The sequence below is a fragment of the Pelecanus crispus genome, chromosome 6 (genome assembly GCF_030463565.1).
Source record: "Pelecanus crispus isolate bPelCri1 chromosome 6, bPelCri1.pri, whole genome shotgun sequence".
NCBI classification, from domain to species: domain Eukaryota; kingdom Metazoa; phylum Chordata; class Aves; order Pelecaniformes; family Pelecanidae; genus Pelecanus; species Pelecanus crispus.
Window position 1 is genome coordinate 37,020,339 of NC_134648.1, and position 71,116 is coordinate 37,091,454.

Sequence of the window (71,116 nt, forward strand, 5' to 3'; positions counted from 1 at the left end):
AAGCCATTCTCTCCCCCTACAATTGTAGCTATACAGATGCTTTTCCCCATCCCATTAAACTCTTCTCTATTCCCAAGAGGCAGCAGTCTGGGTCTCTATAGCATTTCTGGCTCTTTTTGTCTGCTTGCAGTGGCTGTTGGAAAACTGGGTTTAAGGAGGAGTATGTAGCAAAATGCAAATTTGTACATATGAAACTTTAAAATTTCGTTAGCAAAAATGTTATCCCTTTTTAGCAAGGACGATGATTCTAATTCCCATGATGTTCCATTAGAGAGCTAGGAAGTTTGTGAAGTATACTTTTGCTAACAGATTGAACTTGACGATGTTTTGTGAACTTATCCTATGCCTTGGAAAGGCTTTGGTACATATTTTGTCTCAATGAATGGATTCCACAGAACACAAGTAGTCAGTAGCCTGCTAGCATTAAGTAAGTTCAGAAGAGTGCTGCTCTACTGGGATTTAAAGCTTTATCTCAGTGGTAATACTTGCCATCTAATTTTGATCAATAGTTAGAAAAGCGTAACTAGCTTCCAGGAAAACTTTCACAGAAGCTGTCATGGGAATAATTTTTTGCTGAAATACTTGGAAGAATTTTTGGGAGACGTGGGGAAAAAGAGGAAGAATAAAATCTTCCCACATAACGACACAATATTAGAGAAGAATTCCATGCACTTTCATCCAGAGACATCCCAGGTCATCCTTCTTTTCTGTCCTGTTCCCCTTGTATTCTGACAGACCATTTACACTCCCTCTAGCAAAATGTAAATACAGTTTCCATGGTCTTCCTGGGACTACTTTCCTCCTGGTCTTCTACCCCCTCTGGTTCAGAGACTCTTCCCATGATGAGAAAAGTGAGAAGAGTTTTGTGCTTTGGTTCTGAGATCGGTACATTTCAACCATGGTGCCTGAAATTTAGCAACCAGGGTTGTGCAATGGGCGTGAGAGGCAAACTGCCCTGTGTTCAGCTCAGAATCTAGGCTACTAAGTATGCCTGGAGAAGGACAGCATTTGCAGAAGAGGGTGATTACGAAGGCTTCCACTGTTTTCTTGAACAAGAAGAATGCCTGGAGCACCACAAACTTCTCTTGGAGTTCCTTCTTGAGACAAGTCTCCCTGCCTTGGAGATTAGCACACTACAGAGGCAATGCCCCCAGTAGAGCAAGGAAACAACCCCCTATACTGAGCCAGCACGTAGCAACGTCAATAGTTACTTGAAGAAATTGCCAGCCAGTGTAGCCATATGTCTCTAGACTGTAGCACTGGTGAGGCTGTATTGCTATCTGTACTGTTTAGAGCTGCAGTGCCAAAGAATGAAAGTATTTCTAATATCATGTCAGCCAGCTCTGCCCAGGGATGTTCAATGCTGAAGTGAATAAGAGGAGATTTCTAGAGTCTCTCATCTCCTGTGGCATCACTGTTTCAGAAATCCCAACATCCTTTCCTCAGGAGGAAGCTTCTGGCTGCCCTTGCCATCACTGAATGATCTCTTTGCGAGCTTGTGTTTAGGCCCTGGACTGGTGCCCGGTTTTCAAATCCCATATACTCTGCGCTACGAGGGGTGCCCCTTCTGGCCCTGGCATCTCTGTTCCATCTCAGGCTGAGACTACAGAGTTTTGGGCCAGCAACTTCTCCATTACCTCTCTGGTAAGAGTCAGTTCTTCCGACGAGACGTGGTCTCCAGAAATCCCCGTCGCGTCGGTGTGCATTCCAGATTCCACTTCAATTATTCACACAGGGCTGCAGTGTGCTACCTGCCACTCAGCCAGCCTCTCTCTCTCACTTTTCTTTTAAATAAGACATGCTCTCCTCTAACCACAGAGAAAGGTCTCAGGAGCTGACATGTATTTACTCTAAGTGGGGTTCTTGATCCTACCCTTTTGAAAAGGAAATCTCCTGTAAGGTATCAGCGGCAACCCTAAAGACAGTTTTGGTGAAGCACATTCAGAGAGACTTGCAGCATTTGAATTGATTTGGCTGTTAAACAAGAGTAAATGTCCAGGTCTCTGTCCTTCAAACTTTGGCAACCTTGGGGCCCGCACCTGAGCTTTAAGGCACTGATGTTCTGTAGGTTTAAAATACAGTGCTTTCTGTTTTAAAAACGCGAGAACCCTGTACCTGTAAAGCTGCTTTTTGTGCTGAAGGATTCACTCTCCTTGGCCCTGAGAGTCCAAACTGAACTGTTCAAAGCCTGGTCTTAGGGATGCTGTTGGTTGCTCGTGAGCTGTCAGAAGTGCTCTGCTCTTGCGCTCACACACCTCAGAGAAGATCAACGACTGGCATCACTCTGCTGGAACCCAGCAAGCAGCAGCCAGGTCTGTGCAGTACAGCTGGCAGGCCACATCTGGGGTTTCTAAACATACAAATGGTCAGACAGAGAGTCTTTCTGGACTACTAAGAATTATGCGATAGACTAATTAGAGATGACATTTAGAAAGGGATTTTCCATTGTAGTCCCAGAAAGTCTCGGATTTCACCTATAAAAGGGGTGCTCTGACTGGCAGCCCAAGGGCCATGCTTTGCCCACAGAAAATTCCTTTGCTTTGCTGGAAATGGGGAACAGCTGCTAGGACTGCACACAAGGCCCAACAGCTGAATGACCCCTATGGTGCCTGTACATAATCAATTATTAAGAGTCAGGACCTGCCACTGTTGCATCCACATGACCTGCAAGACAGGTTGTGGGGAGCGGGTTGCAGAGGGATTTAGCCAGAATCACCTGGAAAGGCTGCATTGTCCTAGCACGTAGTACTCACAGCTAGCATGTGTGGGGGAGCGTGCAGTTTGTTTTACACTAGACTGCTAGGTCAGACAGGGTCAGCAAGACAGTAGATCATACAGCTTTTAACTGTGTTCAAATTCTACAGAGCTTTGTAGGATAAAAAAGGGTGGACTGGCATCAGCTATACCAGTGCTAATAGCATTGGCTGGCTTTTTTCTGTGAAGTAAGGTATTGTTTGTACTGCCTAAAAGCAGGTACTATACATTAGCTGAAGAAAGGTGCATTTTTATATACCAAGACCAAGACACAGTAAGGCTTGGTTTTGCCAAACATCTCCACAGCTGCTTTACAGGCACGTGCTTTTGAGTTTGTGAGCCCCAATTAGATGACCAACGCCCTGGAGCAGCTGGTCTTGGGAATGAGATTTACAGCAGCCAGGGTGCTGAGCAGGGGAACACTGAAGGAAATCAGGAAGGCTGGGGCATATGTGGAGCCTCACCCTTCCCTAGGACTTAGGTATTTACCTGTGGCCTTGAGTTAGGTACCTGTGTACAGTGGGGATTCATGTCCCCCGAGTTATTTCCTAAAAGTACTCATCCCTTTGGACACAAGTAACTGGGTCATAAAGCATGTGCTTGACATTGTAACCAACCTAACTATTAGAGCAAGGCACAAAACACAGCAGCTGTAACCACTTTCATTCAAAAGCAAAGCTGGAAGAGGAGACAGCCGCACGCCTTGTGTGTCATGGCTGGTGGTTAGCTCCCACACCAGGGAAATGTCAAGAAACAGAGCTGCGTCCTTGAATCCTGGTCCTGCACATCTGCTTCACAGCTCCTGTAAAGTCTGTATGTTAACCGTGGTGTAGCAAGAGCCTGGCAGTGATGCAGAGTGTGTGAAAGCCATCATGCCTTGTAATCAGTCAGGCTCTGCAAAGCCCGTGTTCAAATCCCTTCCAGGACACCTGTAAGTAGCTCGCACTGTGAACAAAGGCATGTATAAGAAAAATTGAAATCTTAGAGCAACTTTTCCTAAATTTCCAGCCCTTCAAAGTCTCTGTGTCCAGTCAGCCTTGTTTGGGTTATACATAAAAAGTATGGACTCGTTTGTAACACTTCGTATTCCTGTACTGCACACCTATCTGATCATTTAACTGCACTGCCTCCTCACGCCTCCTCTCTGGCCATCTCCTGGTGTTGTAGTTGAATCACAGCACCAGCTTTGCTAACAGTATGTTTTCACTGTGGTTGTACAAGGGAGTATCAGTATTAGCAACATCAAATGCCTGGCAATCATGAACCAAGCCACAAAAAGGCAAGAGTTTGCTTTAAAACCTCATGATTTTGAGAAGTAGTGCGTGTAAGATTCATTGTACCTGACTTCTTGCATTTCAGTATTGAGAGTCTTGCTTTCAAGCTTTTCTCCTCCATCACCATGGTTAGAAATAACCATGAGCTGGGTGTGCCAGAAACCACTAGATATCTTGAGGCTCACAATGAATTGTTTGAATTAACAGTGTTGTTCAGCTGTTTATAAGACTATCTGGCATTTAAACCCAGTGCACAAAAAAATCTGAAGTGGGTAGAAAATGTTGTCAGACTGGAATGGTAGCTGACTTTGCAAAGGTGTAAATGGTGGTGAAGGATGAGTTGTGCCAGCTGCCTGCACAATCTTTTCCCTGCCCTTCCCGTGTGGCCTTGGGCAAGTCACTTGGCTTCCCTGGGCCTCAGTTTCTTGCCATTGTAAGAGGTGGAGCATTTCCTCACTGCACGGAGGTACTGGGGAGATAGGTGTGTTACAAGGGAGATGGCATGGGGCAGTAGGGTTTCTAAGATTTGTTCTACAAGGTCAAAGTGATAGAGATCCAGGGTTGGCCTCGATTCAGAAATGGAAATTGTTTATTATGTTAAAACTGTTTCAGGAAACTAAGATATTAAGTAAAATATCCGCCCCCCCCCCCCAACCCTACAACTTGATTCTGCTACAACAACTTATGAAAAACCCTCACTTGTCTTTCTTCTTCAGCTGTTCTGAAATATGAGTGGTTTTTCTCATTTTATTCTGAAATTAAAGCTGTATGAGCATCTTCATCTAGGTATAAAACAAAGCTGATCAGTTAACACTAATTGATGGGCCTTAAGTTTAGTTCTTGGTCATCTCTCTCAGGGACAGCAATGAAAAAGGTTAAAAAGGCATTTCCAAGTAGGATATGAGGAAGAGTTTGGCTTCAGAATTTATCAAACTGAATGAATTAGTGGGAAGATCCCTTCAGGTCTTTGCTCTTCAAGTGAAAGAGCTCTGCACATCTGCAGTGCCACCTTAGTTCAGGTGAAATGTTTTAGTGATGCCTTCAAACAGTCTGTCTGGTCTCCTTGCAGAAATGAACGGCCAGGCTCCGCCAGTGAGACTCTGTCTTGCAAACCCGAACTCAAGCAGCTCTGTCTGAACCAAACCAGGGGCCCCGTGCCTCATACAGCGACTCTTGGTTCGGGTGCCTCAGAGCTCACTGCAGCTCCCTTCAGCCTCTTTTGCTATTTCCCATGGGTCTGTAATGAAGCTGAGTTACAAACACAACAAAGATGTACCTAAAGGAGAATGAGACCATGTTTTGTAATCAACCCTCCAAAGCTTTTGTGGGTTAGCAACATGGTTCCACTTTTGACTCATCTCTAGAAATGAGCTTCCTTTCTTTCTGCCAAAAAAGGTGACCTGCCAGCCAGTCTGACGCAAGGTAATTTGCCCTGTTTATCTGATGACTTTGATAAGGTGTAGAGATTACTGCTCTTCCTTCATACTAAAGTACCAGTTTGTTTATATGCTGTAATCCTGAGTGACTCTTTTTACGGTGACAATAATTTGGAGAAAAATCTTGGTTGTAAAACTAAAAAAGCACTTTAAATATGCTCTTGGTGTCTTTTCTTCCAGCTTGCACATTATCCCTAGTCCTGGCCCCTCTCAGCAGTCATGAGATAAGCTTCGAAGAAACAAGGCTGTTGATTGACGGCTCATTAGAAGTTGCAAGAGCAGCACAAGGGAGCCTGTCGGCAGCCGGGGCTCACTGCCTGCCTGGCCGGGAGGCTGCTGGTCAGCACTGGCCTGAGAGGAACAAAGACCGCAGGAGACACCGGAGGAAAACAACATGAAATTTTCATGGTGCGCAAGAAAGGCCAGGTGTAATGGATCAGGGCCAAAGCCTCCCCTGCCCCCACTGCCCCGCCGCGTAGATTTACTTTCTATATATAGGCACAAACGGAGAGCATAAGTTGTGCCACGCGGCACGTACACACGCGCACAACTTCAGGGAATCCTGACTTCTCTACGCCAGACTAAATTTATTTGTCGATCCGTTTACAAATGAAAGGCTCAGAGTATGTACAGTGTTAATATCCGTACATATTAGATGTCACGGCTCCAGCCTTAGATAAGGTCACACACTGAGCCAAACTCACCCCTGCAGCCTAAGCCAGGCAAGGTTTACTAGGAATGAATTTGGCTTAATGTGCCTGCCTGTAGTTATGTTTGTTTTTACAAATCCTGTTTATCCCTCGTGTAAGCATATTCCTCATAGTTAGAAGACTTCTACCAGGCACATGCCAATCCACCTTCAACCCACAAACGGGGATGTCTGTTTCTTTAGCTTCCCTCAGGGGTCCTTCGAGCCCCCTGGTTCATGCTGGAGAGCACTTGCTCATCAGACATCAAAACCCCTTCCCACCGTGCAGGGTTGGTGACAGCCCTCCCTCAATCCTCTGAGTGCTAAACCGTAGAGAGGCACTCATAACAAATTAATGCGAGGAAAATTAGCCTTTGCCCTTTGTATAAAATGTCATCTGACAATAGCTACAAGTGATTTTTAGTTGAAATTTCCCAATTCCAGTTTTTCAATTTTTAGTTGAAAGGATTTTTAGTTGACCTTTTCCAGTGGCCCTTTTCTCCTCAAATTCCCTCTTTTCCATGCTGAGGAGTATTCTGTTTAATGTGTAGGTAGGTGTGCTTGATGTCAAAGATCATATTATTTCTATTCCTGTAGGTGACCTAGTCAGACTTTTTCTGTAAGAACGCAGAAAAACACAGTTATCTGTCTTATCTAGTAGTTATCTAACCTCTGGTAGTTATCTAACTTCTAGTAGTTACCTAACTTCTGGTTATCTTCTAGTTATCTACTTTTCATGAATAGTCAAATACAAGTGCTTCAAATTTCTCTTTTGTAAGCTTTCATACTAGTAGAAATTCACTATACAAGTGGATCAGCATGGCTGGATTGTGTTTGTTTTGGCATTTTAATACATTAAATACATGCAGAATCTTTTGTAGGATACTCCTAAATCTGGGACACCCTGGAGAAAACACTAGACTTCAAGAGAAAATTTCTAAAAGAAGACAGAGGTGGGCTGCAACAGCTGCTGTTAGACTGTTTAAGCTTAGAAACTCTCACATCCTGCTGGAATTTAAGCAACACTTCTTTTGCATAAAGACTTTACAGGTGGAGGAGAGACTGTGTTTTGTGAAATGGATAAACTGAGACCATAGACATTATTGTGGCAGGGAATTTATTGATAAAACGTAAGCCCATCACCTCTGTCCTTCAGTAAGCATAGTTTAATATTAAATTCCCTTAAGCTAGTCGTGTTACGTGGGCATAAAACTGGGGTAAACAAGCATATCATCTAAAGCTCAATTTCAGATTAAGAAAAGTTACCTTTCCTATAATACAGTAATAACCTTTTCCACTTCTTTAATATGCTTTCTCTTCAGATCTCAGAGTTATACAGGTGATGCTTAAAATTCTGTCTTTATTTTAGCAACAGAAACTCTGAGTCCTGAGCCAGGCAAGGTGATTTGCCTAAGATCCCCTACAGATTCATTTTGAGCCACCTTTCACGCTTTTGTTCTGCCTTCTGCTCATGCCAGATCTAATTTTACTTTCACTTAACCATTGAATTTACTTGTAAGTATTCAGAAAAACTTCCAAAGTGCTATCTGCTGTAAAACACAATAAATTAATAAGGATAGGAGCTTGCATACAGAAATCAGCTGATTTCAGTAGAAGTTTGGGGGTGGGAATCGGGAGCTCTGAGAGAATCACCTAACACACAGCTATAGCAGAAAGCCTGTGTGTGCATGTGGAGGCAAATACCCTTTCAAAAACTGCTATCGCAGCACAGCGATACACAAAAAGGCACGAGATGTAACCTTTCTCCTATATTGTAATCCACCCCTTCCCTAAGTGGCTGCAGTGAATTGAAAGGAAATATTGAAGCAAGCTGCTCATTCTTCTGGCGTGGGGCTGTGTGGGCTTCCTCGAGCCCCGCACCACACAAAGGCGAGCACCGCTCTGCAGGGACCCGGCGGTCCCGGGGGGCCCCACGCGGGAGCTGCCATATCCCTCCATTGTGATTTCCCTTCGAAAATAGTCTCGTGCTTTACAAAAAGCCCAAAACACAATAGTGTGACTCAGCAGTTTGGATCTGCAGGCTACCAAGCTAGCTCTGTAAAGGTGCCGTTGCTTGTGACCGAAAAGAGGGGCGATTCCAGTGCCACCTGCTTCTGAACCTCGCTTCACAGTCAGCCTTCAGCAAAGCAGTCCAACAATCTCATGTCAGTGCTGCCCCAGGGCTGCTGGATGTCCTCGAGCAGGTGTATCAGCTAGTGTGAAACGCTGAAATAATAGGTGCTTAAGGAAAACATGCATAGAACTAACTTAATTGTCAAACCTGCCCTGTGATTTTGGGAGGCCAGTCTAGCATTTCGGACTGGATACCAAAAATCATTAGGCAGGCAGATGAGGCAGCTACCTCAGCTTCCCTGTCGACAAAGGTCAGACACTGGCTTATCTGCCTCTCTCAGTTACCATAACAATACTATTTGTAAAGTGCTTTGACAACAGAAAGCACCAACTACAGCTAGTAACTACATCTCGTAACCCTCAGCGGAGGTGCTGTGGGCCGGAGTCGCAGGTCCCCTTCCTTGGCAGGAGGGAGTAAGAGAAAGACAACCGAAAAATGAGACCAGGTGGCAGAAAGCAAGGGGACTGGTGGAGCAGCAAAGGAGATGAGCCGAAGAAAAGACAAGAGGGGAGGCAATTAGCAAATTAGCAAAAAAAGCAAATTAGCAAAAAAAATTAGCAAACAGAAGCAGAGATGTGAGAAAGAAGAAGTAACAGAAAAATGTAACAAAAGAGAAGGACAGGGGAAAAAGAATATGAAAGTTGAATTAACTGGAAATAGTCCTTTCTGGTTAGTCCTCCGGGAAGGGGAGCGATGAGTCAGGTCAGGCATGAGGCTGGGCAGCACCAGTGGGGAAGGCAGGGTGCTTCCCCAAGGGGGAACAAACCAACCTGAGTCACAAACGCAGAGAGGGAGGGCGCTGCCCGCCTATCGCCTCACAGCTCCCCGGTGCCCCACGCATTACCGCCATCGAGAGCTGGGACCCACGGCTCTCAGCCGGCTGCCCGGCTCTGCCCGCCCTGGCTTCTCCCCCTTCTCCGCCCTCTCCTCCTGCCATTCCTCTGAAACCAGCAGTTGGCCTGCTGTCTATGTGCAACCCTCGCGAAAGCTTTAATTGCCCTGAGTTCGTGGGTACCCGGTCGGCTTTCAACCTTCCCCTTTTGTTTTCCCCCCAAGTTTTCCTCCGACCAGAAGTTCTGGGCAAGATTTTAAAATCAGTGGCAATGCTCAGGTGGGACTTCTGTGCCCAAGGTACACATGGACATGTGAAAAGACGGCCATTTGGGGTTTGATACTTTCCAGTAAAGTGGCTCTTTGAAATGAAGCATGCTATTTATTCTATTGCAAACCGCTTTTTCCATGAGATTTTCTGAAATGGTTATGTTAATGTCTCCCTTTAAAGAGGAGACAACTCTTGCACTTTGCTGGGGTTTTTGTTCCAGACTGCTCTATTTTCAGTGAGCACCCCCCCCAATTTTTCTTTTCTTTTCACAAAAATTGGAAGCAAATAATGAAAATCAGTCCAGAGAGTTTCATGTTCTGTTATGAGTTTTCCACATGTGCCAATCTACTCTGCCTCTGCACACCCTCAGCACGGGGCAGGGAGGGAGGACAGGAGTTTGAAGAAAGACAACCTCCCTTTAACAAAATGGACAAAAATACCATTTGCCACCTGCTGGCACCTTTTGAAGGAGCTCAGAATGTTTTCTACCACAGTACTGTCCATACCGTACACCTGATGAACCTGACGCACAAACTGAGTGAATCCCACTGTAGTATTGTGCCTTGGGCAGAGCCGGGATGCAGGCGTCACCTCCTGATTTCCCTGCCCTGTGCAGCTCTTCCTGCCCTGTCAGTCCTGGCAGTGGTGACCTGCTGGATTTTCATGAGAGCGCCATAAAAACGAAGCAAAGATTGTAAGAAAGAAACAGCAAACACCTCTCCAGATTTAAGGAGAGACTTTACTGTAGTTTTGTAAGAGGATCTCATCTATCTCTTTAATAAGTAAAGAATTTGGGTGACACAGGACCTTCTTGTCTCCAGTGGAGGACATTTTTTCCCCAGGGAACCTGAAGCTCAGTTATTAAAAATGAAAATCTGTCTCAGCCTTTCAAGTCAGTTCTTGGAAACACCAGCTATTAAAAAGGGGAGAGTTAAAAAGGAGTCAAACTGAGGGACCCTTTCCAGATAAAGCTTTCCTGTCATCTTGGTACCAGGACGGCTACATCCAGCTGCACGGAGGAGAAGAGGTGAGCTATGATGCTTGTTACCTATCACACAGAAAATGCTGTGTTTCCTCTTAGGTGCTGCCTACCTGGTGTGCTGAGCTGCACATTCACAATTCAAGCCCAAAGAAAACCCTCTTCCCAAAACTGACTGGCACGACTCCCCAGGCTGGTGTGGGAAATGGGTGTTCATGAGCATTAGAGGTACTGCGATGAACTGGTGAATCATTAGTTGCAAACATTCCTTCAGGAAAATGGTAAGGCGTCCTGTTCTGCCAAATTATTTTCAGACTCGTTTTCCAGGTTTGGAGATTTGTCAGAAAGTTGTTTGTTTTTTCCCACCCAAACTGTAAAAGTCTATCCATTGTACTTTTACTGGAATTTGGAGATCATTTGCCACTGGATTCCCTGGGAGAAGAATGAGGTCCTCAGTTTTATGTTAGTCCTCATAAGTATACATAAAAAAATACTACATTCACAATTAATACAGTGAAAACAAAAAGTCAAGGAAGCAAAAGGAGATTTTTCTACAAAAAGTGGATTTTTTTTGCCTTCATAGCAATCTTTAACTTTTGTGTTTTATAAAAAAAATTCTAACATGAGGAGAGTTTATTAATATCATTAGCTGAAGACAATAAAAACAAAGATCAAAAAGTATTTTAAGAATATTCTATGGGTGGTGAAACAGAGGATGTAGATTTACATATGAAAATGGAGGGCCTGAATTTACAGTGTCCCCAGCCAGAGACTCTGCTCAAAACTATTCTGAGCTGACTGAATATTTGATATCCTGTAAGCCCTTTATGAAACTGATAGGAAAACCTGCATTTGGAGAAAAAAAAATGAAGCTATTTTTATATTTTTCTATTCTATTCTTTTAATATTTATCTTCCTTTAAATATATTTTTAATAAATAGATAACAATTTGAAGCACTCAGCAGCTGCTAGCACTAGATGTTCCTTTTGAACTATTGGCAGAATTAGGCAATTCTGGTTTTATTCCCACTTTTACTTCCTAGCTTCAGTTTAAATTTTATTGCACCTATGACTTAATGATCCACTGTGCTGAACACCCTGAATGGTCCTGTGTTGCAATAGAAAACATAAACAGCTCTAGGGGTCAAGTTTCTCTGCTTTATCTTCACATTCAGGATAGTGGAGCTCTATTTTTCCACCATTTTCCATCCAAATATTAATGTTTTTGAGGTCAAACCTCAAGAAGCAACGCAGAGCATTTACCAAAATAAATGCAATACTCTCTGCCGGTTCCAGCCAAAGGTCCTTATAGCTCAACGTGCAGTCTTTGGCAGTTCTTTGCCAAAATGCATGACACACGAATGCAATGTTCCTCTTCTGTAAGATGGGAACAGTAATACATCTGTATTCTACTGGGACCACATGCAATGTACTTTGTCAGGACCTGATTCTGCAAGGACTTCTCTATTTTATGTTCTGTGAGTAGCATTGAGAATAATGAAAAATCAGGGAATTTAGAACCTGTGTATGTGCCCCAAGATAGGGTTGATGATTGTCATTAGTTTAAAAAACAATGGAAAAATAGACTGGGGAATTTTTCAAAAATGTCATAAAATGTATCACTTTGATATTCTGAACTTGTTATTTCAAAAGAACTTTCCACCCAAGCTGTTTCGCACTGGCACAAGTTGCCCAGGGAGGTTGTGGAGTCTCCACCCATGGTGATACTCAAAAGCCGTTTGGACATGGTCCTGAGCAACCAGCTGTAGGTGGCCCTGCCTGAGCGGTGGGGGCTGGATCAGATGACCTCCAGAGGTCCCTTCCAGCCTCAGCCGTTCCATGGTTCTGTGATAACAGTTCTGGAATCAAATAGTCTCATACAGGCAGGGAGCCCTCGCAGGCAGCGAAGAGTGTGGTGTCAAGCCCCAAGGTTATACGTCAGCCTGCTGTGACATTTAACAGCACCATAAGTTTTCATGCAGTGATATAGAGGAAAGACCTAATTCTGCCTGGCACTGAGTATATCTGGTGAGTATCTTCAGTGTCCACTACCAACCACATTCAAAAAAGCTCTCGCTATTTTAAAGTCAGGTCTTACCCCTCTGAAGTCAGCTTTCCTTTGCCTTTGGCAAGGAGTGGATCAGGCCTTTACAGAATGAGGCTGCGACTCTGTAAACATCATATATAGATTTTACTTTAATATCTAGGACAATTCCCTTACAAAATCCCAGTAGCAGAGTCAAACATCTGAGGGAGTTTATGCTGCAGGGGTTGGTCTAGAATACAAGAGGGAAAGATGACGAAGGAGGGAGAAGCAAACTCAAGAATGAGATGGGAAAAAGCAGAAAAGAGAGGGTAGGAGTACAAAATCGGGAGGAAAAGATAGGCAATGGAAGAAACCCACAGATGTGAACAAATGCTTCTTTTGGTCTCTTTTTTGAATAAAAAGGAAGAGAAATCCTCATGGGAACTTTCCCCTAAATGGTTAGCACGCTGTAGAAATTCTGTTCTGTGCAAAGTCTCTGTAGAATTGGACAATTCCTTGGAGAAAATGAAATTGTATAGCAAGTCTTTGTGAGAGGAGAGGGAAAATAAATAAAGAAAGAAAAGGCAGGGAGGGAAAATTCAGGATGACCCCAGCATACAAGAGCATGCTCAGTGATATATAGCAATGTGCACACCTCAAGCCCAGTTGTCAGTGTTTCCCTCAGCCCATTGCCTCTAAGGCCATGAGTGAATTTGCAGGGCTGACAGTAGAAACGCTGAATGGAAAATGCAAACTCCTGTCTTCAGCTTTTGCAGTAGGAGTCAAGCGCAGCACCCCAAGAGAGGATGAAGCGTTTTCCCAAGGCAGTGCTATCATCTGGGGAGAAAAAGAGGGTTTCAAATCTGGTTTCAGAAAAATGAGAAGGAGCAACCCTGGTGAGCTGCCTTAAAATTTGCTCCCTTCAGAAGAAAGCCCCAACAGCAATATCCTCTCACTGTTATTTATAGTCAGCAAGTGATCCTGCTCCCAAACACACCTTTTAAAATGTGAAACACCTTCTCCTACCAGCACTGGACACTGAACCCAGTGAGCCCTTCTGTCAGGACGGAGGCCAGCCTTCTCCAAGAGGTTGGCTCACGTGAGGAATGCACAAGGACAGTCAAAACCTGAAATTCAAGCTGGGCTTTTCCTGCCTCACACAACAGCAAAATCCAGCAGAACACAGTTAGTAAGTCTGTTGATACGTGTCAGGGCAGAAGACAGTGTTTTCCACTCCTCGGCACTCAGATTGAGCCCCCTGAAAAATCATCCCATTGACCAAATGTTCTTAAGAAAACAAAATAAATAGAAACAACCCCAGACGTTTTTCTTGTTCATCCTTTGCTTTATGATCCATGAGGCTACCCTTAATTTCCCTATTCCAACCATGAGAGCTAGAAAAATAGAAAAATAGAAATGAAAGCTGAGCTCATGAGATAAGACTACCCCCACCAAAGTCAAGTTGGCCCTGTGTGGGTTTCGGAGCCCACCCAGGCAGAGCAGCTCGAAAGACCCATGCCTAAGATCACAGTGTACTCTGCAATTACAGCACAATGCTGACAATAGCGTTTTGTCAGTAAAATAAGATGAAATATTTCTGAAGACACATAAGGGGATATGTGGCAGGGGGAGCTAACTAAATGAAAGAAGCAATTTTGTTCACCAGTCTTTTGAGCAGTAGAGCTGGCTGACAGAAGGGTTATAGGATGGCCACGGTATTTCCCTCCACAGATGTCACAGGGACACTACTGCACGTGATTTAAGATTAATCTCTTGAATCAAAATGCCACCATGTACACTAATGAGCAAAAACTCTCTGGCAGAGCCTCCGTCCCTGGGGCTCCCGCTCCCAGGTAAGAAGCTTGTCTCCATGCTATTGTAGAAACTCTCTCGGCAGAGAGCGGTGAGGTTGGTGGTATAACTTGCCCCCGGTTCACAATTTTCCATTTCAGACTCGCTGTCTCTGTCTTGGTTTCGGTCTATTTACTCGGAGCCATTTCTTAACAATGTCTAATTTCCTCAAGGAATCCCTCTGAGTTCCCTCTGTTAGAAATGCTGCCATATCTTTTTTTTAATCACTGAAAGGCACAAATATCCTTCCTGAACTTTCTTACCATCCAGCCTGATTATATACATAGATTTCAGTTTCCATACATTTTCTACACAGTAGGAGTTCCCAAAACACAGCCTCTGGGGATATAAAGTGTGGCCCCAACTGCAGCTCAATGAGATGAAAACAAAGCCGATCAGGTACGGTTTTTACTGTTAATGAGCCTAACCAGCAGGCAGTTATTACTCAGTCTGGAAGACATAAGTGGTTGGAATCATAGCACATTCATTTTTTATTTATAGCGATGCACGCTCAAATTAGAAGTAGCCCTCCAGCAGCTGGCATTTTGCCAGGGCCTGACCATCAGTGTGATAAAATTTGAACATCTTGAAGATATAGAATGCCTTTTGTTGCTTTTTTTTCCCCCTTCTCCCCTCCTACTCACAACTCCCTTGACTATCAAAAGTGGATAATTAATTTAGGATCCTGGCCCTTACTGAAAATTAAAGAAATTAATCCTGTTTCTTTCTCACTTGGTGGTGAGGTACAAGTCAAACATGAGCTGATCTTCTCATAATAAAGAAAAAGCTCAAGCCTTCTGGCAAATAAAAGAGTAGAAATGAACCCTTGGACGAGAACCATAAAGAAATGGGTTCTTGGAGAGGATGCATGTTATTAGCCTGTTGATCTATTAATGGCAACTGTAAATACCTCACCCAAAATCACAGTGACTCTGAAGCATTTAACTGGAGAGGCTCATAGAGCCTGGCCACGAGAATGTGATACGAGGAACCTGCAGTAATTTGCCTCACCTTGCTAGTCATCGGTTTCCAATCTAACCCCTCCCCTGAGTTTAAGTTACAAACCTCAGTAACCATGTGGCAGACTTGACAGCAATTAACATTACTCAGCTGCCAGCTGGGTTTTAAAATCTCCCTTCCAAGTGATCTTGTTACGTAGATTTTAAAAACAGCCTGACAGAGTGCAGCTCTGTGCTGAGGAGCTGGGTCCTGCCTCTCTGAACTTGGTGAGATTTTGCTATTGATTTCAGGGGGAGCTGATAAATCAGCAGTACAGCAGGGGTAAGTGGCACTGAGCTGTTATTCAGAGCGTGAGGCTTGGGGTTTTGTTTTTGCTTCATCTTCTCAGCGAGGGAGCTTCACAGAAAGCACTACTGAGAATCTACCCTCATTAGTTCAGTTCTTTAGTCCTGCGTATTACTCTGTATACAGGAAGGAGCATGACGTGCTGCAAAGCACTCCTTGACCCTCATACCTCAGTGCTGAGGCTTTAGAAGTCAAGGAGAACTTTCTAAGTCATTTAAAGCCAAGAAATAAGAGTTCTGTTGGAAAACAAGGAGCTGGAGTCAAGCTCCCATCAGTTTTAAACCTAGCCCAGCAGCGTGGGGAGCTCTGCTCTTGGCTTGGGAGGATGGCTGCGGCAGCAGGACCGGGCTGAGGGCAGCTCCAGGGAGGCCTGGTCCCCGCCCAGAGCCCCGCTGCAGGCTGACAGCCAACGGCACTTACTGCCTCCCTGCTCCCACCTGGAAACAGGACGGAGCAACGTATTTTCCCGCAAAGCCTAGGGATGGAAAAGCGGTCGCTAAGCGAAGGCTGCTTCCCCACCCCCTCTTGTGGGGCTGGGCCCTCTCCTCCGCCTCCTTCCCACACCCGGCACCGATGAGGAGAGCGGCGAAGCGAGTACCCGCGGCTACCCCACAGCGCTCCCCCGGACGGCTCCCCACTCCACAGGCCGCGCCGCGCGCACCTCCCGCGCGGCGGCCGTTGCCTCTCGCGGCGCGCCCCGCCCCTCTCCGCCCATTGGCCGGCGGGCGGGGGCGGGGCGCGGCGGGGGCGGGGCCGCCGTCAGCTGTTCGCGGTCCGCCCGGCGGCGGCGGCGGCAGTTTGGCGGCGGGGAGGCGCGGCGGTGGCGGCGGCTCCCGGGACGCCCCGTCCCTGCGGGACGCCCCGTCCCGCTTCCCGGTGAGTGCCCGGGAAGCCTCATCGCCGCGGGGGGCCGGCCCCGCTGAGGCAGGTCTCCCGACGGCGCGGCGCCGAGGCCGGGCGCGATCGTGACAGGGAGGGGGGTTCGCCCCGGGGCAGCCCGGGCCCGGGCGGGCGGCGCGAAGCGGCTCCCGCCTGGGGTCCCGCAGCGGCCGGGGGAGCGGGCGGGCCGGGAGCGAGCCCGCTGGGCGCCGAGAAGGCAGCGACTCGCTGATGTAAGCGGTGGCGAATTACCGGGAGCCAGCGCTGCCCCTCCCGGGCCGCCCCGCCGGGCTCGGCCGCCTCGTCGGCCGGCGCCGCCCGGAGGAGCCGCGTTTAAACCTCTCTCGGCCGGGAGTGAATCTGCGGGGTTGGAGCCCGGAAGGGGAAGAGTTAACCGCAGTTGGCGGCGCCGAAGCGCGGCCGGCCAGCTTTGTTTTGGGAAGCTGGCACGCACGTGCGAGCTGAGCCCTCCCTCCGGCTCCCGGCCCCGCCGCCTGTCAGCGGGCCCGCGGCGCGGCGCGGCCGGCTCTCGGGGAGGCTGCCCGGGCTCGGGGGCGTGGCGGCTCTCCCGTGGAAGCGCCGTGGGTCGGACGCGGCGCCGAGGAGGCGCGGGCGCTCTCCCGGACGAGACGCGGCGGCTCTGGGCGTCCGCGGCTCCCAGCGTTGAGCTGCGTTTTAAGATTGCGGCAGGAACTTGAGCGAGCGGTAGGGCGAGTTCCCCCTTACGCTGCTTCGGCAGCTCCTCGGCTTTTTCCAGGAGCTCTGGAAAAAAGTCGGAGCGTGTTGTGGGAGGTCGAGTAAAACTTCTTGCTCTCTAAACCCTCTTTTGTTCAGGGTTCGGTCTGCCGGCCAGCTTTGCGCCTTTGTTGCGCTTTCTTGCGCTGAACGCCCGTGTCCCAGTGGGGCTCTGACGGATGAGATCTGGCAAATCTTGCTGCAAAGACAAAATACGTTATCGCCCTGCCTTTCTGTCAGCTGATCGCGATCCAGCGGCAGAGCTGGCAGGAGATCATCCATGCCTGCGTCTCGGGACCTGTAACTCCTTTCGGTGTGCTACTTTGCGCCATGGATGAGACTCCTACAAGCGATATGCCAAGATAGCGCTGCTGTCAGCCAGCGCAGCTGGACCAGCTGTGGGGCTGGTACCTGTTCTGCTCTGCAAACTCTTCTTCGGGAGTTGCGGCTGGGCTGAGCGAACTGCTGAGATGCAACAACTCAAATAACCGTAGTGCCCCCGAGTTAGAGCCCTGCACCAATGGTTCTTGCACCGCTGGATCCCTTTGCCTCCTCTAGCCTGCTGGTGTTGTGAGTGCTGCTCACCTGGGGGGAGATGGGAGCAGCAAAGGGAGCACCGAACACATCCGTATATAATTATTATTAATGTCTCCTTCAGGCCTGAAATTCCTCTTGCTAGTCTTCCATTCTGTTAAATGCTTCGCAAACCAGAGCAAAGGAAGAGACGTGAAGAGTTGAATTTCACTGCCTTGTTTGGAACTGGGTGGAAATCCTGGAGATGGATCTCTTAGGAGACTGTCTTCCAATTGGGTTAGATGCACAGGTAACAGTAAAGGGACTTGTGGCTTTTTTGGTAAATCTAATTGCTATATGTTTGCAAAGAGCTCTGAAATAGTGATTTAGGGTTTATTGGGGTTTTTTTTTCCCCTCCACCATCTTTGTCCAGCTTTGTGCTGCGACCGAGCTCAGGAGTGTTTACTGTGGCAGCTACAGAAGTCCTGCTTTAGACACTGACACCAGCAATGTTTTTGTTTTGTTTTTGTAGTAGTTGCATGAACTAATGCACTAACAGTGCATGTAGGCTTTAGGGTAAGAGGGGTAATGAAGTGACTGTGTTGCCAAGTTTGGGACATGTCTTAAGTTGAGCTGAGGGAAGAAATGAGAAGCTGAAAGGAAAGTTGGCCCTTACAGGGAGAAGTTATGGAGAGCTTCACAGAAATGGCTTTGCCAGCTCTTGAGTTTTGCAGCCACTGGGGTTTCTTAGAAGTCCGGCCTTGCAGCCTTGTGATTACAAGCGCTTTTCTTCATCAATAAGTAATAGATGGGAAAAAGTGAATGGGGATACCATGAAGTTCAAATACGGCAGGCGAAAGCAAAGCAGACCCCAGAGAAGCTGACTGGCCATGGGGCAATTTGAAGGATTGGGGCTGTGTTTTAAAACAATGTCTTCAGTTTCTGTGTGCTGAGGTTGGGGATTGGCTCCCTCCTTGTCACCAGTTGTGGAACTGGAGCTGTGGGTGGACTCGTAGACATGTGTGAAGTTTGCCTCCCTCTGGCCCAACACTCGAGGACTTTCCACAAAACCCTGACCTTCACCACTGAGTCACTCGCCTCTCCTGCCCGTGCAGATGGGCAGCATTGGGAGGGAGGGAGGCAGGCAGGCAGGCGTGGGAAAAAGAACTGTGTTTTATTGTTGGAGCAGAAGGCATTCTCTCTTGGATAACATTCTTGTTGTGTCTTAGCTGTTTCCTCAAATGTCCCTTTATTGCAGGAGCAATGGATCGCCCCAGCTACCTGGAAGAGGACTATTCTAGCCTGGATGGGCTGGACGATGACGTGTTTCACTCTGATGACTTTGGACTTGCAGGTCAGCCTGGTGAGATGACTGCAACTGGCATTTTCACACAGAACCAGTCCTACAGCTGCCTTCTGGGGAGGTTTCAACTATTCCCCCTCACACACTGCTGTGGTCCCGGTATCAGGCATCCTGAGCAGCAGGACAAGGCAACTCAAACACTCAGCCCGTCCTCTTCCAGTCAGGATGTTATGTTGCCTTGTGGAGTCACTGAAGAGCCCCGGAGACTCTTCTATGGTAAGAGCACTCCAGTGTCACCGGCTTTACTTACCAACAAGGAAACTGTCCCTTTAGCACTTCCCCAGTCAAGCAGGGTTTCTTTCATTAGGGTGTTTTATTAGAGGACTGAAAATTATTTCGCTTTGGTCCTACTCCCTCAGGAAAGACAGCTTGCATTTTCTTACCCATGCTTGTCCACCACAGGAACCAGGCGCTTGCTCATTGCTTCCGCTGTCCTTGATATTCCTACTCTTTTTCTTTTTGGCTTTACTCTGTCATGTTTTATTTTACTGCTAGACGTTTAAGTGCTCACCATACCTCGTATCCTATGATTTGCCTACATTTTTTAACTTCTAGTGCTGTCTCATCCACACAGGAAGACTCCTAGATGTTTTCAGTGGAGAGAGGAAAATGCAAAAATTTGTACTTAATGGGACAGCTTTTAGGCTCTTTACTGGAGTTGAAGTTGTTGAAGAAGTAGCATGTCAATCCAGTATTTTACTAGTAACTGATAGGACACCACTCAGCTTTGTGTATCTGATTCAGCTTTAATTCAAATCAGTCCCACTAAATGCCAGGGAACTGAGAAAAGTATGACAGAAAAGATACAGCAACCTTTAATGGGAGACAACTTGAGGCAGAGATCTTGTAAAACTGCAAAATTGTCATTAAAAAAAAAAAAATCAGCACTTGGCTGAACTATAAACAAGCAAAAGGAACCAAGTGTAAGATCCTGCCAGTCATTTGATGATAGGAAGCAACACGATGCTCTGCTTAATTGATATAAATCTACTTCAAAGCTGAACAGATGTTGAACTGCATGCTTATGGTACAGTCATTGTTTGGGCTTCAGGAACTGGACTTCAACATAAGTCAAAAATTTAGGATTATGTGCAGCTCTTTCCTCCATAAAGTGGACTGAGTGGAAGAGCTATGCTTTGCGCTGGAAGAATGACTCTTCTGATCTCTGTTTTGTAGGGAATGCTGGTTACCGTTTACATGTCCCTCCAGTTGGCTTTGCATTGGATCCGCGCCTCGAAGAGGAGCCTCAGGAAGGTCAGCGGGAAGCGCGTGCTGAGGTGCAGATTGCACGGAAGTTGCAGTGCATTGCCGACCAGTTCCACCGGCTCCACATACAGAGGGTAGGGTGTCTCTGGAGGGGAAGGTGGGGGTTTAGCTATCCAAGAGTGGTGCTCTAGAAGACTGGCTCCAGGCATCAGCTAAGCAGGCTGTTGTCTAAGGCAGCAGACTGCCAGCTATGATAAAATGGCAGGAGTATCCTGATGTATTTTGCGTGTGCTAGATTGCTGGCTCTTCCTAAAGATTGGCAGGTGGAGGGAAGAGAATGTGTGGGATTGCATTTACTGCTTGGGAAGGTAGCTGTTCTGCGTTAGCTGCTGCTATTCCAGGTCTTCCAGTTCAACTGCAACAGGGTCACTGAGGCTTTCTCCAGGGATCTCCCCCTTGCTTTTTATCACAACTTTTACTTTTCTCCACTCTCCTCACCACCAGTGTCTTCTCTTCTGTGGCACAAGCGGCCATCTGTGGCTTATATCAGCTCCCCATCTTGGAGTTGACAACAAGCCTGGAGTCTGTTCTGACACTCCTTGTTGTCTAGGGGTAGTTGTCTGAAACATTGTGGAGTATATTTAGATCATGCTAGACTTGCTAGCTACTCCTCTGTCAGACAGTCCTCGCTAGTGTCTCAGACTTGACTAACTTCCTCACAACAAAAGACAGCTGTTAGATGCCATCAGGTCTGAAAACCACACTCCAGAATCTTGATTTTGTTTTCTTTAAAAGAAGAAAAAAAAAAAAAAAGAAGAAACCCTGCTGTTCAAAGAAACAAAATAAAACCAGCACCCCTAAAGCCCCTGATTTGTTCATCCTTGCCCTCCTTCCCCTGTTGAGTAGGGGTGAAATGGAAATCCCAGCCCATGCAGAGCTTGTCAGGGGTGGCAGAGGTTTGGCAGCAGGCAGTGCTTCGCCACTTCTGTGCAAGCCCAACAAGGAGAGTGTGTTATCTGCTTGCATATGAAGAAGCTGATGCTCTTGCTGACTTCAGAGAGGGCCAAGTGAGCTGGTGCTCTGTCTGGCGCTCTGTTAGCCGTGGGATCTGTTGCAATTCTTCTCAAAGGTAAGTGAGGACATCTGTCCTGGTCAGAGAATGTGGCTTGTGGCTGCGCAAAGGTTTGGTCGTCTCTGTGTCATGAGAGAGGTGAGGGAATTCTGGGACTCTTCATCTCCAAATAGCAGAAGGGTTAAAGAAGCTGTAACAGGAAGATCAGCCTGTAGAAAAGTAGAAGGGGCTATGAATGTCATTTAGCAAATTGCAGGAATAACGAGCTACCACGAGATTTTTAACATGCGTTGCGTGTGGTTGAATGGGGTTTTCCCCAGTGCCACCTTTTTGCCAGCGATAGCTGAAGACCCCGCTCTCTCTAGCCAGATTCTCACAGGGAAGGGAAGGTTAACCATCCCGGTGGAGGAGCCCTGGCGTGAAGTGGTGGAACTGGTTGTAACTTGACCCCTTCCATCTCGGGAGAGCCCGACTATCTGATGCCTGCCTCTTGCAAACCCATCCAGCAATGCCCACCCAAGCCGGCCCCGCTAAAGCAGCCCCGGGCCGGGCTCTGCGCTGCCCCGGGGCGCGGGGCGAGCCGCCGGGCGCGGGGGCTGCCGGTGCCACGCACGGGAGCGCGGCCCGGGCTGCGGGCCCAGGCGAGCCGCCTGTCAGCCAAGCATGTGGGAGAGTTAGTAAACAAAAGCGTCCGCCTGCACTACCCGGTGCGCAGCCAGCAGAGGAGGAGCTCTGCTGTCTTTGTTTGAACTGGAAGAGCAACAAGTTGTAAAGGGGCGGGGGCGGGGGGGGGGGGGGGGGGGGGGGAGCGGTTCAGCCATTTAATTTTGAAAACAAAACAGAAAAAAAAAAAAAACCAACCCGAAAACTTAACCTGAGGACGGAATAGTTCAGCCAGTGGTTCTCCACAGCCTGACCCTGGGATAGGCCTTGGCATTTGCATCTGTTAAGGGATTCTTTCTTGTTTGTCAGGAAAACTGAGTACTGAGCCACATATTAGTGTCCAAGGCACTGTTCCCCACGGAGCGTTTTGTTGTCATGCCCAATCCCTTCCCTCCCAACCCTGCATGGAGGATTTCCTTTAGCTTTTGGCACAGATCTCCAATGCAGAAGCCCCTCTGTCCTGTGTGCAATGCCTCTTCCCAGCCTGTTGCTGAAGAAGCAAGCAGTCTGCCCCTGGAGACACGTGAACTGGTTCACAATGTGTTGTGGTTTGGAAGGGGCAGTCTCTGAGACGTGGAAAACCGGGCTGTCGTTTGTCTTGCTGTGAAACTAATCCCTGATTTGGGTGCCCCATTCCAGCTTGTCTCAAATATTTGGTCAAAACCAACTTTCCAGAGTGGTGTCTTGAATCAGATTTAGAATACCACAGTTAGTCACGCCAGTGTGGTCTTGCGAAGTCCTGAGAGAGAGCAAGCCTGGTTTTCGACAAGCTGTGCCTCTTTTCGGAGCCTACAAAACATCTTATCTGTGAACATGTGAAAAGAAAATCTATGTGGCCTTTCAGTGGGAGTTAGGAAAGGTTTTCAGCATTGGAGTAGTGCATCCAGCTCGCTCAAGAGCTGCCCTCTCATGGTGCTCGAGTTCTGCGAGACTCTTCAGCAGTCCAAAAGTATGGCTCCCATTCTGCAGCTGCAGCAGCAAGGCTGTGTTGACACAAAGGCCGCTGGTTAATGTACATCCCTGGCTGAGAGAGGAACTGAGCAGGCAATAGCTGCTGAGGTTGACGTCACTGAGTTGTCATTGGACTCAGCTGCGTACACGGTCTAACCCCATCCCACACTGGGAACCCTGGAGAGTCACTGTTATCTCTTCCCTGGGCTCCCGGAGCTATGTGGTATTTATTCTGTGGTTCTTGGCTATACAAAAGATTTTTGGGTATGCATCTCGTAAGAATAAGAAAGTTGGCCGCACCTATGTTTGCTTTTGGCATGTGCACCAATTTCAGGGTTTCATTTCCTATTAATATATTAAACAGAATACAGTAGTTTTAAACCTGGCTTTTTCATCCTTAGAACAGTGCTAGAGCAATAACGCAACATTCCCTAGCAGTTTGTGGCTTTCATCTGCTTAAGATGCTGAATTTATTATAGGAAGGACTTGAGCAATGCTCTGTGTTCCTAAGCAGCAAAGCCTGCTACAGGTTGATCCAGTTTGCAAAGGGGTCTGCAGAATGACATGCGAGACTCATCTGTTTTCTGGAGCTCTATAGTATCTCTCACCTGTCTGAGGCTGTGCAGCTTCTAGCAATGCTTCTTCCTCTGTTGTGCTTTTCTCACACTGCCCCTGGAAAACAAAGGTGGAGCCAAGCCATGCTTTCTGCAGGAGAACCCAGTACCTGCCACCTCCTTCTTGGTTTGGAGCAAGTGTGCCTTTGCCATGGGATCTGTGAACAACAGTCTGCTGTAGCCCAGCCTGTGGCTAGGCTTAAAGAGTGCACTCGTAGGTTATGGCGAACAGAGCTGAGCTTAGGGGATCTGCTGGTCGGTCGGCTGGGATGCGCTGCCTGTGCCCCACATGTCCAGGCTGTGGCAACAAGTGCTTGGGCTCTGCGTTAGGTCCTGAGTGCACTTGAGTTCCTTTGCCTTGAGAAGGGGCTTCAACCTTTGCTGAACTGACAGTGTATTTCATGACATGACGCACTGTTGGACAGGATAGGAGTAGACAACCAGGGACGGCGGCAGCAGCAGCATAAAGCTGCCCCATAGGCGCATGGGGTTATACAAGAGTGGGGTGGATGACACTGTATATCAGTATCACACCCCTTTGGTTTGACTTGCTCCATTGAGACACTGGAATGCTACGGCTTTTTCCAAATAAAATAACTCTTTCTAAGCAGGCTGCAGCTTTTGAGGGGCCTGCTTTTATTGCATCTCTTCTTAATGGTGATAAGATCACTTCACAGGGGATAAAATTGTCTCTTTAAGAGCCAAGGAGTGGTAGCCTTGATCAGTTCTGGGCTCAGGTCCAAGCAGAGCCACTGACTTGCTGTATGACCTCAGACAAGTCTCTTGACCTCCTTGTGCTTCAGTCAACCCATCTGGAAAGCTCGGTTTAAAAAAAGCTGAGCCTCAATGAGAACCAGATGCTGAATCAGAGCTGAGCTTTCTTGAGTAAATAAGTGCATTACAAACAACAACACAGCCCCTTTCCAACACATCAGGAATCCTGCAGTTGATTTAAGATATGCTGACCATGCTCAAAAAGCCTCCATGGATCTAGCTATAGAAAACTTTGTTTCTCTAAATTCCCCAATTGGTTCAGCAAGTAACTCTCGCTGCCACTGCAACGGGCTCGAGCAGCCTGTGGAGCCCAAATGCCTGCATCCACACCAGCTGTGGACAGACAGCTAGGCATGTACCTGTTTGCCCCAAGTTAATAACACTGAAAATGTCCAGGAGGAAATGTTGTTTTCCTTTGAAAGTGAAACTTGTTACGTTTTGCATATTTTTTCCCCTCTGTCTCTCACGAGAGTTATCAAGGCCTCCTCTGAGACACTTCTGCTTATGCAACAGCGAGCCTATGTCTCTTTTCGGAAACTTATCGGTGTGAGAGAGTGGGTGCACAGTGCTACATGTGCATCACTTATCCCAAACTCCATCAGGCTTTTCTCCATCATTTATTGAGGACGCTCAGGGAATTTTTTAACAGTTGCTTTTTTACACTGGAATTGTTTGCAGGAAACTGTCCTTTATGATGACTTTACGTTTTAGGAAAAATGTTCAGAAAAGCTTCCTAATAATGTAATGCAGAGACTCTCAAACTGTCCTGCAGCTGAGCCTGTAGCGCCGGCAGCTCCATGCTTTACTTGTACCTGCAGTCTCTTTGAGACTTGGGGTAAGTGCTTTCATTCATTTGTTTCCCGAGGAGGTCAGTACATTTCAGGATCTTCTCTGCTGGCTAGTGCTTGCTGGTCCCTGCTGCTGCTGTGCAAAGCAGCAGGTCTCCTCTTCAGCTTTACTGTCTGTGGGTTGCCCATCGGTGCAGGACTTGAATTTCCAGCAGGAGCATGGTGAGGGAGAGTACCAGGTGGAGGACTCCTGGAGTGGGTGAGCCCGGTTTTGAGGGTAGGGTGGGTAAGAGGTTGGGAAGATTGAGATGTAAAGCAAAGTTCTTGCAGGGCTATGGAATTGGGATCCTAGGCTTGAGGAAAGGAGGGTGTCATGGGTGGGGGGAAGAGGAGTTCCCACAGTCAGTGGAGTCAGGTACTTGATATGAGGAAGTGGAGACAGATTTTTTTTTTTTTTTTTTACTTAATGTTGTTAGATTTTTGTTTTTTCCATTTTGACAAATGACAATGAAGGAGGAGGTGGGCTTGGAAGTGCACCTTCCCCTGTGCATACAAATGACACAGCAACCTGTTGCCCCTTGCCTAGCACCTGTTCTGAAATCCTTCCGCCTGTGGAGCGGATTACTTGACATTTAGATTAACAGAAACTTGCTGGACCCTTTCGCATCTGATCTGAAATGGTATTCTTTGGTATGTTAAGAAAAGAAACTGAGAAGAAGAACATAGTTATGCCACTGTATACATCCATGTTTCTCCCATATCTTGAATGTTATGTACAGTTCTGGTTTCCTTCTTCCCAAAATGATGCAGCGGAACTGGAAAAGGTTCAGAGAAAGGCAAGAAGGATGATGAAACTTCCATATGAAAAATGAAAAAAAATGGGCTAAGGACTGCTAAGCCTAAAAAAGACACAAAGCAAGGGGGTAGCAATATTAAACAGAAATCAAAAGTGACATGAAGGAGATGGATAGACTAATTTCTCCCAGTACAAAAACTAGGCAAAATCAAGTCAAGCTAGTAGGAGCCAGCTCAAAGTAAATGAGGTAGTTTTTCATGCAATAGGTAGCTCTGTGGAACTCCTTGTCAAGGCATATTGTGCATCTCGGTGCTTTATCTGGGTTCAAGGGGAATCGGGACAAGTTTATGGCCATTGAAGGAGAGATTAAATAAACAGAAACCAGATCTGACTCAGGAAGTCCTAAGCTCAAACTAGTTAGATGCTGAAAGAGTATTAGGGGGAGCTATTGCATGTACTTGCTCGCTTTGCTTTTCCTCAGGCAGCCACATAAGGCTGCTGTTGGAGGCTGGGCTATGTGAACTCATGATGCAACAGTCACATACAACCATTGTATATCAGTTTAATAAAAACCACAAAACTCTTGCAGCAGCCTAATCTATCCTCCTTCTCTATGCTTTCAGCTGACAAAAGATTTAAATATATTCTGGTTTTGTTCCTGCTTAAAATAGGGGATAATGTTAAAAAGCAAAACTTCCTGCCTAGCTCTGGTAGAGGAAGTGGGCAGAGGATAAGGGAGCCCAGTGGCAGGAGAGCACTGCGAGCTCTGCGCAACGGCCCGCTGTGAATCCTTCGCCCCGCCGGACACGGGGCTGCAGCGTCGTAAGGCAGTGGGGCTACAACCTCAAAGTACAAAGATAGCCCACATTAAAGAAAATAAAATCATTCTTTGGGACAGTACAAGTGAATTGTTCTACAGTATTTCTAACATCACCTGCAGTAGCGGTGTGTGATTTAAATAGCGTTCAGTGCTGCTGCTCCTTCTGTACAACCAGAGTGGTCTCCACAGGCTCTTCCGCATTTCCTCGGCTTTCACAGCACCACGCTGGCTGTGAGCGGTAATGTGCTTTCTGCTTGTAGCAGTGTGACAGCTGAGAAATTATTTTTCAATTAAGAAATAATTGTGGTAATATCCCACTTCTTTTTTAGTGTGGGAGACAAGGAAATGCAGGTTATAACTTGTCTGAGATCATGCAGGGATCGCTGATTGGAACCCAGTCGTTCTGCCTCCAGTCCTCCACTTAGGTTGGCTGATCTTATTAAGATACCGCCATCTCTGAGGGGGATGATGAGATGTTTGGCCTGATTATTTATGGTGAGGAGCGTGCATGTTTGTATTTTACTCAATGAAATTTTATGGTGGAAAGGCAGGAAAGCAAGTGCCCAACTGCAGAGTCCTCCTTTGTTTCGAGCCATTGAGGAGGAATGTCCCGCTAGCCTTTTATAGTCTCTGTTTGGGGTTTTTTTTGTTTGTTTCTCCTTGGTAGCTACCCTCGCCAATGGCAAAGGAATCTTTCTGAGGACTGTACCACAGCAGAACGAATAGCGATCTAAAAATAAAACCAGCGAGGCAACTTCTATTAACCCCAATTAGGTTTTTTCCTGATGTAGCGCCTGACGCGACGCTGGCGACGGGGGACTGCAGCCACCCGCCGCGGAGAGCCCCCAAAAGGGCGCGCGGACCCCGGCCAGCGAGGAGGAGCGAGCCGAGAGGGCCGCGCGTGAGAGCGGCTCTGCCGGGCAGTGTTTGCGCTGCGGCTGCTGTGTTTATATCGCTCTCTAAATTTAGCCTCTGAGTCATCAGAACTGCTGACGAGAGCCTGCTCTGCCCGCAGGCTCCAGCGCTGCACCTGCCCGCCCGCCTGCGGGCTCCCCTCGCAGCAGGGCAGCCCCGCGCCCACGCCAGGGCCCCGTGCCCCCCTCGCCCCCTCGCCAGGGTATTTTCCCACAAAAAACTTGCAAAGTGTTATTTTAACTAAAACACCCTGCCCGAGGTATGCTTTCATCGTGAGGGGGTGTCTCCTGTGCACCGAGCAGTTTCGGGAGCAACGGCCCTTCTTCTGCTGGGGGGGGGAATCGATGCGAAATAAAGGTCAGCGCGTCCCACGGCCTGTGCAGGTTAGGTGATAAACAGGGTAAGTTGTGAAACAGCTCTGTCAGTTCACGCTCCCGGTCTGAGTGAATCAACCTGCCTGCAGCTGTGCCTGTGGGAGGGGGTGTCTTCTCCTGGGCACGGAGGCGAGGTCTGGGCATCTCTTCCTGCACCCTCACCCCCCCCCCCCCCCCCCCCCCCAGCATGGGGGTGAATCCCCCCCGGGCCCCGTGACGCAGGTAGAGAGCGGTATCAGGTGCGGCTCTGAGAAACGCAAGACCCTTATTTACTGTATTTATGGAAAACAAGCCAGTGTGCCCCCCGGGGGTGCAGGAGGGGAAGGCTGGGGGCCTGGGAACGCGGTGGCCGGTGGTTGCCCTTCCCAGGTTGCCGTCAGCTGGCTGTTGCCATGGCGTCTGTCTGCTTCCCCTTCCTGCCCGCTCCGGAGAGGAAGGCACGAGTGGCTGCATGTTTGTTTTTGAACTACAAGAAAGTTGAGAAAGGGCTCACCTGTGCAGCTGTGCCTGCAGCAGGTTTGGGGCAATGAACGTTGCCATTTGCTGCTCGGACCAGTGCTTTGGCAGGGGTCAGTGCCGTCCCCCTTGCTTGGGCTGGGCAGCCTGTAAATGGGTTTTGGGGGTCTCCTGCACCCCACATCCCTCCTGCTGTGCCCGCTCCTGTACATCCTCTCTCCATAAACGTGGTGTTGCTTATCTTGCTTTGCAAAGCCTGACGGGGGCTTTGAGAAAGGAAGCAGTACTTGAGATGACGCCTCCCTCTACCACAAGTTTAGCCCCACGTAAGAGCCGTGGGGTTTGCAAGCCAGAAGGACACAGATCCCCGAGGGAGATCCTTGTCCTCCTCTCTGTATCATCATGAGAAATCATGCCGCTAAGCTCCTCTTTCAGTTTTTGTCTGTTACTGTCTCCTTTTTTTCCCTGCTGCTTTTACACATGCATTATTCTGTGGTCATTAGGAATCACAGCTGGAAAGATTTGTATTTGACTTCCATTGGCCTGCATTTCTCTCTCCAGCGGGGGACACCTTCTGTAACCTCTGTTGCCTTGGGGACTGTGACTTTCTAGTCTTTCTAAGCTAAAGCATATTTTGTGGTAGCACAATATGCCTCCAGCCACCTGGCAGACAGAACAGCCTTCAGCGATGAGTCAGCAACTGCTCCCGGTGTGCAAGTATTTTTGTTTTCAGTGAATAAATAAAATCCCAACAACTTATTGCTAATACTTGTATTAGTCATTAAAGGAAGAATGATGTTTTTATGTACACATACGCCATTCTTCTTCTTTTGCTCTAATAGTGCCATTTATGGCCATATTTTAATCCTTCTAGTTAAGATGGGATCAGAATTTGACCCTTAACCATCTGGAAGCCATAAAGCAAAGTCAGAAGTTGCCCATGAGATCAAGAGGGTAGACAGGTGTACCCTTCTGTATATGTGATAGGAATGTACCAGACCCACATACAATGTGTATATGATGAACATATTCTGTATTTTTTAAGGAGGAATATTAATGGCACGTATGTATCAGGTGGAAAAGTGAATCCTATTCATCTGTTAAACATTTATGCTCAAGGATTCAAGGAGCTCTGTCAGAGGGACAGCCTTTTCTTTGAGGTGTATTACCTGTCCTGATCTTCCCTTGATCACCCCATGCAAGGGCTTGGTAGGAGTAAAAAGCTTTTGACATCTGGGGTGCTGTTTGACAGATATATATCTGTATGCTTATGGTGTGAAACATGTATTAGGAATTAATTACAGGGAGGGAATAAATGTTGGGTCAATCATGTCCCTCTTTCATTTGCTTCCAGTAAAAGTCTTGCTGGTTTTTGTGTTTGTTTACCAGTATTCTGGCTTTTGGTTCAGCACAGTTCATGGAATAGGCTTCACTAAGGTACTGGTGCTGCAGAGGACACTTTTCCTGTAAAATGGCCTTTCCTTGTGACTCATTGAAGCATTCATGCTAACGCCTCAGACAGACAGTCTCTTAAGGATATCCCCTTTAAAAAGCAGCAGCTGCAATAGGAAATGGTTTTATGTGTTTCCAGCTTTGTGTTGACTTACTGTATTCACAAGACTAGTCTTTAGTTACGGTTAGTATAGAGGGCAAAAGGGGCTTCTTTCCATCTTGGGAAGGGAGCTTCAAAATGTTCATTGTGTTGCTACCACATGGAGGTGGCAAAGTGTTCATCCCTGATACTTTTGTGCAGTAGTGACTCTGAGGATTAAATTGTTATGGTGAGGGACAAATCAGCATAGGGAAGCTTAGGAATTTATAAACCTGTGCCACAGTAGTTATGAGTCTTGGAATTGACTTGAATTGTAAGAATTGACTTGAAATGTATCACATCTGAAAAAATGAGATGCCAAATTCATGGAGTCATTTGCATGGGTTTTCGGTCCTTCCTGGCAGCTAAATTATACCACACGAAAAACCCTCAATCCTGAAATATTTTACTATTTTGGTCTTGGCACAGGTGTATCTAGGGAAAAGCTACTGAAACTTGTGAAAAAAGGACATTTTTTAGGCTGGGACAGTTCTATCCATAAAATGTTTACTCTATCTGTATTGCAAAGAATATAGGCCATTTTCATTTTGTGGCTCTTGTCCCATGCTGAATTAGTACCACGGAAAGCAGATGAGCTCAGAAGTGAAGCTGTGACTCTGTAAACCCCATTAAGCTAGGCTTGCTGCTGAAGCAAGCAGTCCCAGCTTGCTCCTCTTCTCAGGTTGCCTTTCTGTTGTGCTGGCACAAGCATCAGCTTGACTACATGATGCCATGGATCAGATGGATTAGGATGGCCTGATCAATAGTAAAGACAACTTCTTTAACAGATTATTTCTGGCCTTGGTCATTGTCCTGCTCTAGTTCACTTTCCTGCAGTAGTGTGAGGAGAGGACAGTGTGAGCGGGCTGCTTCAGTACACAAGCCAGGGAAAATGTGTGTGGGACTACACCACCGTGGAAGGAAATGCTGGCTGAATACAGACCCAGGGAAATGCAAGCCCTAGGTCTAGGAATAAAACCTGGAAGGCTGCCCTCGGCCTAGTGCTCTATTTTGTCACTTCAAAACAAAATTAATGGTGTCAATGTCCTTCATAAAGTGATTTGAGATCTTATGCTTTTTATAAGCAGGGGAGAACAAGGGCGAAGTAATTCCTATTCTGTTCTAGCATGGAAGTCTCCTTGAGTGTCTGAGTCAAATAGTGGGGAACATTTTTAACTGGAGAAGGACAAAAATGCTGTACCAAAAAAGTGGCTTCAAGAGGCAGTGAAAGAAACACAATAGAGTATGAACTAAAATAAATAAGAGTTTTTCTCAGTATTTGTGATGCCACATCCCACTGGTTCTCTTGCAGGTCTGTAACCCTCCTGAAAGTAGAGATCTAAAACTCTTATTTACCAAATAAAACCAAAATCCAATACCTTCCTCAAAAAGCTCTCCCATCTTCAAAAAAAAGGGGAGGAGGATGAGCTCAATCCTGCCACTGTTTTTCCCTGAACATGGCCTCCTTTACCTATCACAGCAGAGAATAAGTAATCCTTTTCTTCTGAGGTGGCATTTGAAACTTAATAAAGAGGAGACAGAATATTTAGAAACCTGTTATGGTGTGTGAGAAGCCCAAAGCAGCCTCCTACAGGAAGCAGGACATTAATATGGGGATTCTTATATGTATGTGTCCTCCTGACAGTGTGGAATAGTTGAAATTGCATGTGCCAGATCAGCACACCTCCTCTTGTCTGCCCCCAAATTAAACTGTTTTATAAAACTCCATGAGAGCTTCCATTAAAGAGGGCCCACCAGTGACGCTGAGATATATTTCAAGTTTAGGATTTTGATACCAATTTTTAAACATCCTTTTACATTTCCCATACTAAGTCCCTATAAGACTCTTCTTTACCCTCTTGGCTGCCGATAGAATAAAATAATCAGCCAAAGCAGATTGTCTTCAGAGCATCTATAGTATGTTTGTCCACCGTGCTCTCCTAGCATAGTTCCCTACTTGTGGAAACTGCAGAAGAAGGCATTGTGCTTGCATGCCACTTCATTGACATGCTACCCAAAGATCTCTGTCTAAGGAGCAGTCCGCTTAAGCTGTAATAGCTTGATAAAAACATGGTATCTAGATGTCATCGGGACACTGTGGTTCCATGTGTGTGTTCGAGTGGGTTTGGGAGTGTGAAACTATGGAGGAGGGTGAGAAGAATCTCTGGAGTTTGATGAGGACAGACAAGCCTGGTCAAACCAAGAGGCGAGTAACAAAACAAAAAGTATCTTGCTTTCTGAGACCAAATTAGATTTTTGTAACCCAGCCCTAGGGGATAGTTTATAAAAGATTGTTTTCACCTGTAAACCTTGCAATGCCTGGACAATCAGTAGGGACTGAACCTAGGGGTTACTTTGAAACAAATGATACCAGGCTCTAGAGTTGCTGTCTGTGGGTCATGCTCCGCACACAGTGGTATTGAAATGTGTGATGGGATCTGTGTGAAGTCTTCTAAATCCATGAGAGAACTGTTAAGTCTTGAGGGTAAGAAGAATGACCCACTACTAAGATGCGAGATGCACACAGGTTTTCCGAAGCCTGTTTTGTGTACTCGTGATTCAAATGGCACAGAGCTACTCACACTGAAATAGGAAGATAATTTAATTACTATCTGGGAGGGCTTTGAAGAGCTGCCTATTGACACGTCTCCAATATACCAACTCTGGTTGCAACTCTCTCTTATTTGTGATTACGTAAAGAATGCCTTGCAACCGTGTTGTTCTGCCCTGTTGGGCTAATCTGAGTTGAAACATCTTGTTCATATAATGTGCTTCAGTGCTCTTTTATGAACTCCTGTGCACTGAGGCAAAGTTGTTGGAAGCCAGTCTTCTGTTTCCTCATCTGCTGGGGATTGGGGGGAGTGGGGAGGAGATTGGGGCTGGTTTGTTTTGTTTTTCAGAAATGATCAGTCCTGCTTAGCAAATATGGAATTCTGGATGAGAAAGCAAAGACTGACTTCTAATAGAGGGTCGGTTATTGAGGTGAAATAGTATCCCAGGCTGGGCAATGTAAAGAGAAACCCACCTGTTTGTATGAGATGCCATTAAAGTGCGGGAAGGCGGGGGTATAATCGGAGCCACTTTTGCAGGGGTGATTACATATAACAAAAGAAGGAACAGTGTTCCTGCCCCAAAGCTGCATTATATAGTCTGGTGTCCCCCTGAAACTCAACTCCCATGTTTCTTCCTTGACAATGGGACCTGAAATAACCTCTTGGTTTTGGTTTTTTGTGTGTTTTCAAGTATGTTCTTGCTTAAGGTTTAATTGGCTCCAGTCAGTAGGAAAGGGCTCCAAGGCTGATTATTTATGGCTTACTGTCAAAAGTGGCTATAAAAAGGGCAGTATTATCTTGGAGATGCTGGGAAGGAAAATGTGGTGGGGGGAGGGTGGGGGAGTGTGTGTGTGCACGAATGTGTTTTCTTGTACTAGATGAAATCAGAGTTTTGCTGTCTCAGCAGTGTGGTTTAAATTGAAGATTAACCCTTTGACCTTCACGGTGTCAAATCACTTACAGATGGATCACCAGTTATATTTTTTCTTTTTTTTTACTTTTGGGGTGAAGGGGGGCTTTTTTTTTTAAAAAAAAAAAAAGGTTGTTTGTTCATGCAGCTGGGGCTTTTGAAAGGCTCAGAAGCCAATCTGATTAAAAACAGCACTTGGCTAAACTCTGCAAAATCCTACAAGCAAAAAAAAAAGTTTAATCCTCTTGTGCACAATGCATAAAGGGTCTGCTCTTTTCTTTTTGTAATGTTAGAGCTACAATTATTTCTGGAGAACTTATCATTTCCCTCTCTCCCCTCATCCCTTGCTGCACCCCCTTGTTATGCTGATGGGATTAAAGTGTCTGCTCTTGAAAAGTGTAACTGAGTTGTTACTGGAAAAGAGAAGTGGTATGTTGCAATTTTAGATATATAAATAACCTTGCTTCAACTGTTCTCCTCTACAGCATCAGCAGAACAGAAATCAAGTGTGGTGGCAGCTTTTTCTCTTCCTACACAACTTGGCCTTAAACGCGGAGGCGAACAGGAACCACACTGGGCAGAGGTGAGCTTCGCCCGCCTGTTTCAGGCCGCATCCAGTCTGCAGGGAGCACTGAACAAACACTGGTTCGGGGGCGAGACATTGCACACCGCCGGCCGGATGTGAGGACTCTGAATTTCTGATACTCGTCTTCAAGTTTGGGTTTTTTTACGGACTCTTCTTTAATGCTGCCTGCCTCGCGAGGCAGGGAGCTCTTGTCCAACACTGTTGAAGGAAAGCCAGAATGTGGGTGTGTTTGGTAAAGCTTGCTGCTGGTTCCCCGCGCCGGTGACCTCTGTGCAAGGGAGGCAGGTATTAGACTAATGGCTTCCTCTGCCCTGTGTGTTAGTCAACGGTAGAGTGCAGGAGTGTCATTTTGGCTGCTAGTTAAAAATGATGTCTGGGATTGATGACTCTAAACATACTTTGGGTATCTTCCAGAGCAGAGATGCCCGATTCCTCCACAAAGAAAGTTCTTTTTTAGCAATGAAAACATTCAAGTAGCTTATATCCATCAGGTTACTTGTTTTCTGCATGTGTTACTGTTTATTTCCTTGCACCCTGTGTGAGAGAAAATCACAAAGAAATCTGATCTCTTCAGTCTTTCAATTGGGCACCAGTTGCAGCTCTCTCACATGAAGTTGTTCTTTGTCATTGCCATCAATAGACAAAATCATTTCAGTAGAACAGTCTTAAAATTAAACCTTCCTGGAGCTGCTGGTGGCTATTGGTTTCTGCCACCGTTTGCTTCCAGCTCAGTGTTCGCAGTGCCCGTGAGGCAGCATGAAGCAAAAAACCATGGAATATGACACAAGCGTCATTCTTCTACAGTGCTAATGTATATGTTTTTATTAGTTTTATGATGGGTGGTTTTGGTTTTTTTTTGGTTTTCTTTTCTCTTACTATAATGTGGTTGGTCAGGAGGGCTTAGGTTCCAGGTGTCTGATAGTTTTGCTTCAGGATTTGGCAGGGAAATTAGTTAGCAACTAGTCTGACATGTACACTGTACAAGCAGTCTGTCCATTATTCTAGTATGTAATGTTTGGAGGCTGCTGTAAGCATATATTGACTAGCAGCAGTAATAGTACTTCAAGCGAGATCTTCTAACAATTCCCGGTCTTTATGCACTCAGAAGTTTGTCCATATGACTGACACTGTTGGACCAGCACAGGGAAATTAACCTACCAAAAGGAAGTAGCCTTAAATATCGATGGCTGTTTCTCTGTAGCCTTAAATATCGTTAGTTTGCAAACCCAGTGACAGCTAGGGTAAAACACAAACAGAAAAGCAATACAGACTTTATTTTCTTCAGACCATTTCCATACTGTCACTGCACCTTGTTGTAGGTCTCAAATGATAAAACCAGCGTGAGGAAGAGCTGTCCAGAGAATTGCTCTTCAGTCCTGTTACAAACGTTGACTTCAGGTGTTGAGGAATTCTTCTGCTCTTGATCCACTCTGAAAAATTAGCATTACTGTACGGGAAGAGTAGTTTACTTGCACATACGCTTCTTCCTCCACCCCTCTCTGCATATCCTTGCTTTCTCTGGTATTTGTGTAATCTCATCATTGCACTGTAGTGTCTGGTAACAATTTGCTGAACACAGTTAAATTTGGACTTTCTCCCTCCCTCCCAGCCCCATTCTCTTGATTTGCATCCTGCTCTACTGTGGCAAAATGTGCTTTAGCTCCCTGAGAGAGGTCCCCAAGCGTTTTTCACTTTTATATATTCACAGTCACTCTCTTTCAACATAAGGAGAGTTTACGTGAGAAAAGCTTTTTTTCTCTCCTCTTATGTTATTTTTCTAGCTAGAGCTAGAGTAATATGTTTGTCCGTGATGGCTAATAATTCATATAAATTAATCTCAAGCAATATTTTGGGGGGTGGGTTTTATGGAGAGGGAGGGCGGGAGGCTTTTTTAGGAGGGGGCATTGTTTTGGGGTTTGTGTTGTTTCTTTAAGCATGTGCACTACAGAGTTACCCAGAGGGATACAAGTGACAGCTGTTGCTGACTGTGCTGCAGCAGTATGGGAAGCCACTCTCTGCCCATGGTGATGGAGATGAGGCTTTCCATACCTTGCTTTGCACAGTCTGCTTGGAGTAAACGCTGGTCATTGGAGAACAAGGACTTAAATGGGGGGAGAAGCCTGAGGGGTAGTGCAAGCACAGACTGAATTGGGGACCCCTGAGAAGCTGGATGTTAAGGAGAAGACTCTTAAATCAGAAGCTCTTAAAGAGGCAGGAGTGGAAGCGCTGAGGCTCAGGAAGCAATGCAGCAATGCTGCCTGCCCGCATGGCATGCTCTAGGATGTGATGCTTGTGTTTTCCCACTGGTTGCCAGGTCCCCTTTATCAGGAGCAGTCAAAGCTACATCGTAACAGCCCTGCAAACTACAAAAAAATCAGCAAGTGCATCTGACACTTAGAAACCATCGTGAGCTTTCCCTTTCCCCTCTGCCTTGACTTGACTGCCAAACAGACCAATAAGGTGTGTTCTCTGGATGCTTAAGCTGGAAAGATAGGTCTGGTGCTGGTGCTTTCTGGTGTTGCGACCCAACCAGTTTATCTAGGGTAAGACTCTTCTTAACATGGAGAAACAAATATCTGAAACTGTTCCTCAGTCAGGCTGCCTGCCTCAATAGAGTCATTTGGCTCAGGGAAAGACACATCTTTGCCAGTCTGTATTTCCCGCTGTAACAACAGACTTATCAAAATTGGTCATGCCAGAGTCTCCAGTTAAAATCTCCTTGAACAACAGTACTTCATTGGAGACATAGAGCTAATGCTAGACAAAGGCCGACTTCCTGCAATATGCATGTTAGTTACTGGTGCCAGAGATTTACAACCACTGATAATATATTTTAATTATATTCCATATCTGCATATCTTGGAGAAAGGAAATACGCTCTGTCAACCCAAAAGTCTTATTTTGCTTCGTATAGATTTGGAGGGGCAGGCTGGTTACTCGCTTAGGGAAAAGCAGCTACTTCATACTTACAGTCTCACCTACTTGAGGAAATAGTGGGAAGATTTCACGTGTTTATAAACAAATACACAGATGCACAGCACCCATGTATTTGTCACCCATTCCATGTTAGTAAGGCCCCTTGAGCATGCACAGAGATCTTCCCTGCAGAGTAGCTATTGTGGCCACAGACAGATGTCGATTGCTTGGGGAAACACTTCCAAGGAACATAGTTTAAGTCCTGTTGGTGAAGGAGTATGCTCGGGTTTTTAGATACTAGTTTGTCTTGGTGAAAGGAATGGGACACTGTTTCTCTCTGTGTTGTAAAACTACAGTCTAACAATTTAGAAAGAACAGTCAGATCTTTATCCTAAAACAAATTCCTGTTTTCAATGAGCAGTTCTTAAGAAGAGCTTGAGCTGCTGCTGATGGTACCAGCAGCCTTGAAGTATCTTGCTTGCCTTCCCCAGATCTCCAAAATGGCTTCAGACCTCAGCCCTCTTTCCTTGAGGGACAGAGTTCTTCCTATCCCTTCCCAACTTCTCACCCTTTTGATTATCTTGTAACCTTCCCATCCCTGGATCCAGCAAGCCTGGTGCTAGTAGGGAGTAGTTAGTTTTACTTTTGTTTCCTGCAATTCTTGAAAGCTGAGCCAGTAATCACAAAGTGACTGCCCAGGGATAGCTGCAAACTGCCGTAAATAGGATACAACAAAGGCAGGGGAGAGGAGGAATTTGCATGGAAAGGGTTGTCATTGGATCTGTGTGTGGGACTGCAGCCTTCTCCCAAGGTGCTGATAATCCCTGGTAGCACTGAATTCCTGCATAACTGATCACATATCTCAGTTTAAATAGCTGGTTGTTATTAAATTTTTGTTGGCTAAATTCTTGTCAGAGGAGTCCTGAAAGAAACTTCTTTATCAGCCTTTGCTTTGGAGCTCTGTATCAACAAGGGAATAAAGGCAAGGAACCTAGTCCTTCTTGATGTAGAAAGGGTGACTGCAAAGACATCTTTCTTTCTACTGGCCATTTACTTTGTCCCCTCAAACCTGGATTAAAGGCATAGGCGATGTATGCATGTGAGGTTACTACAGTCCTGGAGCTGCTCCATAGCAGTCACTCGAGCCGTACCCAAGGTTGAACTTCATTCAGTGTGGGGCTTGGCACTCTTCTGGGAAACTGCAGATTCTGCCCATTAGTAGACTAGGGAGAAGGGTTGATTTTTTTAAGAGAAAGCAAAATTACTTGAGGCAGTTGTTGCAATGTGACCCTGTCAACTCTACAATGAATTCCACCCCTCCGCTGCTGGTCCTGACCCATATCTCTGCTGAAGCTGTGGGAATGGTGAGACTGTGACATGCCGAATGGTGTGCTATTGAGGGTATTTTTAAAGGGAAGAATAGGGAGGTATGTGGAGGTCTTGCCTTGTTTTACCAGCAATATTTACTGCGGGATTATAAGTAAAAGGACCATGGAATGCCCATTCATATTCGTATTTATGGGAGCTCTGCACATGGACCAAGCACTATCAAGTGTTAGCATAATTTGACAACAAAGGTTTTTAATAATGTCCTTCAAAAGAGTCTGTCTTTCAAACTGGCATTTGTGATCATTTGCAAAAATGCCTACCTGTTGCCTTTGATTGTTTTAGCAAGAAGAAATACCTCAAGGAATTGATAAGAGATCCTAGGAGAATCTTTTACAGTTCCTAAAGACTTCAGTGGTCTCTGTTTCTTTGGTTTGCATGTGTTCACGCAGGTGTTACACAGCTCAGTTCTTCTCCATCAGGAAAAGCAGAAAAGACCAAACACATCAAATGCACTGGAATGTAATTGTGTGGTGTGCGTGTGCGTGCGTGTGCGTGTGTGTTCTTAAACTGAATGCAGTCTGACATCCCCTACCCCTTCTTTCTTCCACGTGCCTCACCTTCCCCCTTAGCCACAGAAAGGAGGCTCTCTTCCTGCGAATCCCATGCTGGAAGTTGGTTTCTGGGAAGCGAAACCTAATGTCTGTGGGCTGTTTTTTAAAGCCATGTTTCAGTTCTGTCTTCAGACTCTTTGCTGCCTTTGGGGAATGGAGGGGTGGGAAGGGTAGATTCTTAAACTGTTTTTAAAATCTATTATGGAAATTTTGCATGTATAAAGTTATTCTTAAATCTAAAGGAGTCTCCCTGATTTGTGGACACAGCTCCAGGAGAGCATCGTCACAGATTCCTCAGCTCCGGTTTTGATCAGACTATTCTGAAAGGAAAATTTGATGACAAAAGGGGGAGAGATTGGTGTGATGGAAAGATGACATTGTCAGTATCTCCTTAAATAGATTCAGAAGTTAGGCTCGTAAAAGGGAAATTTCAAAACAGCCCAAGGGATTTGTATGTATGTTTCCACTGGGTGCATTTGAAAATCCTGCCACTAAATTTGAGTTTGGGTATCTAGACTGTTGGGGTTTTTCTGGTAAAACTAATCATGTATCATCTCTTCTGTTCTCTTCAATGGTATGTAGTACAGTCTCCCATGTTTCTAGGTAAAATTCACTGATGAGAGTACTGTGAAATATGAATTCACATTTTCTCCCTCCCCTTCCTGCATGACTTTTCTACTTTGGTGGGATACTTTTTTTTTTCTTTTTTAAAACTTCAGAGTCTTTCATCTGGAAAACAAAAAGGGTAACGTGAGCTAGAATTTGCAATGTACTTAATAAACTTCTCCTCAATGGAGGGTTTCCCCATGAGTTCAGATATTCACCAGAGTATGATACTGTCCTGCTGCAGAAGTAAACGCGATGCTCTCCTGTGAGATTTCTGTCTGGATTAGTCCTGAAGTGCACACACCTTCTTTGCCATGGACTGAGACCCAGTGAGAATGTAGCATTTCGTTTATCCTGGTTGTGTGCCTCCAGGACTCCTGCCTGTACCAATGGTGACTGGGCAGAGCTCCTTTTTTTTTGTATCTGTGCAGTATATTTGCTTTGTGCTTTCTTTCTTTGGTGCTTTTTAATACTTTAATACTTGGATTTTTTTTTTCTAATTGGTACAATTTTTAATAAAATTGTTAAATTCTTTGTCTGTGTTCTTTGTTTTATTTTTCAAGGGATGGAGGGCATTTACACAGCTGGCCCATTCTGGAGTTACCCAAATCAGTGATACAATTTGGGCTGTTCAACTTTGAAAATATCTGGTAGATCCTTTTATGTGCACCCTAATACCAGGCCCTGCAACAAAGACAAGATTTTCTTTCCAGATTGGACTGCTCTCCTTGGGCATAATTTAATTTATGAAATAGTCTTTCAAGGAGGTATATTCCCAGGCTTGGATAGAGAACTGCTGCTACTTGGAGCTGCATGGTTAACTTGCTGCTTCAAATCAGGAAGATCTCTTAAGACATTCGTGGGATGCATCCTCTAAATTTGCCGAGGGTAACCTTTGATTGATGGCTGCTTACCTACTGCCTACGCAAGTACATTCAAAGGTACTCAGGCCTTGAGAATAAAGACTCATTGCTTGGTAATCCTACTAGGGAAATACGGTTCTCACTGGTCTTCTGACGTAAAGGCAGTGGAGGAAGGTGGCCGTGGCTTTGAGAGGGCTTGTAAAATGCTAATGAGTCCCTCAAACACAGACATGAGAATGTCTTGGCCATCCCAAGTGACAGCAAGACACATGTTTTGGTAATCATCAGGCCTGTCCTTAAGTTTTACTCTGTTCCTATAGGGAAAAACTACCTCCATTAAGTAACGGTACATAACCTGGGTGGAACAGAAATGGTGATGTGTGTATCACAAATGATTTATAATATAGCTGGTCAAATTCCTTCAACCACGTTCCTCCTCCAGTGCGATGCTGCTGGTACAGCGTTCATGGGAGGCTTTAGGGAACCCGGTTAACAATCCTACCCGATGTTAAGTTGCCTCGGCTGGTGTGTGTGTGTTACAAAAGGGCCTTTCATTCCAAGAACACATGATGTGTGTGGTATGAAAAGCCACATGTGCATCTAAGACCACAGGGGGAAAAAAGACAGTTTTTCTTTTCATTGTATTAGATCTAGTGAGAAGTGTGTCCCCTGGCCAGCCTCATGTGACCGTGAAAGAGCCTGTTGTAACACACTGACACGAGGCAACAGAAGTGAGATTGACTTAGATGGGAGGGTTGGCTCTGAATTTCCTCATTCTTGTGTGGTTAAATTCTCACCGTTAATTAAACTCTCGCTCTTAAAATGTTTAATAATTATTGTATCAAAGAGAAGAATGGCTTTTAAAAATGAATGGTTTGTAATGCTACCCCAGAAGCATTTGCCAAAGCAGCAGGATGCATTGCACCTTGCTCAAAGCAAAGGCAAGTGCACAGATGTGTGGACGGCCTCCCTTCCTCTGAGATCTCCTGGATTAATCTTGGCTCTTTGGTTTGGCTCTATCATGACCTGCTGTCTGTCACCTGGCTGTGGCAAAGCAGACTCAGGGTGCACAGAAACATTATCAAGGTTAGGCATCAGGACCAAACACTGCAGGCTGGAACAATCCTATTACAACAGATATTAATACTTTTTTTTTTTTAGTTTGAAAGAAACTGGATATCCTAGAAAATGTACTTCAGAAAAGCTTTCTTCTTAAAATACTAAGCCTGCATACTAGCAGGGAACTTTGAATTTATTTCCAGCCATGGCCCCTTTCATGGCAATCACAACATGTCCCTCACTTTCTGTACTAACATGACTAGCACTTTAAGGGAAAATGAGTTGTGTTATTAACTTCCTAGTGGTACGCTGCAGGGACAAGGTAAAAAGTTTAAGTAGGATTACTGCTTCAAGGAAAAAATGTTTATCAAGAAGTGCTCAGCCTGTCTCGTTAAAAATAATAAAGCACTCCGAGGATGAGAAAGTTCTTTGGTTGCGCAAGCTACTGCACAAAGCACTCTATTTTCATGGCGCTGGCTGCTGAAGTTTAGAAGCCACTGTAGTATATGGATTGGGGAATATTTTTCAAGCACTCATACCATTGTTTCACTGTGCAGTAAACGTGCCCGTCCTTAGTCTCTGCGATGTATATGCAAGCTTGGAAGCAGCTCTACTCACCAGCTTTCTCCTTGTGCTCTCATACCTGAGTAATTCCGAAATAATCCAGCCCCATTTCCTCCTTTTGCCCCACCCCCCCCCCCCCTTCCTATTTATGGAGAGATGGGGTTTGGGAAGGAAAAAGCGTCCTGAAAGCAATTTTTGACAGTTTTGTGAGATTGGTGTTAAAATGCAAGAGCTGCAGTTGCTTCATTGTGCTTATCGCTGGTTCCTGTTGAAAGGCTTGAACTGAAGGAAACCTGTTGCTAACAGGGATCTAACAAAAAGCACACAATAATTTCTGGCAGCAAGTTGTCTTCCACCTGACATGATGCATGGTACCCTAACACAAGTACACAGTCCGACAACAAACCACCAGGCGTGACGCACTGACGTTAGTATTCATATTCCCCTCTGTAAGTCCTTTAAATCTCCATTTCTCTTAAATGAATTATGTTCTCTGTAACGTTCATAATGGACTCTTTTCTTTCTCCATTAAAGTCTGTGTCAGCATTCTCCTTCTCTGTGTTTTGCCTCAGGGCTCTTGATGTATACAAAGGCTCTTCTGTTTTCTGCTCTTAGTCACACGCTTTCACTCTTAACCTCAGTGCTATAAACTAAACATCCACCCACTATGGCTGGAGATGACCCTGTTTACGTCTGCTGCTCAAATCACGACAGCAACAGTCATGAAACTATGTTTTCATGGAGACAGTTAGCTCTTAATAAGAGGACAATGAGGCTTGACTTCTTATAACGCTATGAGTTTTTGCAAAAATGTCAACAGAAATAAATAGCCAGGAAAAGTTAATGGAATCTGTAAAGAAATGGCTTGTTCCAATCATTTTACTTCACCACCTTTTTAAATTACTGTAGATGATTCATTGTAGCAGCCCACTGTGGTCTCGGGACACGCCAGCTCAATCCAAGACAGCAAGAGCACAGGTAGGGGAGCGGGGCTTAGGTTAACGTTTCAGGGCTGGTCATGGTGATTGGCCTGGATCACAACTCTCCGTGATGCCCGCGGCCAGTGTAGAACAGCAGGGTCACCCACACTGCTGAGAAATTCCCATTTTTGGAGGCCTTTGCTACCAGCCTTACTGCCACGACGGGCTGGTTGAAAAAATGGCTTTTCCTAAGGAGACCATCAGCCCATAGGAAACAGGGTGAGCAGCGATGGGTTTGGAAACATGAGGGAAAGGGGCAGGAACACACTTAATTCACAGCGTGGGACAACTTTTTTTGCAGGTGGCTGAAACAGGCTGTCAAGCTGGAGCCAGGTTTACTTCTCTGCAAGCGCAACGGGCTGAACATGCTGGGAGCAAGGTGCAGTTCTCCATGGGGGGCTGCTGCTCTCCTGGCTGGGTCTCAGCAGGCGTCACCGGAGGCAGAGCAGCCCGGGCGGTGGGCGGCTGCTCTGCTCCCCCTCCCCGCCCGCGGTCACCTGCTGTGCTCCCCCTTCCCTTTCATCATTTGGCAAGAAGGTGCTGAGACGCTGTTATTATAAAAAGGCTTCCAGTGTCTTCCCGACAGGTCTTCCCTGCGACCCTGCCCATCATGTCGCGCGCCAGGGCAGCAGCTTGCCAGGGCTCCCCACAGCACTCCCCTTCGCGCAGGGAGGCCCGGGCCAGCTCGCTCAGTCTCCTCGGCGCTCGCACACAGCCCTCCTCCAACAGGATGGGGTCACAGAGCTCATTTTGCCTGTCAGTGCAAGCACGCTCCCCATAGAATATTTGCTGGCACTTTCATTAGTCTAATTTTAAATATCCCAAGCGAATGCCTTTCCACTATTTCCCTTGGGAGACTGCTGTACCTACTAATAAATCTCACTGACAAAAGGTTTTCCCCAATATCCATCCTAACTTCTTTCTCTCTTAATTATATTCCGATACCCTAGTTGTACGTCCTTGTGTCACTTTGCAAGGAAACCTTCCCAAAGTCATTTCTATAACTAATGCACCCTGGAGCTCACTGACCTCCTTGGCAAAAGCTCCTGCTGACTTCAATGTACTTGCAGGCGGCTTTCAGGGAAAGCTCTGCCTTTCCCCTTGGTGCAAGCCTATATCCCTGGAGACACCATGGTGGGGCACAGCAAGGCTTGGTTAGTGTTGCCACCCAGCCCTTTCACTGCTGCCTTCATCCCCTTTCTGCCTGGGACCACCAAAGACTTCCGTGAGGGTCAGAAAACGGAAAACAAGATGTATTAACCCAGGATATTTTTCAGGCTTTCAGAGGTGCCCAGCACCCCTGCCTGCTGGCGTTGGCTCCCCCAGCGAGGCCGGCGGCCTGTGGGATTTGGGGCCGAGGCTCCAGCAGGATGGTTTGGCACATATGTCCTGGGAGCAGCTCACCTGGGAGCAGCAACCTGGCTCCACAACCCGAGTACCGCTGGTCTGGCAGCCATGGCTGCGTCCCTGCGTGGCAATATCCCTGCCTGGGGTTACGCTTGTAACAACAACATGACATTCGTTGCTGCAAAGTCGGATGTAGTAAAGCATTTCCCTTTGTTTCCTTCCCAGTATGATCGTGAGTCATGGTTCTTGGGAGCAGACAACAGCGGAAACCAAACAGCCTCGAGTTGTGCCCAAACATGAACAAATACTTAATCAATCAGGGATTTATCAGAAAAAGAAATGTTTAATGATGTAAGCTGTTATTTGGAGCTGACATTATGTGGTCCTTATGCCTCCACCTGAACTATGCAGTTTTCCTTCAGGTAGCCTCACCCACAGAAACAAAACCATCCTCACTTCCACTGCAGTAGTTTACGTGCCCTTTGGAAAAGAAGAACCAAAGCAGAGCACCTGGCTTTGCACCAACAACCGCCCATGAAGTTGGCTTGGGTGAGTCTCCCCTGCTGGAGGGGCACTACCACAGCCCACATCCGCAGCGGGTCTCTCCTTGACGTGCTACATGTGGCTGGCAATTCCTAATATCCCACTGAGTTGCGATCTTTAGTTAAAGGTGCCGGCAGTCAAGCAACCAATTTGGCACTTTATCAGAGTGGATATGACAGAAAAAGGAGGAAGATGGGGAAAGGAATTATTACCCCCGGTTGTTAAGCTCTCCTGTAACATAAAACACAGAATAAGATCCAGCAAGGGGCATAGGTGCTTTCCTGTCCCTTTTGGTACTTAAGTCCACACCCACAGTCTCATCCAGCTGCTGCCTAACCCTGGAAGGGCTTTTCACATTCAAGTTCCCCAGAAGCCTAAAATCCTGCTGGAGGTGCTGAACTTCTCAGGACGGATCTCATGGTGAAGACCCGTGTATCTAGTAAGTCAGTGCTTTTCTGCCTCTCTCATTTGAGGTACCTGTTGGGGCAGCCTGTTTCAGAGCACACTACCAAAGCAGGGTTCACAAAAGATGCAGGGAAGGGTGATTCTTTCTCTGCTGTCAGCCAATATATCTTAGATTTGTGCACTCATCCAGAGTCATCATCTGCTGCCAGGTGAGATCTGAGCCCAGTGCTCTGCTCCCAGAGGAGTGCCCTACACATGTGCCTGGTCAGGCTGGGTTGCTCTGATCCTCTCCTGCTGAAGCTGTAACACTTAGATATTTTTTGGGCCAGAGAGCGGGGAAAGAGAGTCAATAGAACTATCTTAGGGCTAGCAAAATTCTGACTTGAATGTAAAATCTGTGTTCCTGTTTACAATCAGTTGAATTTGAGGGTTCAAATCTTTGAACCCAGATTGAGGGAGGCTTCCCTGTGAGGTATTCAAAGTCTGAAGAGAAGTGTTTTATTGGAGACTCTCCTTATTTCCTTTGTGCCTCAGTGTCCCTCCCAGCTGTCTCTCTGCTGAGGACAGCAGCCTGGGTAGCCTCTGCTTTTAGACACCTACAGCTTCTCAGGTTGCCTGAGGGGCAGCTCAGGTGCCCGGTTCAGGGCGGTGGAGCAGATGGAGCAGCTAGGCACCTAAAATTTGGGTGTTGCAGAGTTCAAAGTTAGGCTGTTAACTTCCCTTTGTCTGCGTGCTCCTACTTAGTCATCACTGTACAAAACGGGGTAGTGCATTTTGTTAATCTCAGAATAGACACAGCTCTATAATGGGACATTACTTCTGTGCATTGCACTTCTTTGTCTGTGATAAGATATGGTTTCTAATGTCTCATTTTTTTTGAGTTGGTACTTGTCCAGAGCACTTCTTCATCTTGCCAACTAGTGATTAATTGCTGTACTGAAAGGTTCAACACTTTACTGTACGTTTACCAGAGGAGGTAGAGGAATGTGTGTTCTATATAGAGTAAAAGCATGTCCTAATTGGGTTTAAAAATGGGTCATCACTTGCTCTTTTTAGAATCTGTGCCCTTAAAACACATAAAGAAAGGTGCCCTACCTTTTTGGTACCATCTTTTTTTTTTATCTTAATGATGAGTGGGAATCTCAGAGGGAAGTTCAGAGACTTCTGTTTATCTTCAGGTAAACACAGTACAGACAGCTGAAGCACAAACCTCTTTGTCCTACCCCAGTGTTGTCAGCTGTCATAAAGAATGTGGTTTTGTCCCTTGCTGTAGGAGTTTCCATGATGATGAAACAATTTTTACCTCCCGACAGTTCAGGGGAAAAAAAACTATTACAAGAGGTTGGCCTAGGCAGAGTCTTGTCAGGTATAGTTTCAGTTATAGTACCTATGCTGACCGAGATGTCTTTCAGCACGCTGAGCCATATATTACAGCTTTGGAGGGTTAATGGTCCACTTCACAGCTAGAATACTTGAGAACACTTTGAGCAAAGCTTGGAACGGGACCCAGCTCTCTAATTCACAGAACTACATCTCTGCTACTTGCTACATAGCCTTTTAAAAGGAAATCCCAAATTAGGACCTTCTATAATCCATGTTGTCACCCTTCTGCAAGAGAACTTTGTGAAGCAATTTGACCTCGTTCCTACTTCTGTGTTAGCATCTGATTCGTTAGCCCTAAGGTTGGAAATTCATGTTCTTGCAGACATCCACGGTTCATGTCTTGCAGATGACCCAAACATGGGTGTGTTTCAGCTGGCCATGATGATTGTAACCACTAGACCACAATCTACTCCCAGAGCCAAGAATAGCAGGAAGATTTCTGATGTTTGACTTTCAACAAAGCTGTCTCACTTGCAAGACATTTTGGAGTGTTGGCAATGTTAGTAAACTGACAGGGACCCTAGGAGTGGACAGGTAGAATTGGAAATGGAAAGGCAGGACAAAAAAGAAAAAGGATTTTTTAAAGCATTTTCTAGTCTTGTTTTTTAATGTAGGTTTTGTTTGGGTTTCTTTTGAGTCTGACTCACAATTTTTAAATTTGTGGTAGGTTATAGTGTTGCCAAACCTAATATATCTTATCCTTCATCTAACCCTCTCTCCAAAGTTTTCATGCTTATTCAGTCCTTGATCTGTCTTTTGGGATGGCTTCTACGGATACCAACCAGTAGCAGATGTGATAGGATTTTTTTTTTTTATATTGTGGACATCTCCTGAAAGAACTGCACCAAAATAACAAAACAGCAACAGTTTTTGGAGGGTACCAAACACCCTCCAGACAGTCGCTACTTTCGGTCATTGCCAGCCTAAGTTGATTTGAACAGGGAACTGATAAAGAAATGCTGTCAAGCCCAGGCAAGTTATGTTTCTGCTTCTCCATCTGAATCATTTCTTGACTGCTTGTTGAATGCTTGAGAGCAAGTTGGGTGCCTTCCAAAACAAAGCAAAGATAGCCTCCCTGTCCCAGAGAGGTTACAGTGCAAACAGAGACTACCCAGCATGTAATAGCAATCTTCTGTGCATACGGGAAGCAACAGAGGCAGTTGATCATATGGATTGTGTAGGCAGGACCTAAAGACAGATGTGAGGCCATATCAGTTGCTTGTCTGTGTTATTGGCCTGTTGGAGTTCCCCGGTGCACAGCGCTGCGAAGCACTTCATGTCAGGGGCAGGAGGGATGCAGACCAGGACAGGTCACTGAGCCAAGACATGTCCCACTGGTTGCACTATACACATACATAACGTTTTAAACTGAGCTTAGTAAAAGGATTTGCATGGCTATCCCACATGATCCAAGTAACCAAGGCTTAGTTACCACGCTTTTCAACAGGAAAGGAGGCTTCTGGATCAAAAATTATAATGTTTCAGCATACATAAATTACAGGTTCATCTCTCTACGTACTGACAGTTATAAACAGCTCTTTCTTGGCCCTAGGTCAGATGTATGGCTTTGACCATAATTACATTCTTTGTAGATAACTTATTTTTGGTTTGGGTACCAGAATTTTTGTAATGGACCTGGCCTTTGCGTTGCTGTTTGTGTCTCCTGCTCCCTTTTTCTGCCATGACTGGCCACCTCCTGCTGCCAGCAGCATCTGGGTGCTCAGGACAAGGGACATTCAGCATGGGGAGGGGAGCTCAGCAGGGAGAAGCTCTGAGTTTTGAGCAGGACCCGTGATGGCAGCATAGTGAGAGGCCCTGGTGTGGTGGTGTGCAGTGAAGGGGACTTCGCCCTGCCTGCCTGCCTGCCTGCCAGAGGAGGAAGCAGTGTTCTTTATCACTCTTGTTTCCCTCTGTCCTGCAGTCAGGTTTTCTGCTTGTTTTTCATTGTGCCCTTCATGTGTTTTCCATCTCTCCAGAAATCACTGGCTTTGTTTAAAATAGACTCGGAGCAGCTGCCAAGACTTTATCCAGAGAGAGAGAGAAAAACGCACGGACGCCAAGTTCCTATAGAGTTATCAAAAGCTTTCACTCCCCATCAAGATCTCTGAATATACCAGAAACATGGTCTTCTCAGGAAGAGCTCTGCATAGTCACTATAGCTCTTCCTGCAAGAGCCACCAAAACATTTCTGCCTAGGGGGGTGCACCTCAGCTCCCGGTGGTGACTCCCAAGATCTGCTCTTAAGTGCCCTCACAAGTCTCTTATATACTAGGATTTTGGTCTTTCTTTGCAATGCATTGAATATATTACAGAAAAACCATGAAGTCAGAAGAAAATTGCTTAAGGATGTTTGACTCTGAAAACTTTAAAGGTACTATGCTCGTAAAGTAATAGGTTTCATCAGAGCACAGCTTTGTGTTGCAGGCTTGTAGCCACGGAGGATTCAACCTGGGGGGCTTTGCTGGGTGTGGCTTCTTTTTATGCTTTACCACCTTTTCTAACCAAACCCTAAAGGGATTTCCTGCTTTGTCTCCAAAAGGAGATGCTACTGCTAAGTAATTCCCAGCTTGGAGCTTAGCATCTCCTCGCTGCAACAGTTCAAGTCAGCAAGATGATAAGTATACGTAAAATTGAAAACAGAATCAGTTCCTTCATCACCAGAGCAAAAGATATTAAAATGGAGACAAAAACTAATGTCCTTTGCTTTTAGGTAGAGCAGTTTGATTTACCTCTGGCTTTTGGACCTGGTTCCTAATATTTCTTGATCTGAAAAGCTTATTGAAAATACTCGAGATGGCTGGTAGGGAGAGACTTTCCTAACAGAAGCAGCTCTTTCTGACAGAAAGTAAACAAGCCTGGAGCAGGCTTTATGAGCACCGCTCCTCCCACCAGGACTGAAAATGCAACAACTGAAAGCCAGCAGCTCTGAAGTTTTCAGTTGCTAGAACAAGCTGGGATGTACATCTAGAAGGTACCAGGAGCAAAGGGGTGTTCCTCACACGCTTTGGTTTCAAAGGTCTCATTTTGCCTGTTGCACCCTGCAGCCTCTTGCCACCTGCTCTTTCTTGTACTGAGGTCTCTGCATTTACACCTTCGTCATTGCATGCTTATTTTCCCCAGGCACTCTGGATGGTCCTAGGGGAACCAGTCTTCCAGTTCATTTTCGTTGCTTGCTTACCCTGTTCCAATTCTTCCGCCTTTCTGTGTCCCAAACCCAAGTTTCCCTGGAGTTGCCTCAGTGATTCGGTATTCGCAGTGGGACCTCGCAGTAGGGCATCAGGGAGGGAAAGCTGCCTTGTCTGAAGGAAGCGTGTGGTGCATGCCAGACTTTTTTAATGTTAAAGGAGGGGGAGAGTTACAATTTTAGATGAAGTGTGAAGAAGATGATCTCCTGTTTCTCCTGCTATTGCTCATCTCCCTTCTCCCCTTTGAAGGTGTCCTTCTCTGCTCTCAGCTGTCACAGGAAATCTAGGTTTGGTGCAGCCAGTTCCTCCTCTTACTCTTCCTAGGAAAACAATGTCGTCTTGCCACTGTTCTTCCCTGCATGCTGACAGAGGAAAGTCTTCTACAAGTCCTGGCTGTAGATTACATTAGTGAGGTCCTTCCCAACTCCGCCACTGGCACAGGCGCAGCATTTTCAGAGAAATGGGAGTGTCCCTGACTATGCCTCCCATGTACATGTGTGTATTCATACTGTGATTAAGTCTGCAATTATGGTAAGCACATGGAGAACTCAATGCACAAAGTATGAACTCGTCATTTTGAAGGTCTGGGCAATAATATCTTGATGACTCACTTTATCTCTGTAAATAATGGCTGAAAAATACTTATTTCTTCGTAGTATTGTGAAGATTCAGAATACTTCAGAAAGTGTTTTGGGGAAAATTGCTGCTCCTCTGAATTGCTGCTCCTACTATTATAAATTAAATCTTTGATCATTCACCTCATTCATGGTATTAATGCTCCATAAGAAAGGAGTGCTACTTCCATTGCTTTTTTCCTAATACTGTTTTTCTGACATTTCCTGCATAAGCGGGGCATACTCACGTAGCCCCAAAAAATCTTGAGTCACAAAACATCTATCTAACCTGGTGCATTGAATACCTAATTCAGCACTGAGCCAGGTGGTGATCGGTTCTCCCAGAAAGCTCAACATCCATTGCAGGAATTAGCCTTAAGTGCTGATGAGACACACACACACGCGCGCGCGCGTGCGTGCGCGCACGCTTATATTGGGGAAGGGGGAAGGAAGTAAGAGGCAGAGTAATGCAAAAACGCTGGTGCTGGGAAAACCAGAGTGAGGCGTAAGAGGGAAGAGATGCGGCACCCTGAGTAATCATCAAGAATAAAGCACAAATTAAGCCTTTGCACAGCAAACAGAAATTTATAAAAGGCGTCAGACCAGGATGTTGCTTCTTGAGTTCTGTTTGAACAGCTCTGAAAATGAAGTGAATTAATAGTTTCCAAACCTAACAGGTAAGTTTGCAGCAAGCAGAAACATGAGAATAAAGAGGGTGGTAAAGCAATATTAAAAAAGAAGATTACAGACTGGAAATTGGGCTCAGTGCAAAATCTTTTTTTCTGTCTTTTTTTTTTTTTTTGTTACTGTAACTATAAGCAAGAAACGTGTGCCAGAGGAAATGAGAATTTAAGAAAATATAGACAGCTTGGCAGGGCCACAAAATGAAAGCTTTAAGGAAAGAAAATTTAGAGAACAGAAGGAAATATTAGTTGGAGAAATGATAGCAGCATGGAAACATCAACTTTTCAAAGATATAATTTTGCACCCGACTTTTTAACATCAAAGTTTTTCACTGCATAAAACCAGTAAGTTTTGTCATCTTGATCCTGGGATGGGAAATTGTGTGCACACTTTTTTTTAAAACCTGTTGAGAGAAAAAAAATGCATACACAAAGGCAGGGAAAGAGGAAACTGATTCCAGCAATTCAATAGTTAAGGTGTTGGAATAGTTACCAGACACTGTTTCTGTAGGAATGATGAAGCTGAGATTTAGAAGACGTTGAAAGAATTGTGATTCCGAATGGCCAAATACACATTAGTGCCCCCACCTTGACACAAATAAACCACAGCTGCCTGGACAGCATAATTCCCTTTTGGCTTGAAACTGTATATGTTATTTAGAAGGCTCTTTGAGAATAGAAGTAGCCCAGTGAGAGATTCATAGAGAAGCCAGGGATCTAAAGCTGACCCAGCAAATAACTGCTTCTTTCTGCCTGTGCAAGAAAACTGAGGCAGTTGGATCCTCAGCAAAGGTAGCTGGAAATACAGAAAAATAAGCCCTGATCCTTTCCTCTAAGAAGATAACAAAGCAATAGCAGGTGCTCAGAGGCCTCTGTGAAAGGCCTGCTGTTGAATCCCTACTGGCATGAAGCTTGCGCTGCCATGCTGGCCTTTGTTAGGTTGTCAGCAAGGAGCGGTATCTGGCTCCTCCTCAATCTGTAATGTAATTTTTAGCCTCTCCAATACATGAAGTCACCAAACCTTCTGACCTGTTTACTCAGTGCTTCCAGAGGCCATTCATTTCCAAACATTATCATGTTACAGGTACTTGGAGTCCCCAGTTCAACCATTTATAGTAGTTATTTATTACTCTGGTTTGGTCTGTGAATGCTGAAGCAGCAGTTTTGTTCCTCACCAACTGTCCCACTGCAGAGCTGCACCCTCTGCCTTTGCCACCCCCAACACCCTGGTTCTTGTGCAAGAGCTGCTTCGGCAATTCATTCAGCCAGATGGTGCCGGGTCCCCAACCCCTTAGCCTGCACGTACATCTGCAAACAACATGCTGGCCGTAAATGCCGCACCCATGGAAGGCATTAGATGCATCACATCAGAGGCAGAGACGTCAAATTATCCACAAGGCCAAGGATGGAAAGGGCAGCCTGTCTGTGGTTGCCTTTCACAAAACTTCACCCCAGGTTCTTATGCAGCATACTCAGGAAAAAAAACATGTAATGGGAAGAGCTTGGTGGCATGTAGATTGGGACTTTCAGATTGCTTTGTAGTTGCTGCCGTGGCATACCAGCTTCCAATCATTGATCTACAAGTGAAAGGCTGAGCATGCATTTCTGTTTCAGGAAGATGGTGGAGTACAGCTTGTTTAGGCAGGGTCTGCCAGAACTAGCAGTCTATCCGTACACTGTGGGACTCAGCCTAGGATGGAAAACTGGCCTGAGAAAACTGTAAATATTTGCGCAGCTAATCTGCACTACACTGTCAGTACCTGAGCTAAGTAATTAAAGCTATCTCTTGCACAGCTACAAAATCTTTGGTCATGCCTTTGGGTTGCAGTGTAGGCATACCTCAGGTGTCTGAGAACATCTGCTTCTGCACTCAGGCCTCCCTTTGTAATTATTTAATGTGCTAAATGCATTGTGTGGTGGGGTTCAGGGGTATTTAGTCGGCCATAAATATCCCTGTGGAAATGGTGGAGAGCACTCCTTGATGCAAATTGCTGCTATTCATGCTTTGGGATATTATGCTCTGAGATGCTGCAATGTGCTGGGACAGGCAGGCCATTGCTTCCCAGAAGGAAGCAATTGCGAATGCACTGTACACACAATTTGCCCCTTTCTTTTGCTCTTCAGCCTGCCAAGTGCTTTGGTAGCCTCACAACTGCAGACACCACGTGAGCAAATCTTTGGATGTTTGCTCCTACCAGTCCTGTTGGTTAAACATTTGGGAAAGGCAGCTATACCATGCAGCTCACTGCACTGCAGGAGGGATCCCAAAGTACTTTACAGTTGGTATTTAACTCACGATTCATCCCTTCTACTTTAAGGTGGAATACTAAAATTGAAGCTTTGGCACTTCAGTTTAATTCCTGTCATCCAGGAGTTGTCTAGCTCCTAGCGATCCCTTGCCTACTACTAGGGTGCTGCTTCCCCAGCCTGAAACACCACCTCCATCCTGTGTGAAGATGCTGGGGACCTGGAGGTGTCCATCTTTGTCCTACTGTGAATTCCCTTGCTTGCAGCAGGGTGGGTGGAGGGGGGAGTGTTGTCTCATGGAGTGCCTGGGATATGGGGAAACCCCTCTGCTGGCCTTGACTGCACCGCACCCCTGTCAGTTGTGGTCTGACACACAATAGTGTGTGTTCCCCTGAAATGGCCGTTCTTACAGCTGGAAACACCCCGGGATGTCCGTTTGCTCAGCTGAGAGGTGCCGCTGTGGGAAGGCACAGGGATGAGCCTGGGCCAGGTAAACCCACCAGCCCACGCAGGAAGGTCAGAAAAATGAGTCGGGAAGAGAGGAACATGCTTCAGAGCATGCGTAGCTGTGGGACCAGCGTACAGAAGGGCTCTGTGATTCACAGGAAAGGGTGTGAACTGCTGGAAGAGGGTCCTGGACCCCCTGCTCCTTCCTGAGCCCAGTTTGGAGCTTGTTCTGCAGCGCAGAAGAGCCGAGGTGGTCTCATGCTGGTGATACTCACTACTCTCGACAAGGTCTACATATTGTGCTCTCAAGGGGAAGGATTACTTGTTTTAGGATCCTGGGCAAAGTCTTCCATGTCATGTGCTGTACCCAGTGCGTGCCCCGTGGAGATTTAAACTGTTCCCTGACACAAGCCTGGAGCTTTGGGACAGGGTGTGCTGGAGCTTCTGTGGGTCTCTGAAGAGTTAGACTCGTCCTTGGCACTTGGTGCAGCTGGATGTGTCGGCCTGTCTGCCTGTGAGAGGGGAAGGGATGGACAACTGAGGGAAGACACAGTGCTGTAGCCCGCTTAAATCACAGGATTCATAAATTTAGTGTATTAAGGACCACTACAATCACCAGACTCCCTTCTTGTCTTACTGCACAACTGCAGTGGCAGCATACTCCAAGCACGCCTTGCTCAAGAGAAGGAAGTCCTCTGTGCTCTTTTACAAGGAGCTTGATGGATGCTTTGAAAATGCCAGTCCTGATGGGGACACGAGGGATGCCCTGTGCCTTCTGACCCAACTGGTCTAGCGAAATGTCTAGAGTTTGGCATTGTGTCTGCAGATCTGCAGTGAGCGTACATGTCTCAGGAGGGATGGTGGTGACTTCTCTCCCTTCAATGCTGCTGGTGGCAGTCCATTTTCACCACTCCGCTACTGGACCAGTGATACGCTGGGCCATCTAAGCACTGCCTGTATTTTTCAGATGCAGTATGTAATTAACCTGTGGGACTCACTGCCACATTACTTCGTCCAAGAGTGAGTAAACAAAACTAGATGGTTCCGTGCAAGAACACTGACTTTCAGCATTAAATTAAAGAAGATATGTGACACGAAGAACATAAATCAAACTCTTGCTATTGGCAACAGAGAAGCAGTTTTCCCCAGGACAGATTATTGCAGAAGGTTTCTTGCATCTTCTGGAAAAAGAAATGTTGGCTGCTGCCAGGGAGATGATACCAGAAAAAACAGGCTGTGTGTAGGTATGACATTTCAGGTCCATGGGTGAATGGGCCCCAGTGGCAACAAATTGCTGTTGCCCACTGCACTGCTAAGCATGTTTCCTCAAGTGAGAACAAAATACCTTTGCCTGTGTCACCAAACTCGAAGGTAATAAAGATCAGCCAGCCATGTGAAAAGCCACCCTTACTTTTTCCCTCCCCTGTCTTCAGCAAACAGCCTGGGCTGCTTGCAGGGGAGGGCGGCGTGCCCCCTTGCTCCCCTCCGCAGTCACCGGCTCCCCTCGCTCCCCAGGTCGCCTTCCACCACGGGGCTGCTTTCACCACCCCAGCGGGCAGGGTTAAGCTCAGCTGCGTATTATCTTTCATGTGATACGCGTACAGGCTCTTCTTGTTACACTCTGGCTCAGTTAGCAGGTACAAGCAGCAAAGGTGAATATTAAGAGCTGCTTAGAGGATTGATTTTTTCATTAAGATGAATCTGTTGTAATTAAGCCTAACAGAGATGTACGTGCTAATGCTGTGTTATTTATTGCCTGAATACAAGCCTTCTTTTTTTTTTTAAAGCATGTGAAGTTTCTTTACCTTTCTTTCTTTTTCTTTCAGTCTTGTACTATTTCTGCCTCTCCCTCTAGAATATATGTTGGTGTGCCTTTTCTTCTTTCAGTGTCTGTTTTCTCTCAAGACCAATTTTTTTCTGTTGTGTTTAATTGTTTTTCTCCTGATTTATTGTTCCAAGCCCATGCTAGGCAGTCTGTTTATTTAGAATTTGGATTATTTTAAAATGGATCCAGAGCTCTAGGTCAGTGTTTAAAAATTAACTAATAAAATACACAAATGAGGCCCAATGGTCAACATAAGATTACACATCCTCTAGGATTCGCATGCTACTCCAAATAAACCACTGGGGGATACGAGCCCCAGGCATGGAAAATTCACTACTCTGGACTGAAATGGGCCGGTATAGAAAATATATATGGGGACCCTTCACTGACAGCACTGGGCTGCTCTTCTTCTGATAGAGCCAGCAGGTGTTAGCACGAGCCCTCGGGAGGAGTGACAGCGATGGTGGGGTATGCCAGAGAAATGCTGGCCTCTGCCCAGCTCAGGTGTCCATCTCCCAAGAACAGATCCTCTCACGCTAGATGATTTGGCAGAACACAGCACAAAAGATAAGTGTAACGTGCTCTGCACAACACAGGTCAGGAGACCAGAGGGTCCCAAACTCTTGCTGCACCTTCCCCCTTCCACTATAGAGGCTGCAGGTTCCCACTGAAAAGGAAAACCAGTGGGAGGCAGCATGTGCTGTTCTGCACAGGGACACAAACCCACCCATCAGCTCCCCCCCAAGTGTTTTGGCCCTACCCCCTGCGTGGTACCCTGACAGCTATAGCCCTCTCTTCACACTCCATTGCGAAACTTCTCCAGTAAACAAACAAGTGGTATCAGCCACTGTGGGGATTTGGAGAGGCAGCTCTGGCTTGTGGAGGAGGACGGGCAGGAGCAGCAGACCTCGGGAGGGAACGTGGTGTGTAAACAGCCCCGCTGGCAGCAGGCTGAAGGGGTGGCCGTGCCGCAGCCCGGCGCAGCCACTTGTGGTATGGCAGGGCAATGGGACCAAGCCAGTGCATCACCCAAGGCGAAGCCATCGGGGTGGTCAGCCGGCAGCCACAGATACCACACCCACGCACCCCCCAGCAAACGCGGCGTCCCACGGCGGTGCCATCAATGCTATGAGGTCTGTCGTCCCTGCCCAAAGCATGTGCACAGGCGAAGGGGTGGCCTGAGGCAGCGGGGAGGAGGCGGTACCCTTGGTCATGCTCAGAGATGCCTCGCTGGCCAGGCCAAAGAGAAAAGCACGCAGACCGCAGGCTTGACGCGCTGGCTTGACAGCTGGGTACATTTCGTTGGTTTGCATGAATGCATGAAGCAGTGGCACGGGGTGGCCAGTGCAGCGTGTCCTGCTCACCTCCCTGCAGAGGTGGGAGCATGGCCAGCAAAGGTAAGAAAACTTCTGCAGCTGCAGGAGCTAAATCCACCTGCTCCGTCAGTCACAGCCCAGGCTTGCTGGTGCCCTGAAGACATACGGGTCTTTCATACTGGTGCACAGTGGGAGCAAAATTTGCCCGCCGGGGGGTTGGCTGTATGGCGTCCCCAGACAGAGGTACGGCCGGTGTGCGGAGATGCTGATGCTGGACTGGGGAACCAGCGCCACTCCCACTGCGAGCAGAAGGGTGTTTTAGCAGTTGCCCCAATGAAAACAAGATCAGGCTTTTTAGTGCAGTGTTAACAGCTATGTTAAAATCCTCACACTTTCCAACAAAAGAAAGGCCCTCAGAGAAACCCAAACAAACACTCACACAAGCAACACTGGAAGTTGGCTTGAGTTACAAACACAGGAAATTAAATACAAAACCATGTTACAATAGCATTGAGGAGCTGACTTAAAACAAGCCAGACAAGAGCATGCACTGTGCAGATTGCCGTATTTTTCCCTACCCCCTCTCCCAGGGGCATTGGCTCTATAAATACACACATGCATGTAGTAGTGTATGTTTGTATACACACGTACATGCATGCACAATTTCTACCACACTAAATAAACCAGTAGAATTAAAATAATCCTGTAGCCTTTCTCTGAACTGAGCTTACCCAGTATACATGTACATGAAGGTGCTTTTCCCCAGACTGCAAATATTGTATGTTATGGGGGAAAAAGTTTGTTCAGGGGATTTTTTCTTTCCCAAATTGAGATCCTTGCAAAGGACCAGTCTACAGCACAATTTCACAATAAACAAAGGTACAACTGAGAGCAGTGCAAAGGTGAGAGCAAGGACAAGAAGGGAGCAGTTCCTTAAATAGGTTTTAATGCTGAAGAAAACACAATATTTAATCTGCAGCTTCAGTTGCATTAGCAGAAGACACCTTTACTCCAACAGAAATGCACACCAAGGGTTATGCCAGTACAGCAGTATTGCCTGGAAAAAAATACTCTCCTGGTGGACAAAGCTTTACTGGGCTTCATAACTGGGCTTCTTGTGTGCCCTTTCGTATCAGAGCCAGCATGCTGCCTTCAGGTGATATTACGTGCCCTCTGCAGAAGCCTCTTCCCACCTCCAGTTGCAGCCCCATGCTGCTGGAGGTCAGTGGAAAGGGGAGGGTGGCCTCAGGTGAACATGTCTTGACTTGTCCCGTTCTTTAAGCAAAGCCCTTTCCCTTTGCTGCCAATCCCTATCTCGTGGCCTCAGTCCTAAGGTACGCACTTTGTTTTTCTCCTTCTATCTTCAAAACACTCGCAAATGTATTTCAAAGGAGAACACTATTATGTTTTCCTTTCCTTTATTACACACTTTGCTACAGTTTGTCAATACTGGCTACCGGTGTTATTTGAGGCCACACTCAAAAAAAAAAAAAAAAAAAAAAAAAAAAGGTCCTTCCCGAGCTCTGAACATTTATCTGAAGTTCTGCATAAGGTCACATGTCTCCTCCAGCAGAAGGTCTTGCAAAGTTAAACAAAGTCCCCTCGCTTGCTCTGTCTGAGTAAATACAGACCATATTGGAGTAAATAAACAGCCAGGCAGTGTCTCAGACAATGGGCCTTGGCGATGAATTAATAAACTCTGCCTCTTGCATTAGCAGAGTGTGACTGGAACTGGCAGGAGGCCCTGGCGGGACTCCAGAAACGATTACTAGACAGAGCCAAAGGAGACTTGGCACGGCGCAGAGCCCACAGCTGGAGATTAGGTAACAGAGTCAAAGCGCTTGCGGAGCTGCCAGGGCGTTGGTTACCCTGCCTGAGGAGAGGGTCAGGACTCTGTTTTTGTAGCTCGTAATTCACATAGGGTGCCTATCTCCAAAACTCACGCTGCTCCGGTTTGTAATCCATAGATTTATTCTGCAGGATCAAATTGCCATCCCAAACCGCAGTAGTTGACCAAAATGCCTGTCTGGTGATACTCCAAAGGATGAGCCTGCACCATCCCTGTCCTCCCCAGCACCCAGAGCCTCTGGTGTCCTTGGGTGAAACAGGGTTTGGTGGTACTGCAAAGGGGAGAGCCAGGCCATGCAGCTGGGCAGTGCTATTTTGGGTGAGGGAGCAAGGCTGCTTCTGTAAAGAAAACCCTTATCTGGGCTTGTCTTCTGAGCTGGGTGTTGAATCCAGAGGCAGGAGGTCTGCTGAGGAAGGAAACCCCTCCTAATGGCTTACGCTGGGGGTGGGCTGACACCTGTGGGGAGCCACTGCTAAGCCAGCCTCTTCCTGAGCTGGACAGGAGTTGTCACTCAGAAGCATTAATGAAGGAGGTGTAAATAGGAAGGGACTGTGGACGGCTGGTAAAAGTCATCCCCTCAGTTCCCACCCCCAAAGAAATGGTGTCTGCTCTGCTTCATGGACTGTGGTGCAGCAGCCCCTGAGCTCTCTCCCAGACCAGAAGAACCATCACCTTGGAGCCTGGAAGCCCAGCAGCCACACTGGATGAGCGCTGCACAACTTCAAGTAGCAGGTTTATCAGCTGGGCTACCTCCAGCGTGGATACCCTGCTGACACAGCTGTCCTGCTTCCAAGACCTCAGCTACTTTCTTCACTCGGTGTTGTACTGGTTTATTTAGACCTATTTCTTGGATCTCTGACATGGGTCTGCTCATTGCCATGCACAGACATGCCTGCGTTTGCAACTCGCATCCCCACAATAAGCTATAAACATGTTGGCAACGTCAGGTGGGCTTGGCGCTTGCGTGCTAGAGGATAGGTGGAGGGGGAAGTGATACCTAGTCCTGCTGTGAAGCATTTTGAGAAGTATGAATGAAAAACTCAAGCTTTTTCAGCATCTGCTGAAGAAGGGAGGCTGTGTGCTAAACCACTCTCTTCTCATTCATACATGGTGAGAAGACTGTGGTCTGAACTCGGTCCCTGAGGGCCCCCACACCATTCTGATGGCCCTAACTGCAGGAACGCTTCTGTTTGGAACCCATGTCTTTTACATCTCAATGACTGCAACCCTGGAAATGAAAAAGAGGAAGAAACCAGTCTTTCTTAGTGCCATTGCCATGAATGGAAGTACCTGGATTGCTTTGAAAACACACTTTACCAAATATATGGTGGTCAGTAAAGTTACCAAAATGAGGGGAATGAAGTATTTCATTTCACATATATGCTATGGTAAATGGCATTTCTTATCCTCATTTACTGCTGAATCCCCAACCTGTCCTGGACTGAATGCCCCCAAAGAAAAACAATAATAGTTTCCAGCTCTGAATACTGCCTTTTGTCATCAGGTTTGAAAGCCCTTCACAAAGGAGAGGAATCTCATTTTCTGTGTTTTTCCACAGGGAGAAAGGGTGTCATGAAGGCACAGCCGGCGCCCCACTCTGCTCAGTGCCAGCCCGCTTCCACGCCGCCTCCCCAGCACACGGCTGTGCCCTCGCCAGCCAGCTCCGCTCCGCAGAGGCCGAAATGCCAAACACAGCTTGTGTGGACTTGCCCTATAAACGTTCGTTATCTATGCATGAGACTGCAAATGCTCCCGGTGTGAATAGCTGATGGTTGGGTCAAATGGAGGCGTCTTCCAGTTAATGCCGACCAGGGCTAAGGTAAAACTGACTCCACAGCCCTTTGCTCACTCCCCAAGCTCCTTCTTCCTCAGCAAGCAAGTGGGTTTCTTCTTTCATAACAAAATTTGAAGCAAAGTATTGTTTTCCATTAGCCAAGGCGCAGATTTTGCTCTTCTCCTTAAATCACCTTCAGCTTGATGAGCATGGGCACTCCTTGCTGGTGCCTCTAAACATTGCCTGGAGAGAAAACCTCTGCGGAAAGTGAAATTCAGAAGAGCTAATAAAACATTTTCTGAAGGGTTTGAATCTCTCATTCCAAAGAAAACAAAGAGGTCGGCTGACCTTTCAACCTGACCCTTTTCTTTTTTTTCTAAGGCATTAAGAAAAACATTCTGCAAACAATGAGCGCTCGTGGTAATTGTCCCTCCCCTGTGCCCCAGTTCTTGCCAAAAGCAACATTTCAATGGCTATGGGGGGTGGAGGTTGAAAGCAAATGAGTGAGCAAGCAAATGCTGGCTTTCACACATCAGTGGCTGGCTACGCCCTGACCACATTCAAGGAGGTTCAAGGTGAGGGAGTCAAGCTCTCAGGCTGCTCCTCACCCGAGTTTTACAGTTGCAGGTACCTGAAATATTGCAGTCCAAGTATGGAAATCTGTGTCGGAAGCATTCAGAAAGCCCAGTCAAAGCGTAAGAAGAAGGGTCATGCAGCGGTAAAGTGCAGTATAATTTAGATCAACATCTCTTCAATCGACTGTTGAATTCCACCTTCGTGTCACATGCCACATCCACTCATCCGTCAGCCTGTCGCGGTCCTTCTCCTAGTGTCAGGAAGAGGCCTGGTGTGAAAACAGTTTCATGTCAGAACAAAAAAGTGCTGGTTTTATATGAGAAAAACCTTCTTGTACCATTTATCTCCATTGTTTTCCAGCACTAGGACCTGCAGTGGATCCTGCTGTGACATGTTTCCAGCTGCAAAAGGAATCAAAAGATTTAGGGTTGAGTTCCCTCCTGATTCTGGAACATGTTCCACTGTGCAATCTTTTGTAATATCTCTCTGCAATAAAAGCACTAATGCTCTCCAAGAGGCCTCCCCCTTTCACTTTCCTCATAAGAGGTGATGACAAGCTCCCAGCCCAATTGTCTACACACATCCTTAACTGCAGGGAGCCAGAGATTTAGCTACCTTTCCTGGTTCTGACACTAACCTGTATGCTGGTCCTGGGCAAATCGCTTAAGCTTTACCTGACTTGGACAAAATTTTCATAGAAATCCCTTCTTGCTAATAGTGGAGCAGCAGCGCTAGCACTGCTGGGAGATGGTGGCAGACAGGGGGGCTTTCAGCTGTCTTTGGGACTCTGCTGCCAGAAAAGCAGACCTGCCTATGGCAGCGCTCATCTTGCTAACTTGCAGCTGAATCAGTTTTGTAAAAGCACACTGGTACTGTCAAAGTCCTGCCTTTGAACGTGTTTCTCCAGCTGTAAAATATGGATAGAAACACCGAGCCAGCTCTGTAAAGGTCTGCTGAGATTTAAGCTATGCTGGCATCTCCTCCTCAGTGTCAGTAGAGCTGGCAGACACAAGGAGAGCGCAGGACAGTTTCTACTTTTCTTTGAATCGTACTGTAAAACCCCGCAACCCTGAGAACAGACCTCGTAATTCCCAACAAGCACACAAGTGGGTTTAGGTGCTCATGTGGGAGGGAAAGAAGAGGTTCGGGGGGGTTAAGTAAACAGTACAACCAGAATCTTTTTGTTACCCTTCAGATTTACTTCTCCTCTTCAGTAGGAGTTTGTACAGCAAAGTACAATTTTGTGGCTCTTCTTCAAGACCATTAACTCAATATAAAAATATCAGCACTGTTTTTATTATCTGAAAAAAAAGAGCTCAGAGCTGAGTTTTTGTGAGCAATGCTCAGTTCATTAAACAATGACTCAGAGTAGGTTTTGTGGTGGAGGATTCAGCTTTTCCTTAGGATCAAGATGTCCTGTTTTCACGAAAATCTACCTTTCATCTCTCTCACGTTGCAAAATTTGTTTTTACCTTGATCCCACACAAACATCTTAGTTTCTTTTTTTTTTTGTTATTGTAAATTATTTACTTTAGAAATGCTGAATCATGACACTGAGGTTAGAGAAAATTGCACTTGTATTTAAAGTAAGAATTGTTCCCACAACTTCTGAAGATTCCTGGACTATTATTTTTATGTGTCCTTACATTTTATGGTTTAAAAAAGTTCAAGTGGCACTTGGTTTGGCCCTCCTCAGAGAGGTCTGAACCTGGACCTTTTACCTCGGAGATGTTTAATTCTAGCAAATGATGCGGGGTAACGCTACGTGGGAGGGACTTTGCCTGGACAACAGAGAGCTGCGCAGGCAGTCACGGTGCTGGCTTCCCTCAGGCTGCCCCAGAGCGTGTCCTCCTGTGCCACTGACAGCTGGCCTGCTTGAAATCTGGGTGGCAGAGCACTGGTGGGTCCCAGGCTGCAGCTGCATGCGCTCACGTTGTCTGTGAATGGCATGGTGTGCACCAGAACAGAAGCAGGCTGCAATTCAGAGAAGTACCCCAGAGTTTGTGTGAACACCTGAAGCTTATGTTAATACCTTGGACTTGCTAAAAATGGGCTAGAAGTCTTCTGAACAAAGATATTTGCAATACGCAGTTCTTATGTGACCAGAAACACAAGGTAAAGTAGCCAGAGCCTGAGCTCCAGGCATGCTCCGCAGCCCGCTGAGCAGCCTGGAAACACAAGGACACCACGGCCCGGGCCCACAGCTTGGTTATTACCCAGCTGCAACCCCAGCCCATCAGTGCAAGGGCTACCTCTCGCCCATGCTCCTCACCATAAGCTATGTGTTGGTGGCTGAATCACATCTGTTGTAAGCGAAGACACGCACTGGTTACCCATCATCTAGTGACAGGCAGCCACCAAGGCTCCCTCCGTATGCAGTCACTAATTAAACTAACTTGTTCGTCTGTCACATGGCTAAAGTGAATGTGAAAGCTGAGATGGGGTGACCTGCAAGGCAGTGTGTGCAGTACAGCAGCGAGTGGCTACTGGCAGCGGCTACAGGTCTGAGCCCGGTATCCCTTTTTTTCTATGCTTTCTAGGTTTTTATGAACAAAAAGATGAGACGCAGCAGGGCGGTTACAAGACAGCGTGCATCTGAAAAAGCCCTAATTTACACTTTGCTGTGTTATATCCGCTTACAGGTACCTGTTTTACCACCCTGCACACTGCCTATGGAATTACTGCAACACCAGTGCTACTTCAAGAGCAAACTGGATCAGGATACAACCAGCGGGCTGGTGCCGGCAGACGAATCGCTGCTCTGACCAGCGGCTGGCTTCGGGCCACCACGCACAGCTCCTGCACCCTCTTCTCTGAGCCAGTCGGTAGGTAGCCCACCATGTCTAACAGTGGCAGCCCCTTGCCTGCTGAACCTCTGCTCCACTGAGCAACACCCAACATGCAGAGAGGCAGATAGGGGCCACCTTGTTAGTCATTTAATGAGTAAACAAACCATTTCTTCAGTGTTATCCAGGATCACTCAGCCTGAGCTGGGACACCAGCCTGGCAGAAAGGGGGCTCTTGGTCTGGCCCCGCTCCACAGCAGCTGGTGAGGGGCTTGTCCCTCGAAGAAGAAGAGGGCTGCCACCATCTACAAAGCACGTAGGACAACCTGTGCCAATGACTTTTTCCAGAGGCCAGCTCAACCTGCATCAGTTAATCCATGTTTTCTGTGCATTAGACCCCAAATTCTTTTGTGTTACCACTGATAGTTGAATTTTCCATTTTAATGGCTCTCATCTTTTGGAGATGTCAGCAATGCTCTCTAATTGCGGATTATTTAAGCCTCAGCACATCTTTCAGGCAAGTTTTATACCCTCCAATTTACAGAAGGACTGGGTGAGGCCAGGCAGCCGTCAGAGGGTATGTGCCAAGCTGCAGCATGGCCAGGGATAAAGCCCCATTTTCCTCTCTGTTTCTGCAATGAGACATTGTCTGTTTAATCCAGGCAACTGTCAAGGGATGGGGTTTCCCAGCAGGATGGCATGACGGCTTGTGTGCTTGTGAGAGCCCAAGCAGAAGCCCAAATGAATGCTGAAGTGCTGCTGGCTTTTCCAGTGGCAGAGGAAAGTAGCTATGCTCTCTGTAAGTTGCCCTGCATTTTACAGCCCTTCCTACCCTGCCATGACCTCACTCCTTCATGGATGGGCTCTCAGGTGGCGTTAGTCCGCTTACACCCACAGCCACAGGGCAGCCACTAACTTAGATCAGACTGAAAGGAAATATGTCGGAGCGCGGAGCTGTGAGGAGCTATAGGACAGCAGTAATGCAGCCAGTCTTCTCTTCTCCCAGGCTTTATCAGGACACCATGCACGCATTTGATGCTTGCTCCTGCTCCATACGTGAGTCTCTGCCACCCTGTCAAGGAGTTGCATGCGTGCTCTCCCTGCCAGCTCGGAGGCAGCGCTGCGGGCAGGCAGACCTCCCTCGCCCCGCTGCCTGCACTCCAGAGCGGCGACAGGGGGAAAAGCCTGTGCTGGAGGACTTTGAAGCAATGCAGGACTCGGGGAGAGAGTGCAGGACCCACAAAGCGGGATCCTTTGGGTCGCGTGTTAGCGCTAGAAACCTGCCAGAAATGGGACAAATGCAGGAGTGCAATTAGCAAACTGTATTCCCGGCTGTTTCCAGGGAGCGTTTGTTCCCCCTTCCCAGCTGTGCTGGGGTGGAGGTGAATTTCCAGTGCAGCGGGAGCACTAACAAGTTAATGTTTAACATTATTATTACCTCATCTTCCAGAGGCTCCTTCTAAACATAACAATTGACGACAGGCTCCTGATAGTTTGGAGGAGACGGACTTCAGCCCTAAGACTATGATGAATATGATTTCCCTTCCCCCTCTGTTTTGATTTTCTGCTCTGTTACTCCAGAGCATTGGCTGGCCATGACCCCTGGCTGCTTTTTCTGTAATTACCAGCTCCTGCCAGATTTACTGTGGAAGTTAATGTCTGTTCCAGCCAAGTCAGCCCCACTGTTATATTGTACGAGACAGTAACCCCTTCAGTACAGGCAGCGCTTTGGCGAAACAAAACAAAGAGTCAGGGAAGGGGCTTCTCAAGGCCCTGGGGAAAGCCTCACGTGCTTGACGAGGGTGTCACATTAACACTAGCGCTTTCATTACGCAGAGGCAGGCCACAAAATCTTCCTCAGGGTCTTTCAAATCCTGCAGAGCACACGAGGTGCTCGATGAGGAAAGAGCAAGAAAGTGACTCTTAGCAGAGCTCTGACAAGCTCTCAGGCTTTCCTCTCAGTCCACTATGCTCCTCTGGGCCTTTTCTTCAGAGCCTGTGCATGGTCTGGTGGGACTTTCTTTAATAAATTAACATTCTGGACAGTTACCCTTAAAATTGGAAGGATTTTTTTCAGATGTTGTTTTTGCAAGCAATTTTGTGCATCCTCAAAAGAAGCTTGCTAAAAGGGGCAAGATTTGGACTCCGATGGCTATCCAGTAGAGGCACATGTCTCAGCTTCAGTCCAGCTGTCAGGAACACCTCGCCTTGCATCCACACATTCTGCCCAGCTGATCAGAGCAGCTCCTGGGCTGCGCTCATTACAACAGTGTACAAATATAAGAGTATTTTAAAGGTCTGTAGAAGATGAAACGTACTTGAAATATAGTCAAGGGCTAAATGCAGTTAAAATAAAGGCCAGATTCTGATGAAAATTATATTCAGCTATGTCTGGGCTAATTCCATCTAAACCACTGGAGCTGTGGGGTGCAAGTCCTGTGCCATGGGGTCATGGGGAAATTAGATGAGTAGCCTTAGTGCGGTGTGCACGACATGAGCAGAAGTGGCCACAACAGCAGTGAGCAATGTCAGAAACTTCTGCTCTAGACACAGCTGGGAGGTAATCGTGAGAAATCAAAGAGATCACGCAAGTACCAACCTGTTAATGTGACCCGTTACTACAGATGGGAGGACACTAAGAATAGGCCAAGTAGGCTTGCGTAACACATTTGCAGCAAATTCTCCTCTAGGGCTCCCATATTTCTGTTCAAGATTTTGCAGACAGATGCACAGTAAGTGCATGGTGTAAGTAAGTCTGGTGCTTCCGGGAAGTATCAGATGTGTGCATGTGCCCTGTACAGTTATTCTTTGCATTAGATAGATTGATATTGAGATATATGGGGCAGTACACACACAGTAGGTCTATGCATCGGACTTACTTCATGTGGCTCTTTCAGTGCATGTGCACAACAGCGTGGGTTGGGGTGCTGTCTGTCCCAGGTACTCCAAGCTGGTTCCTGGGCATCTGTTTGAGACTCTGAGATGTGCTGCAGTGTAGCAAGGGGCTTTTGACCTGATGGGCCAACCAGATATTTGGAAAACTGAGAAATCTATAAAGCTTAAACAAAAAAAAAAAAAATCCCAAAAGATCCAACTGGAGATACTTATGTGTGGAAAAAGAGGACATATCTGAAAATATAGATGTATCCACAGCCCTTGCCTTCACCACAATTTGAATCTGTGGTTCATGGCAGATAGCCCACTCTTGAGGAAAAAACAGCACACTCTTCTTCACCAAGGCCATCAGAGCCAACTTGAGGGTTTGTGGGGCTGCGAGCAGGACCGGGTGCCAGAGCTGCTTGGAAGGAGAGGCTCTGTGCTTATTCCCACTGTGGAAGCCAGGACTGGAGACATACCAGGACAGTGGGTCTGGAAGTAGCAGTTTGACATGTGGGGACTCACGCAACCTGGCTTTCGGGTGAAAGACTTTTGGACCAGCCACACCTCAGGTGTGAAAGAAACGCTGGCTTTTTGCATGCAAATTTGACGAGAGCTCGCCCGTACCGACATGCCGGCAAGTGGGTTGGTGTGGGTCCCGGGCTCTCCTGGGCTGCGTGCCTTTCTGCACTGATGGGGAACGGGAAGGGAACGTCTCTGCCCAGGTAACCTCGATACCGGATTGCAAAATACAAACAAGAGGGAAAACAGGGTATCCCCGTCAGAAAGAACGGGAGATGATGAGCATCTGGGGTCGTCTGCAGTACTCTGGGCACCAATTCTGGACCAAAACCGGGAGGAAGCTCACCTGCCAGCCCCTCTAAACCCCGGGCAGGGTGAGGACAGCGAAGGGGACCCTGCACGGGCCTCTCGGTGATGAGGCAGACCTCTCAAATCTTTTCTAGCGTGTGAGACAGCCCAGTGGCCTGTCACGCGATGGGGGGACGTGTCTGGCAGGCTGGCCCTGCGAGAGGCAGGGGCTGTGGCAGGAGGCCACGGCAGCCTGGCCGCCCGCCAGCCCACGAGGTTCGCCTCCTCCAGCAACCTGCCAATCTGCCGCCCCTGGACGTGCCGTCGGGGAGCGGGAGAGCAGCCTGGCCGCACGCTGCGCTCGGGCGTGAGGTATTTATTATCCCAGCAGCGGGGAGGCGTGAGGTGGGAGTCAGCTCTGCGAGGAGCGCCGGGGCTGGCTCGGCCCTTGGCACAGGGGATGCTTGAGCTGGGGGCAGGAGGGTGCCACAGGAGCCGTGGTGCTGCGGATGGAGATCTCCGTCTTCTCGAGGTGTACCAGGGTGCCGCAGGTGCCTGTTGTTGAAAGTCGGCTAAACTAATCCCCGCCAGTACGGGGTGGGAGCATTGCCCTCTCCCTGCACTGCTTCGGACGACACCTCGTTCCCAGGGGATCCCCCCGACGGCTCCTGCTCTCTTCCCCCCGGGCTGGCGAGGCCTGCAGCGCTGCCTGCAATATGCCGCACACCCGGAGCGTGCCGGACACACTCAGGCACGCTCACCTGCCCTTCGTGTGCCACCACGGGCTTTTGGGAGTACCCCAGGCTGCCGCTACGGGATGCTGTGGCAGGCATGAAGGGATGCTGATGAGCGTCCCAGGGTGAATCACACGAACCATCGCCTTCCCGCGCACGCCGAAGCCCTACATAAATGCTATGGCATAGGCTGAGTTGTTTTAAGGCACGCGTGTGAAGCACCCCACAGGGTGCCGGGGACTGCCGTTGCGGGGCGCGCTGCATGCCTGGCCTGGTCTGGTTAGCGGGGTACCTGCCCCGGCCGTGGCGCGTACCCACGCTGCGGAGAGGAAGGAAGATCTCGTTCCTGCGTCCGGTCGGTGACGCGGCGCTGGGCTCTGCGGGCAGGGAGCTCCCCAGCGCACACCCCGGGGGGCTCTCCCACCTCACGGGGGCACAGGGCTATTGTATCCATCCCTTCACCCCTTCTCCCTTTGGTGTGGGGTACGTTCCTGGACGTGGGGTAAGCCGCCAGGTATTTCTATGTTACGAATCACACAGGGCAGATAAATGTGTTACAGGCCATTTGCAACATCTTCACCTTGTTGAAGCAGAGGTTAAAAGTTTCCAACACTTGCAGCGTGGCATCATCTCGGGTACTCAAATCATTTCAAACCTTCATATTCACAATACTGAAAGAGTTGGACTGGTGAAAAATGAGAATTAGACTTTCGTGATTTTTATATTGCTCCCTGTCTGTTTTTGAAGAGGTATTTTCAACCTATACTGAAAGGCAAAATACATTGTCAGCATCTTTTTAAGTGTCTTCAGGTGCAAGTAGACGTAATGGGAAGCCTCAAACAAGGGCAGGCGTGGGAGGCAGCCCCATCGGCCCCATTTACGATGCAGACTGGGATTTGCTGCTGAATTTGTTGAGTTTGATTGCAGTTTTCTTTTGATTTTGGGCTGGGTACGCGTTGTGTTTGAGTAACTATTTTAATAGTTACAGCCCGGGAGAAGAGCTTTTTGTGTCTGTAAATCCAATGATAAGAATGTGGAATTTGTCAGTTTGAAAACTGAAGGATTACACCTATGTTGGTGTGTTGGTCAACAATTACCTATATGCAGACTGTTTATTATTGGCGATTACACCTACTGGAAAGCCTGTGTAGTGAAACGCTCCCTATTATAAACACGCTCAGCTATCTGGTCATCAAGCTGTGGGTTTTTTCTTGCAGGGATGGAGGCTGACACTGAACCCAGCAACAGGACAAAAGTTTGGTCAAAGGGAAGGGGGTTTGCAGCGTATGAAGTGAGTTTTGATTCATTCCCGAGCTCAGATGTTGCTTTGGGAAATGTATTCTCTTCAGGTCTCTCGCTGTGACTCTATAAACAGAGGCAGCGACTTGCATTTGGAGGCACTAAAAGTGATTTAAATGATTCAGCCTGGGATTTTTGCCAAGCAGCACCTCCTTCTGTTTGCTGCGGGGGCTTTTCTGCCCTCCCCCTTGCCGGTGGGTTGGTTGTTGGAGTTTTTTTTCCTCCTTCCATGCAAAATTTTTTGAGACTATCCTTTGAGACAGTCTCTTTCTCCTAAATGAAGGGGGGGGGGGGGGGGGGGGGAAGTTTGCTTCTCCAGATGGACAGCTGCTCTCTGCTCCTTTTGATGTTGCTTTTATCTGCCAGGCCAGTGCTCTCTCACCCTCTCCCCTCCCCCGGAGGCAGTTTCCATGGGGGTCTCAGGGGAGCTTTGTCTCTCACATGTGTTTAAAGAGAAATGTGGAGCTGACACAAAGGCTCCACAGCTCGACCTTTCACCCTCCGGAGTTATGAGGGCCATAAAGCTCGAGTCCCTGGTAACAGCGCCGATGACCAGGGCAGTTCTGGACACAGACAGAGCTTTTTTGGCAGAAAATTGTTTAACTAAAAATAGTTCTAGGGAGGAAAATAAAAGGTTGTGCAAACTAAGCAATGTCTTTTATTGCCTTATTTGGTGTTACTGGTAGTAGTATGAATTTCTTCAGTATGGCCAGAGGCAGATGGTTTCATTGCATTTAATATCAGATTTTAAATGCATAGGGCACAGACAAAAAGCGACACCCGCTGAGGTCCAGGGGAGCAAGCCTGTGATCACCGGCCTGCAGATGCAAAGGATGAAGGCTGCTCTGCTGCAGCACCTGACCTCCAGGCAGAGCTCAGCCATGGCACGGGATGAGGCACAACCTCCAGGCATTGAGGCCTTCTCTACCAGGCAATGGGAGAGCTGCTTCTCCTTGCTAAAGAGGAGGAACCTCAGAGTCCAGCAAAGGCCTGAGGAGTCACCAAGCCAGCCAACAAGCAACTTTTAGCCTCAAGACTCGCGGGAGTATTCAAGTGCCTTAGGTCCAGAGCAGAGGAAGGGATTGCTGTTCCCTTACTGCTCGGAGCTGTGAGGCTCTCCTTGAGCTAAGTGTCCAAGCTGGGTGTCTCCCACCATGATTTGAGTCATTAGCAGTGCAATCTTTCTCTTTTTTTTAATTCCTATTCAGGCTGGCTCCAGGTGCTCCACAGTTGAGGCAAAAGGTTCACTAGTATTTGCTTTCCTGCTTGAAGATCTTGCCTTCTGCCTAAAATGGGTCAGACACCCCACTCACCCACCCCACCCCACCCCCCCCAATTTTCTTGCCTCCTGAAGAGGGTATTTATTTGCAGGAGAGTCGTA

At 46.9% G+C, this 71,116-nt stretch overlaps 1 protein-coding gene across 2 annotated transcripts; it reads left to right on the top strand.

Annotated features, from left to right (window-relative positions):
* The first annotated feature begins 18,939 nt into the window (after positions 1-18,939).
* Positions 18,940-34,108, top strand: BMF (Bcl2 modifying factor). 2 transcript variants are annotated; one of them, XM_075713004.1, is made up of 3 exons: positions 18,940-19,255; positions 20,216-20,379; positions 34,007-34,108. In XM_075713004.1, the coding sequence occupies exons 1-3, from the start codon at positions 18,940-18,942 to the stop codon at positions 34,106-34,108; spliced, it is 582 nt and encodes a 193-aa protein (XP_075569119.1). The 2 variants fall into 2 exon arrangements, with proteins under 2 accessions (XP_075569119.1, XP_075569120.1); XM_075713005.1 differs by having other exon boundaries at positions 18,940-19,030.
* Positions 34,109-71,116: the final 37,008 nt, after the last annotated feature.

Bases quoted from the DNA above. Each gene is read 5' to 3' on its own strand.
- BMF (XM_075713004.1), top strand. From the start codon at position 18,940: ATGGATCGCCCCAGCTACCTGGAAGAGGACTATTCTAGCCTGGATGGG. The intron at 19,256-20,215 runs GTAAGAGCACTC...TCTGTTTTGTAG, and splicing joins GCCCCGGAGACTCTTCTATG to GGAATGCTGGTTACCGTTTA. The intron at 20,380-34,006 runs GTAGGGTGTCTC...TCTCCTCTACAG, and splicing joins ACCGGCTCCACATACAGAGG to CATCAGCAGAACAGAAATCA.